At 39.2% G+C, this 72089-nt stretch overlaps 1 protein-coding gene and 1 long non-coding RNA gene across 2 annotated transcripts; both read right to left on the bottom strand.

Annotated features, from left to right (window-relative positions):
• On the bottom strand, positions 17764 to 69911 carry STX7 (syntaxin 7). Its single transcript, XM_001926476.4, has 10 exons — positions 69769 to 69911; positions 62273 to 62423; positions 34718 to 34787; positions 32694 to 32787; positions 29058 to 29195; positions 28270 to 28322; positions 27368 to 27464; positions 26445 to 26517; positions 22223 to 22305; positions 17764 to 19109 (listed from the first exon to the last, which is right to left on the bottom strand). The coding sequence occupies exons 2-10, from the start codon at positions 62355 to 62357 to the stop codon at positions 19017 to 19019; spliced, it is 786 nt and encodes a 261-aa protein (XP_001926511.1). The 5' UTR covers positions 62358 to 62423; positions 69769 to 69911; the 3' UTR covers positions 17764 to 19016.
• LOC110260060 lies at positions 36604 to 43804 on the bottom strand. The gene is made up of 2 exons (XR_002342869.1): positions 40491 to 43804; positions 36604 to 40096 (listed from the first exon to the last, which is right to left on the bottom strand). It is a non-coding gene; the product is annotated as an uncharacterized LOC110260060 (long non-coding RNA).

Genomic DNA, 72089 nt, shown 5'->3' with positions numbered 1-72089 from the left:
AATGTGACTTAGAGAGTGGATCTATCTGGGCAAGAAAAGCATTGGTAGAATCCTCCCCATTCTTTATGCTTCTTCTCTTGGTGGGTGGGCTGAGGACAAAGGAGTATTGGAGAGACAGAGGCTGAACTAAGAGCTATGGACAATGCTTAACAGATCCCTGGCCCTCTCCCCCGCCAAAAGTCAAGCAGTGATGTAAAACATATGAAAAATGAAAAGTGTAAAACCCAGAAATCCTGGGCCTCAGATGGCAAAGCTGAGGTCTAGATCCAGGGAATCAAGGCCAGGGAGCGACAGGCAGCCAGGGTACCAGTAATACAGGAGTACCGAAGGGAGTGAATTGACAGCAATGAGAGAAGACGATGGTCTAGTACAAGGCAGACCTGTGGGATTTCCTGGGAAGTTGTTAAAATACAGATTGCCAGGCCACAAACACAGGGATTTCTGATGCTGTAGCTTTTGTACATGCTCAGAAAGCTACATTTTAACGAGCACCAAAGGTTATTCCCATTCAAGGTCTGTCAGCTCACTTCATGAAACACTAGCTTAAAGGATCAGAGGCAAATACCTTGGTTTTCTAGCAATAAGGCAAGGGCTTGGATTTCTTTATAGAGTGAAAGTTTTTGTCCTAGTCCTTCTGTGTGGTCAATTTCTACATCTTTTGGGAATTGTGTGGGTCCATATATCCAGAAGCTGTGAAGCTAACACCATGGGCACTTCAATGGTAGCTTTAATCATTCTTCATTATCTGAGATAATAACCCTGACTCAGGGCATCTGGGCAAGGTTGTTGAGAAGATTAAATAAAGTCATGCTTGAAAAGTTCTTAGCACAATGCTTGGCCTCTAGGTAAGTACATTATGATGTTAGCCATTGAAAATTATTGAACTATTTTATTTAGAAAAAATTCTGCAAGGATGTAAACCAAACTGTTAAACAATTTTTATTGGGAAGGGGGTAACTGGAAACCTTCAGCTCTTTACCGTTGATATTTTTATTACATTAAAAATAAGCATGAATTACCTTTATAAACACAGAAATTGGTAAAGATATTTTCATAATCATTATTTTTATGTATCGATATAAAATAATAACATAATGATAATTTAGAAGGTATGAACTTTGTCATTCTCACTCCCTCTGCTGGCTGGCCAACAGGAACAATGAAGCCACCTTCATCCCTGCCACATGTGCTAGGACATGCTGGTGGGAGCAAATAGCACCTCTTCATGACAGACAGCAGCTAGGGCCATATTGCTGGTTATTTCTTGGTGTGGAGGGAGCCAGGCAAAACTCAGTAAAGGTGGTTCTTCCTGGAGAATTCTTAGTGTGAAGGCACTCAGATTGTCACCCGCTGTTTCCCCGAGGCCCACCAGTGGTATCTCATGTGTGGTTATTTTGAAACTTATATTTGATAAATTGATAAAGAGACTCAATTTACCAAGTGACAAAGTCTCAGGCCCTTTCTTCTTGTGTTTATCTGGAATTTTCCAGGAAACAGAAAGTGTGTTGTGTGCGGGGTCAGCTCATTAATGCTTTGCACTAGCAAATGCCTAGCCTTCAGGAAAGCCATCTGCCCATTAAACATGTGCCAATAGCCATGATAGGAGACACTCAGGGTGACAATGACTCCAATGTGATCTCCTGGGCACTGACCTTCCCTCCAGCTGCCAGAGCTCTTCCTTCCTGACTCTAGGTCCCTGGAGTTTAAATGGTGCTTGGCTGCCTCTGCTAAGGTGTGCCCAGGGTTGTGCAGATCAGGACCTGACCTGTGCTACCCTGGGACACCTTTCATGCTCCCGTTGGCTATCTCCTGTCTGATATCCTCACTCTCTGCAACATGCGTCCTGATCCCCAGTGTTGACTTTCTTTGCCAACTGGAAAGCATCGTCCTCTCCCTGGGTCCAGCTCTTTCAAAGAGAAGTTCTCACAATAGAGAAATAGCCCCCCCAGTGGCAATTCATTCTGTTCTCTTACTTCTCTGCTGCAGCCTCACATTGTAAAATAAACCACTCAAGCACTGTTGCTGAGTCTGCCAGATAGTTTACTACTGGATATTTTCCCCCAAAGGCTCCTCTTGTCCCCTCCTACTATCTGTCTTCACTTCCACACCCACCATCCCTCTCACTGTACTTCGTCTGTCTACTGGCATATCACCATCTGAATAAACCCAAACTCTGAACTGATTCCAAGGTCTTTTGTAGGAATGCTAGGCTAATGAAAGCTCGTGGCTAATAGCCTTCGAACATTCTGTGACAGAGAAGCTTTGAGGATCTGCTTGGCAAAGTACAAACATACCCTCCAGAAAGATGTCAGCTGTGGTCAGAGGTGGACTTATAGATTTTCCATGTTGTTAATGAATTCTAATCTTTAGGGCCTCTCTCAATAACTAGAGAATAAGGAGTGGCTGTACCCATGATCAGGAAGCAGGACGTACTGCCCAGCCTGGTGGTCACTCTCTATAACCTGATGATGGTATCAGGACTGCAGGTTATGAGCAGACTGCCAGGAATGCTACTATATCATCCTGGGACTGCAACTATAACCTCAAGCCGCTGGACTCTATCTTGGACCCCCAAGGAGAAGGGCCAAGGAGATGGCTCGCTGTTTATGGACAACGATGATGCAAGATTCAGGAAGATTTTCTGTTCATTATTTCAGGCACTGCCACTTGAAAGAGAGAGCAGCAAAGACCTCACCAAAGTGGACCATCTTCTATGGCAGGGGTTATCAGGACCCATACCTGGTGGTATCAATAGGCTGGAGTTTTCTTTTTATATATATTTTTTGTCTTTTTGTCATTTTAGGGCCTGACTTGCAGCATGTGGAGGTTCCCAGGCTAGGGGTCGAATCAGAGCTGTAGCTGCCAGCTGACACCACAGGCACAGCAACGTCAGATCCAAGCCTCATCTGCAACCTACACCACAGCCCAAGGCAACACCGGATCCTTAACCCACTGAGCAAGACCAGGGATCGATCCCATGTCCTCATGGATACTAGTTAGGTTCATTAACCACAGAACCACAACAGGAACTCCTGGAATTTTCTTATAAGTTTCCTGACCACTGCCTGAGAAAGAAACCCAGATGTGGCGTTACCAGTAATAAATGAAGAAATTGCAAGAAGACTTTCTAATCACTCAATTTCCATCAATCATGATAGAGGAAAGACTATATTTTTAGTATTTCTAGAGAAAATATTACAAAGATTTTTTATCTGAAAAGATAATCAAAGTGTGTACAGCCAAAAAATGTAGGAAAAATTTGTATAGAAGTGTTGGGCAGATTATTGTTATAATCATCATCATCACCTGCTTTTTTTTTTCAGATTTGTGATGTTTGTGCTATTTGCTTTTTTAAAAAACAGTTCATTGTTGCGATTTATTTTCTCATTCTAAATACTCACTTTCACAGATAATTTGGTATTCATAATTTTGTGTTCTTTTCCTTAAAGAAGGCCCACTCACCTGGCGCTAGTCTGTTCAACATATGCTATTATCTGGTTCTTATTTAAGCTGTGATTCAGCAAAAGGGCTGAACCTGCTGGGACAGATGCAGAAGATAGAAATGTTTTTAATCTTGATGAAGTTTAAATGAGTTAAATCAACTGACCACAAATGTAATAATTTATATTGGGTTTCTCAAGTCTCTTCTGCTGAGCTATGTGTCCATTCTTGTGCCAATATCACATTGTCTTGATTACTGTGCCTTCATAGTAAGCTTTGAAATCAGGCAGAAGTCCACAAATGTTATTTCTCTTTTTGAAAAATATTTTGGCTACTCCCTGTCTTTTGCATTTGTATGTAAATTTGAGGATCAGCTTGTCAGTTTCCACCAAAATTCCTATTGATGTTTTGACAGAGATTGCACTCAATTTATAGACACATTTGGAGATAATTGCCATCTTGCAATAGTGAGCTTTCAATCAATAAACACAAAAGATATATCTCCATTTATTTAGATATTTTAAATTTCGGCAATATTTCATAATTTTCAGTGTACGAGTCTTATACTACTTTTGTTAAATTTATTCCCAAGTATTTTACTCTTTTTGAGGCTAATTTGAATGAAAGTCTCTTCTTCATTCTATTTGTAGAATGTTCGTTGCTAGTATATAGAAATCCAATTGATTTTGTAATATTGACCTTGTGTCCTCCAACTCTGCAAAACTCACTTGTTAGTTCTAGTAGCTTTTTTGTAGATTCCATCTAACTTTCTACATAAACACCCATGTCATCTTCAAGTAATGACAGTTTCACCATTTCATCCATTTAGGTGACTTTTTTTTTTTTTCCTTGCTTGATTGTAATGGCTATAAACACCAGCACAATGTTAAACAGAAGTGATGAGTATGGGCATCACTTATTCTCAATCTCAGGGGCAAAGCATTTAGTCTTCTACTATTGCAGATGGTGTTAGCTTTGAGGTTTCTGAGGATGCCTTTATCAGGCTGAAGAAGTTCTTTCTCTTCTTAGTTTGTTGAGAGGTTTATCACGAATGAGATTAGACTTTGTCAAATGAATTTTTTTGAATCTATTAAGATGATCATGTTAGGTTTTTTCTTTATTAAGTTAATATGGTATGTTGTATTATTGCTTTTTAGATGTTAAGCCAACCTTGCCTTCTAATGTTATATTTTTAATGTCTGTCTTATTGAACCTAACTTTTCTTTGTATTTTTTAATTAGGATTACTCTTTTGAGCAAGTATAGACCTAGAGCAACTGGCGTTCCACCAAAATTGAGAGTAAGAAGCATATGCTATGGCACTTGTAGGTATACCCCAGGGTCCAGATAGGTAAACATTGTATTGCCATAGTGATATAGGAATGTCATTCTTCCCAGGATGACTTTACAATAGTAAATATTTTAAAATATCTCCTCTAGAAGTATTTAGTGATGATTCTATCACCCCCCCCCACAAATATTTAATAGAAGTAGAGATGAAGTAAGATGGTCTAGTGATTAAAAGCATGGTCTCTGCAGGCAGGTTCCCTAGGTTCAAATTCTGGCTCTAACACCTACTACCGTGTGACTTTTTGTAAGTTACTTAAACACTGAGGGTCAGTTTCCTCATCTCTAAAATCCATCATCTATAAAATGGAGCAATAATAACAAACCACTCCAAAGGGAAGATTATCAACAAATGTACATCAACATGTGGTAACGATTATTGACCAAGATGTTTTTAAAATTCCTCTCAGCTTGACTAAATTTTTTTTTTTTTTTTGGTCTCTTGTCTTTTTAGGGCCACACTCATGGTATATGGAAGTTCCTAGCCTAGAAGTCTAATCAGGGCTGTTGCTGCCAGCCTACACCAGAGCCACAGCAATGTGGGATCTGAGCCGTGTCTGCCACCTATACCACAGCTCATGGCAACACTGGATCCTTAAACCACTGAGTGAGGCCAGAGATCAAACTAGCAACCTCATGGTTCCTACTCGGATTCATTTCCACTGCGCCACAAGGGGAACTCCTGGCTTGATTAAATTTTAGACTGGTTTCTTCTTGGTTATAAGCCCCTTACCTCCCTTTGCCTAGAACATTTATCTTAGGAAACGTGCAATTATAACTTTTTTCTCTGTCTCTATGAAGTGTAAATCTTTTACAGCCCAAGGGCATCTTTCTCAAGGACCTGAGTGCCAAATTTTTGAAACATAATCATCTAGAAATCATCTAGATGCACCCGTATCTCCTAGTCTCTGTAAAAAGGTAGGAGCCTAACTTTAATAAGAACCAATTAGAAAACAGATGGCCTAATGGCAATGACCAGCCCTCCCACTAGTGCCCTCTAGGACTTTTCACCAGTCACATCAGTGCTTAAAAATTCTCCTAACTTTTGTTTCAGTGGAGGTGAGTTAAATCTCTCTCCTCTATTGCAATAATCTTTCATAGAGTCTTACTTGCCTATTTAAGCTACTCAGTGCAATTTTCTTAAATTATTATTTTTTCATAAGGAGAAAGGAGCATGGGTTCTCCCTTTGGTGGTTTCAGCCATGGAACTGAGGTCAATACCCACTGAAGAGGATCTCAATAAAAGGAAACCAACTCTTTGCTGGTTATAAGGTAGGGACCTTTGAAATGAATGACAGGATGTTGATACAAACTATTTCAATTATAGTGTTCTCCTTCCTTTTAAGAGCCTTTATTTGCATATTATAATTTAAATGAAAGCAACTACTTAGTTTTATCTCCTTAAAATATTACCATTGATGGAAAGGCCATTTTTCCTTTCCCTGTTTACTGCTTTCCCCAAAACTCCCAATAGTTTTAAAGGATTACAAGGGCAAAGAAGCTTAGAGTCTGAGATAACTTAGTGTAATGGCTGACCCAAAGGAAAGCACCACATATTAAACATTATTTAAATACTATTCAACAGATAAAATTGTGCACTATAGTATGCTGGCCTATGTGTATCTGTTTCTCCTCAATAAAGTATTTCCATAAAAAAGAATACTATCTTCCAAATAGTAGTGTCATTATATAAGAAGCAATCACATCACTAAATTTTGATAATTTGGAAATAGTCATAGGCAGAGAAACAAAGTTAAATACAAAGTACTAAAGAGTAAGATAAGGAGTTGAGTTTTTTTTGTTTTCCTCAGTGAGGTTAATATTAATTCTTGCTTTAAGATCTTGATATGACAAATGTTTTCCAGCCAATGATTCACCCAGCCAAAAGGAGTCGACTTCTCTTTGCTCTGTTCTATAGAGTTTGAGGAGGTTTTTAGATGGAAAAAAAAAAAAAAAATACAAATGTCATCTTGGAATCATTAAGTGGAAGATTTTGGTCTTTTAATTTTCTCTTAATAGAATATTTTGTTTTTTACCAAAAAAAAAAAGGTTAAATTATACTACTTTACAAATCATAAATAGCTTTGGGGATTAGGAAAAAGTAGACCTTTAAGCATTCTTCTTTATTTAGTCAAAAATGACTGGCTATCCTCACCCTAGTTCTCCGAGGCACAGTAGTACCAAGTCTTGGAAAAGCGGTCAGCAAAAGGCCCGGCCCATGAATCTCAGTGATCCTTTGCATATCTAAGTGTCTCCTCTAAGCATGTTTGATTAAAACCAAACCTTGTATAGTACCAAAATAAGACCTGCTGTGTTTTTCTAAAACCCAGATTATTTTGTCATCGTATAGTATTTTGGGACTAAAGGTTGTTCCTTATTAGAACTATTTAGGGAAAAATAAGTCTAGAGGACACCAAATCAAAACATATTATTTGCTATGAGTGATCAAATCCAACTCTGAAAGGACACTCTTCCCCCATATCTATATTTTAGAAGTTACAGAAAAATTAATAGAGATTTGTAATAATTGATGCTGAGTAGTTTTACCCAACAGGCTAAGTAAGTGCTTACAACACCAGCAAAGCAGATGAACCCAAAATTACTAAAAAAGTTTAACTGTGATGAATTTCTCATTTCAAATTGAGAAAATCTAGAAAAAAAGTAATTTTAATTTGAGTATTTAGGTCAGATTTATCAACTTTTGAAAAAATAAATTTTCTTTTGAATTACATATGTGGTTGTCCTCACAATCTTTTTAGTATTTGAGCTTCCAAAATTCTCAAGCCAGTCCTGGATACAAAAACTCTAAACACAGAGGGTTAAGGCATCAAAGATGAAAGCTAGTACACTTACAACTATTTATATTGCAAAAGCTTTGCCTTTCTGCAAGAACATGCAGTTTCCCAAACACTAACCTCTCTTTACAAGGTTATGCTTATTAGCTGGGGTTTGAAGCTCAATAGCAACACTGTTCATCCTTGGTTCAATTCAGATTGTAATTTCTTTTTAAACTACCTGACCCTTATAATCATACGGTGAGTAGGTCTGATCATTCATCTTCCTGAAGCCAAGTACTTGGTCTGAACACAGAGTCACTTGTGTTTCCGAAACCTCTCAGCATCATGATGATTGGGGTAAAAACTGTTGATTGAGAAAAGTTTGAAAGAAACCTTTCATACAATGTTTTCATTGTCTTATTTTTCCTGGAACTAAAATTCCTTATTGGGAAAGTGAAGTCTTATTAGATAAAGGAGGATGTTTTAAGAAATGATCTTTGTTTCTAATTATTGTGAAAGCTATCAACAATTTCATTGTCCCCAGTGTCAGAATTTGCTAAATAAGATTCTGTTTTTCCTTAGGGCCAAGTATTAGTTAAGCACTCAGCAAATTCTGACTGAACAAAGAAATGAATGACTCTACCCAACCTCAGATCTTTGTCTTAAAGTTCTTTCAACCCTCATAGCATTAAAATGTTGCATTATTGTCCAGTTTCACATCCAGTGCCACACAACCCACATGTTGCCCAAACTGGATTACAGTTCGGAGGGTAATCCTTGAGTTGATTGTTTAGACTGGGTTTCTGCCCACCCCTGAACTAATCACTAAAGCAAAAGGAATGAGATAGGTTGACTAATTTATCTAAAGTGATGCCCACCATCCCTGGAATGAGGTTGGAGTTAATTCCACCCAAAGCACATGGCAGCCACCCAAGAGAAAAAGAAGAAAAAATACTCCAAAAGAAAGCCTGAGACCATTAAGAATTGGCAAGAGTGGCATGTATTCTGAGTATGCAGCTAAGACATACTGCCCATGTAGTTTCTATTTTCAATATGACTCAATCAAAAACTGATGAATATAAATCGAGTGTTAGAAATAATTCCTTAAGATTAAAAACAAAACCTCCCTTAAATTTAGAACAAAACTTAAAAAAATTAGTTAAACACTATGCTCTTGTTTTATTTTTGGCTGCGTCTGTGGCATGCAAAGCTCACAGAACAGGGATCAAACCTGAGCCACAGCACTGACAATGCAGAATCCTTAACCACTAGGTCATCAGGGAACTCCACTATGCTCTTGTCTTTAAGGAAGGAACCCTACGATATGATTCCATCTACTGTGTATTGAAAAGCTTTATTTATTTGTTTTATTTTTATTTTATTTTATTTTTTGGGTTTTTTTTTTTTTTTTTTTTTGCCATTTCTAGGGCCGCTCACGCGGCATATGGAGGTTCCCAGGTTAGGGATTAGACATCGGATTAGACATTGGAGCTGCAGCCACCAGCCTACACCACAGCCACAGCAACTAGGGATCTGAGCCGCATCTGCAACCTATACCACAGTTCACGGCAATGCCGGATCCTTAACCCACTGAGCAAGGCCAGGGATCGAACCCGGAACCTCATGGTTCCTTAGTCAGATTTGTTAACCACTGAGCCATGGAGGGAACTCCAAGTTTTAGATTTTAACTAGACATTGACTGGCTTTAAAGATTTCCAACCAATGCTATTTCTTTTTTTTTTTTTTTTTTAATTATTATTTCTTGGGCTGCTCCCGCAGCATATGGAGGTTCCCAGGCTAGGGGTCGAATCGGAGCTGTAGCTGCCAGCCTACGCCAGAGCCACAGCAACACAGGATCCAAGCCACGTCTGCAACCTACACCACAGCTCACGGCAATGCCGGATCCTTAACCCACTGAGCAAGGGCAGGGATCGAACCTGCAACCTCATGGTTCCTAGTCTGATTCGTTAACTGCTGCGCCACAACGGGAACTCCCCAACCAATGCTATTTCCAAGGAGCTTTTAAATAAAAAGTGATGGACTTTATGTAGATTATGGTTAATATTTTATATGCTTTCTAAGAAAATTTTTGCTAATTAGAGGTCATAAAAATTCATTAAATTTTTTTCTTCCTAGCTCATTATTCCTTCTTGTACCTCAAATCCTCCTTCTTAGTCATTTTTCTCTACCCTAAATTCATATTTATTCTTTAAGTGAAAGTATATTGCTAATAAATTCTCCTTTTGAAAAAAAACTAAGTATGTCTTTATTTTGTCCTTATTCTTGAAAGATAATTTCGCTGGACACTCATTCTAGTTTGGCACTTATTTTCACTTAGCACATTGAAGACTGTTATTCTATTGTCTTTTGGCTTCAATTTTTTTGCACTGAAAAGTCACCTGTCAATTTGTCATTTTTTGTAGGTGAATGTTTTCTAGGTGCTTTTAAGATCTCTCTGTTTCTGTTGTTCTGAAGTTTCCTTATGAGGAAACTGCATTGGTTTCCTTTCACTTATCCTGCTTGATATACATTTTGTTTCTTATATATGTGGATTCATGTTTTTTATTAATTCTGGAAATTTCTCAGCTATCATCTCTTCCAATTTTTTCTATTCTCTGTCTTTAAGACTCTGATCAGATACATATTAGATCTTCTCATTCAGTCCTTCAAGGTCTCATCACCTATAATTCACATTTTCTATCTCCTTGTCTGTCTTTGCTACAGTGTGTTATTTTCTCAGTAGCAAATTACTCCTTTAGCTGTGACCAGCTTGCTCTTAAATCACTGTTATATACATTGATATATAATTGAAATTTAAGTTATATACATATTAAGTTATATATAAAATATAGTTTTATATTTATTAAATACATAATTTAAATATAATTATATAATCAAATATAAATACAATTTAAATACATTATGTAATATAATTGTATTAATCATAGTACTAATATTAATATATATTGTTAGTATAATTATATTTATATATTATATATTAATATATTAATCATATTATATATTAATATAATTAGTATAATATAGTTTAAATACAATTTAAATACATGTTAATATAATAGAATCATTATATTAAATAATCATGTATTTAAATTATATTAAATAATTTTATATTTAAATTACATATAATTATTTCCAACTTCTTTAAGTTGTGCTTGGTTCTTTTTAATGTTATTACACATTCATTTTAATTCAGTTATTTCTTTATGTATTTCATCATAGCTCTTTTTCTGCTCATTCCAATTATCTGAATTGCTTGAAATACATATCTTTTGTTTCTCAATCAAAATTGCTAGTTTACCTGTGTGTTTGATTAATCTAGAATTAATTAGGGAGGCTTTTCTTAAGAGAGAATTCTTATTTATTTATTTATTTAGGCCACACCTGCAGTATGTGGAAGTTCCGGGTCAAGGATAAAAACTGTGCCACAGCACTGACAAGGCCGGATCCTTAACCTGCTGAGCCATCAGAGGTCTCTAATTTTTATTAATTTCTTAGAGTAACCATCAGAGTTCACTAACCTGGGATACCTTCATACATTAAAAAGCGTCCTTGTCAGAGTTCCCATCGTGGCTCAGTGGTTAACGAATCCAACTAGGAACCATGAGGTTGCGGGTTTGATCCCTGGCCTTGCTCAGTGGGTTAAGGATCCGGCATTGCTGTGAGCTGAGGTGTAGGTTGCAGACGTGGCTCGGATCCCTAGTTGCTGTGGCTGTGGCGTAGGCCAGCGGCTACAGCTCTGATTTGACCCCTAGCCTGGGAACCTCCATATGCCGAGGGAGCAGCCCAAGAAACGGCAAAAAGACCAAAAAAAAAAAAAAAAAAAAAAAAAAGTGTCCTTGCTTTATGCAGGAGTCTCAGTTGCAGTCTTTGCCTAGAATCCATATCTTAGTCTCAAAATCATAGCCTCTTCCTCTTTCCCAGCTGCTTTTACTTGTAACTTTCATTTTTGTAGCCTTTAGTGATTATCTTGCTTTGCGATGAGCCAAGAAATGAACTAAGTATGTTTGAACTTTATCCAATAACTATTTTATTTATTGTTTTATTTTATTATTTTGTTTTTTTTTTTTTTTTTTTTTTTTTTTTTGCTTTTTGGGCTGCACTGTGGCATATGGAGGTTCCCAGGCTGGGGTCTAATTGGAACTGTAGCTGCTGGTCACAGCCACAGCCATGCCAGATCCGAGCCATGTCTGCAACCTACACCACAGCTCATGGCAATGCCAGATTCTTAACCCACTGAGCAAGGCCAGGGATCAAACCTGCAACCTCATGGTTCCTAGTCGGATTCATTTCCACTGCACCACGACGGAAACTCCTGATAACTAATTTTATTTTAGAAAGATCATTGAGTGTACCTTGTCAATCATACCATCAGAAGTAGAAATCATCCACTTCTAACTTTTTGGTAATTTGCATTTTTCATATAAATTATTTGTCTGCTATTTATAGTACCTCTTAAATTTTTAAATCTGTTTATTTCTTGATTCCATTTTTTATATTTCTTTTCTTAATCAGTTTCAAAGTTATATCTTTTTTTTTAAGTTAAGAAATTAACTTTTGACTTCATCACAGCTTTAAACTCTAGAGGTCAGCAAACTTTTTTTTTTTCTTTCTTCTGTAAAGGGCCAGAAATTTTAGAACTGCAAAATACAGTAACCAAAATGAAACACTTAATAAGACACTCAGTAGCAGAATGGAAGAGGGAGGAAAGAATTAGTAAACTTGAAGATAAAAAGGATCAGACAGGGAGTTCCTGTGGCTCAGTGGCCAACGAATCTGACTAGGAACCTTGAGGTTACAGGTTCGGTCCCTGGCCTTGCTCAGTGGGTTAAGGATCTGGCATTGCCGTGAGCTGTGGTGTAGGTTGCAGACACAGCTTGGATCCCGCGTTGCTCTGTCTCTGGTGTAGGCTGGTGGCTACAGCTCCAATTGGACCCCTGGCCTGGGAACCTCCATATGCCACAGGAGTGGCCCTAGAGAAAAAGGCCAAAAAAAAAAAAAAAAAAAAAAAAAAAGGAGCAAAGACACTTATAAACACATCAAGGATAAGAAATACAGGTGCTAAGTAAGCAGATTCTGGCTGCCAAGGGTGAAGGGGGGGGTTATGGGTGTGGCTATAAAAAGGGCAATGGGAGGAGACTTGGTGCTAAAATGTTCTGTATGAGAAGGTTCTACATCTTGACTGCATCAATGCCAATACCCTAGTTGTGATCTTGAACTTTAATAGTTTTACAAGATGTTACCACTGGGGGAAACTTGGTGACAAATACCAATGAGAGGGAACTCTATTCTACAACTGCATGTGAATCTACAATTACCCCAAAATATGACTTTTAAATATTAGCATAAACCCATTTTACATTTTATAGAGAATGGGCTCTTTATTTTAAATGCCCATGCCATCCCAAAGGAGAATATTGGTCAGTTGGGTCCATTCCCGGCTTAAGAATAGTTTACTGCAACACAGAAAATTCTAAATGACTATGAGAATGTTTGATCATGGATCAGGAAAAGACACAGAGGCAACAAGGTAGCCTAATTTACAGCTAATAATATCTACTGCCTCCACGATAGAACTAATTTAAATGATATATGATGGTTACCTTACTAAATTTTGGTACTCTACCACAAAATAATAATTAAATGTTAAAAATCATGGTAAACTTTAGGGATAGTAACACATTAAATTTGGCACTGGAAACAGGTCAGATGTGATCAGGTACTTTGAAATGAACTTAAAATGACCACAGCACCTGGGTTTGGAAAAACAATGAAAGAAAACATATTATCATTAAATTATAATTTGGATTTTTGTTGAAAATCATTACAGAAAAATCAACTTAGACCAGAAAGATTTTCATGATCAGGTCTTTGGCTATGAAAGTTACTAATAGCTTATATCCTACTCTTGGGTTAAGAGATGTAAATACAGTTCCTTTTACCCTGGTCTGATTTCAGTATTTCAGATGTACCAACAAACAGTTGATATGAAACTTTCAAAACGCACTAGAAACTGCAACTAGTATCGGTAAAACCTTTGTTTTGGCTAAATAACTGCATTTCTAAGTTTTCCACCAATACTAATAGATTTTTGGAGTTAGTAACGACTGTCGAACGGTACTTACAGTAAACACTTAAAAATTTGTACTTTGGGTTTGCCAAAGTGGGAATTAATGCCCTTTCAAGTTTATTTAAAGACTCCGTTCAGTTCTAGCAGACTCCCTCTAAAACAAATACGGGTGTTGTGCATGTAACGACTGCACAGGAAATCTGGTTTTGCCCTCTACCACTTACGTTTTAAGCAGAAATGCCATCACTACACAAAACCTACAGGAATCCCACTCTGAGTAATTAAGTGACCAACCTCTTAAAAACCTGCCAGAAGCAACAGGATTTATAAAAAAATCTATTTAGTGTGTCATTTATTTAGTTCTATTTCTGCATTTAAAATTAGAATTTGGAGAAAAATAAGATTTCAAAATATTCATAGTTTTCATGTTAACCAAATGATTACAAAGGATTAAAACTGCCATATTAAAATAGTAAATTATGAGAAAATGAATTAATACAAAACATTGAGGTTTCTTCATTCCCTCTTGATTAAAAAAAAAAAAAGAATGCCAAGGGATACGGTAAGGTTAACTTTAAAATGTTTTAAGGAGCATTTTACTAGGAGCATGCATAATGCGTCGGCTTTGAGTACATTCTGAAAAAACATAGATTCCAAAATCCTCTTAGGCTTTTCCTTTCTCTCCAATGCTCTGCCCTCTAATGGGAGTAATAATTTTGCAAAAGTCCTAATAAATGTCAGTCGTGACTATCAGGAGGCCCTGGAAAGATGAAAGTTTTTTTTTGGAGACAGTACCTATAGATCACCTTTCAAATGAGAAGCTCTCTTTAGAAAACTATCACTTTTCTAATAGTCTGTTAGCTGAGAAAAAAGAATGAAATTCAGTTACTTCGTACTGGGTGAACATGTAAATAGAAAGCCAGTCCTTAAAAATGAGTGGTCCTCAGATATAGTTGGTCCAGAACGAAGAATCCATGCTCATGCATGTTGTTTTTTCCTTACCTCCTTCCTCTCCCACCCATTTTCTTCCTAACATTAAGTGCTTTTTACATGCCTAATGCCAGAATGTAAGCTCCTGGAGGGCAGGAACCACATTCTTTTGGTTCACTCTTATACCCTCTCTGCTGCACGTAGCAGCCTGTGCAAAATTAATACCAAATTAGGTACACAAATATTTACTGATAAACTAGGGAGGAAGCTGAAGTGACAGAGCTTCCGGATGCTTCCAGCTTCAGGGGCAGGTGGGCCAGCTCCGGAGCTCCTCCCAGGGCAGTGCTGTCGACGTGACTTGCCTTGCCTGCCCCTCTGATGCTTCTATTTTCAGGGGGAAACCCCTTCTGCTTCTATCATCAAGCGGTTGTTCTCCTGACTGAACCCAGACAGATAGGTTAAAACTGTTTAATTCATTAAGGGAAAACAGGTTTCCTACATGTCTTAACAGTGAAAGATGCTGCCCTACTGAGTCCATTGACATTGTTAAATCCAGCTAAAATGAAGAAAGACGAACCTACAGGTTTACAGTCAAACAATTTATTTCCTGTATGACAGTATTTTTAAGGACACAAATTCCTAAACAAGCAGGGAAATTTTTTTTATCTTTTCTCTGCTTAATGACTGTCATTAAGCAGAGACATCGTGCATTCAATTGTCAAGGAAATGGTCCAACGTAGTATTTTCCAGCTCCCTTGAGTGCCAGTCCTGCCAAGCGTATTTCCTTGCTGAGAAATACAAGGTCATGCTGCTCAAATCTTAGGGATGGACTGATGAGGTCTGGGAGCCACAGGTTAGTTTTTTGTTTTCTTAAGTGAATCATGAAAATATGTAAACAACTTTTCTTTTTCCAGGACAGAAGGATGATGACGTTCTTTACTATTAATGAGAAATTCTCATTATATTTATTTTAAATGAACTAAAAATGTCATTAAACCCATAACTTACCCAAATAACTCTCTTCATTCTCCTCTGAAATTTAATTCTTAATGTAGTAACATGATTGTGTGTAAAAAAATAGTCAATTTTACCTTTCAAAAAAATAAATGCTGCATAATTCAGTTATCCTGTGAATGGCTCTTCACTATTGAGGTGGACAATGCCTTGTTTCCTTTACACAGGTTTTTATTGTTTATTGTGATGTTTCTTTTTCTACCTGAAGAAACAAACAAACAAAAATCACACCAACTAGAAAAACTAGTCTGCGTTTTCCTTTAAACCACAGACTAATTTTGCGGGACAAGAAACTTTCAAAAGTCATTCATTTTTTCATTACTAACATGTCTAGATTGGTATTTAAAACATGACTTTTTTGTGTACAAGATTTTACTTTTTTTTTTTCCCTAGGGTCACACCCACGGCTTATGGAAGTTCCCAGGCTAGGGGTTGAATCAGAGCTGTAGCCACTGGCCTACACCACAGCCACAGCCATACTGGATCCTTAACCCACTGAGTGAGGCCAGGGATGGAACCTGTGTCCTCCTGGATACTAGTTGGGTTCATTACCACTGAGCCATGATGGGAACTCCCAAATTTTACTATTTTTTAACAAAAGTAGTGGAGATCCTGAGGAAGGAGCTGGTGGCAGCCTCTCCAAGGTGCAGTGTTCTCAGTGAACAGTGTAGATGCAGCTGCTGGGCACCCAGCGTGCTCAGCGGCCCTGACTGCAGAGGCTGCCTCCATGGTTTGCAGTTGCAGATCAAGCTCCATTTGTGTTCATATTTGTATTTTTTTAAGAATTGATCTCATGATCTACTAAAACCAAGCTGCATTATGCTGAAATGGCACCAGTTACTCTTTCACTAGTAAACACTGTGCAAAACCAAAACATTTTCATAATATTTACTGACCAATACAACAGCCAAGCACTTTCATGTCACACCATCATTCAATTTAAGCAAAGAGACTGGTTAATGTCAAGTCTGTGTTGTGCAAGTATGCCTTTGGAACACACTAACAGGAACAATGTGTGTCTCTTGATAAGGTAACTTCTTCAGTTTGAGACTCAATGTGACTGTCAGATATGCTGAGAGGCATGAGTGCAAGTGTCACCTTTCAAAGATTTTCAATGCAACACAGTGAAAACTTTACGAATTTTTAAAATTTGGCTATTGCACTACTTTTCATTTTGTTTTTTTCTGATCAAGATGACACACTGTGTTTCAAATATTCTGTTTGAGACTCAGTGTGCCTGTCAGATATGCTATGAGGCATGAGTGCAAGTGTCACCTTTCAAAGATTTTCAATGTAACATAGTGAAAACTTGACGAATTTTTAAAATTTGGCTATTGTACTACTTTTCATTTTGTTTTTTCTGATCAAGACGACACACTGTGTTTCAAATTTTTCCCTCAACATTAATGTTTCTTAAAAGACTGCAAACCACTCAAGTTCTTGTTTTCAATCACTGATCTGTGTCTCAGTCAAAATATTTGCTAAAGTATTACACTTTAAATTCACGTCCCCCAAATTAAATGCTTTTGCTGTTATTGGGAACTCACCATGAAGTAAGCAAAAACAAATGCATTTGTCTGTATGAGAACAAACATTTTATCAATTATAACCACGGCAGAAAATTGAGTGGATCTATGGCAGCCACTGGGACTCTTACACAGTCCTAAAACACTGGCTTATCACATCAAACAGCATAATTATCTGCGCACTTACAAAGAAAATCCATCGGGAGCAGGCCTGATGGGCTTGCGCTGACTTCAGAACAAGTAGTATTTGTATGAATTCTTTTCCTTGCATCACCCATCCTGTTCGCTAAAGCAAGCTGATTCTGGTGAACACAAAGTCAAAGTTTCTAAATCATTCCCTCACAAAAGAGTTTTCTACAGTCTCATTTATGGAATACGTCGAGTTTTGATGACATGCAAAGTAGATTCTATCTATTAGTGGCAAAACCTTTCAGGAAAACCAAGGTAAAAACTTTTTGAGTACAGTGGTACTCCAGCAAGATGCAGAAGGGTGGCCACGTGGTTCCATCTCCTTTGTTGAGATTTCAAGTAGCAGAGTGGCTAAAGTGTGAGGTAAGCTTTCAAGTAGCAGAGTGGCTAAAGTGTGAGGTAAGCGTCCAGTCCCATGGAAGCGGAGTTATCAAGAAATGAAACGATCTAGACACTTTTAAAATCATCTTTATTTTGGCTGCAAAGATACAATTTACTTAGTTACTTAATATTGTATTTGTTCCCATTTGAAGTCTCATAGCTTGCCATGTAAAACATTGCCTTCACTATCAAACTGTGATATAAGAACATTATAAAATACAAACTATAAACTAAGATAATCTTCTTTACAGTATTCAGGTTAGTACATTAAAACAACATTGATTAAAAAAGGCAAGTGAGTTAACTGGCAAACATTCAACTCCTTTTCCAGTGAAAGATGGTACACAACAGTACGCAAAGGAAACAGAATTTTGTGATAAATGCTCAAAAACAATTAACTGTGGGAAAGTTACTTCCCCAAAGTAATTGTGACCCAAGGATGCAAACATAACCATTACTCTATAGGATGTAAGGAAAGGTAGGTAATTTTCCATCATAATAGCTGTGGAAATACACAGCAGAATAACAAGCTGGGATCTTTAGAATTCTAACACAATAGGTATTGATTTGTCATAATCTTTCTCCAAATTACATTAAACATTTACAGTGACTACACAATTCCCCGCAAACGAACGCCAGACTTAAGCCTATGTAAAAACAATCTACGCTTGGTATTCTACTAGGCAATCTACAGCAAATGCTTACTATATACACATCAGGACTATGGGATATACTAGCAAGTTACTCCTTGATTTCAGAATAAACAAGGATCTTAAGACAATAACAACAACAAAAAAAGTTAAATAGACAATTTGTGCTGCTAAGAACCAGAAAGAAACAAACAACTCCCACAAACATATATGTTAATTTATTTAAGTTATTGAGACTATTTCCTCTGCTGGCCCACATTAAAATTAAACTGAAGAGTTGTAATTGAAGTAATATAAACGTGGGTGCATGTTACACTGTGACAGAGAGAGAGATGCACAGAGAACACCCACACCTTCAGGTTTACCAAGTCCCAAAACTAAATCAACAGGATAAATAAATTATAAATGAAAGGCATACACGATGTGGGCAAAAACCTGACAGTTATTAGATTGAAAGCATGAAAGTTATGCCAGCAGTGATATTTAGAAAAACTTTCAGTATTAGAAAATATCAGATTTAATTCAAAGAAAACTTCCCCCAAATAAAAATAACAAAGTATAGGAACCACTCTTTAGGCAACAGCTTTAAAATAATAATAAAAACCCACCACGATTAACGGAGTCTTCCTACGTAATTGACATAGTGTAGTGCAATAGTGTGCGCCTTTATAATCTTAGCTTTTCACTCTCCATATTATGAAGCCGATAATTACAACTCCGATAACAAGGATAAAAATGATGATGCACAGCGTTTTTCTGGATTTGCGCTGCAGATGCAAAAACAAACACGTTTATAGATGTAGTGGAGTATCTCTATAGTAAGTGACAAATCATTTAGCTCTTTACTAGAATAAAATCAATAGTTATTGCCCTCAAAAAAAATTTTTTTTTTTTTGTCTTTTGTCTTTTTTTGTCTTCTCAGGGCTGAACCCGCAGCATATGGAGGCTAGGGGTCTCATCAGAGCTGTAGCCGCCAGCCTATGCCAGAGCCACAACAATGCCAGATCCGAGCTGCGTCTGTGACCTACACCACAGCTCACGGCAATGCGGAACCCTTAACCCACTGAGTGAGGCCAGGGGTCGAACCTGAAACCTCATGGTTCCTAGTCAGATTCCCTTCCACTACACCACGACGGGAACTCCTTGCCCTCAAATTTTTGTCAGTATTTGTTTGCTTCTTGAAAATCCCTTCAATACATATAACACTATGATTTTTAAAAAATATTCTTGTTGAACTCATGGTATAAATTCAGGGCGTAATTATTCAACTTTCTTCCTAGGCATGTGGTTGGGCTTAATTTTTAAAAAGACACAGAGAAATAAAAATTACTAACTTAAGCAATATAGACAGAGTTTACCTATATGTGAAAAACAGCTCAAAACCATCAGTTTTATCAAAATACTGTTCTTCAAAATGAGTTTTTTGACAATCAGCAAGTGGAAATGCTTGGCAATATTTCCTAAAGTGGACTTCTTAGTTTCCCAAATCATTCCCATCCTTTAATATGAATGGAAACTGCATTCGAAATCTCAACATAACAAGTAAAAAATAAAAAACAAAGAGCTAAAAAGATTCTAATCCAGTCATTTAAAATACAAAGGTTAGGAGTTTTGCTACATTCTTCACTCCTGGCCCAGCTGAAGATTTCTATACTTCTCTAAAGTTTTGTATATCTCACAGCAACATGCAGGAATCCTTTTTCTTACAAAGCAGAAAAATTTGTAAATTTACTTTGTGTCAACCAGAAGTAGCATAAATTTTACAAAAAAGCTAAGTTCCTGATTCTGAAATTATCCTGAAAACCATGAGTACTTTTCAGTATTCCAGATAGCTTTCTAATTAATTTTTCATCAGAGTACTTCTCACATATTCAACACAGTTCAAGTTTCAATCTCATCATGCCCATATATTTTCCCCAGATTCCACCTGGTTACCGCAGACCCATGTATGATGTGCCTTCATCAACAAATGACAGCTGTGCCACTAATGTATCTTTTTGGCCCAGGGTGCCCTCCAGGGAGGTGCTGGGTTGCCGTGGTGATAAGACCATTTACCACCTTCCTTTATGCTCATGGTTCACCCAAACGGTAGAAAAGCACCTTATTTGGCAGAGGCACAAATTTAATACCAAGGCTGCCCAGTGCGACTCCCGGGGAGCTGCTGGCTTCCCAGCCCTTGTCTTGCAGGGCTCTTTCCTCATCTCTCCAGGCCCCCTGGGGTTAAGGCTGGGGGCAGCTCTGGCTCTTGGAGGTACAGCTTGGGAAAATGTGTTTCTTTTCCCCAGCGTGGCTGTAAGCTTTCCCTTCCACCAGGAAGAGGAAAAGTAAAACTTGGGGATATAGCTGCATGCCCCTCAAAATCCAAAAGGAAAACGAAATTGCATGGAAGCCCAGTCACTGATGAATCCTGCTAAATACTATGTCTGAACAGCTATGACTGTTGGCATTTACAGATTACTCTGTGTGTGTGTGTAAGTTCTACTATCTACAATATATGACATGGTGACATTAACTCTGCTGAGATGCCATTCTGAATCTCACACAGAGACAGTAAACATGAGTTTACCATCTGTCGTTGAGGACAACTGCCTGCAACTCAGCATCCTCTGTATAACTTCCCAATCCCTGACATATCACTAAATATGCACTGATTTGTCCCGGGAAAAAATGGCATTGAAACTAAAAGGAACTTCAAAGGTTAGTGAGAACAGTGAAAAGCAATTGAAAACACCTTGGATGGTGACAATATCTTAGATATTTGATAAGATAAAAAATTTCTGAGAAAATAATTATCAACAACAAGAAAAGGTAGCTTTAAAAAGGCAAATCAAACACTAGGATGGTATTTGGGGGTTCCCAAAGAGCCTGGCCTTATCTTTGTTGAACAACAAAGATTTATAATATTAAAAGATACATCAATATTAAAGTATTAATGGTCCTAATATTTGTAGTCCTCCATACATATTTATATAATGACTCAGGACATATGGATTCCCTATACTAACCTGATTCACTCAAGAAATCAGTTCATTCCTGGTGGAGGCGCTGCTGAATGCTGACAGAACACCTAACGGTCAAGAACATTCCAAGCTAATACAATTTCCACAGGACCTAAAGAGGTCTTTTTGGACAAGGATCTTTGCCTCTTTAGTCCAGAGTATCAGTGACATAAAAGAAAGAAAAGGCAGAAGGGAACACAGTCAATGGAGACGAATCGCAATCAAAGACATTTCTGGGTTGGAATGTCAAAATGACTGCGGAGACCAGCAGCTGTCAGAAAAGACTGGAGTTGTCTACTGTTCCCCTCAACACTAAACACTAAACTTCCTACCCCTGTGTGTCAGAGGACTGGTTCGGCCCCAAGAATAGACGGACTAAACCCAGTTTTAAACTGATGGGTGGAGTTCCCGTCATGGTGCAGAGGAAACAAATCCGACTTGGAACAAGGAGTTTGCAGGTTTGATCCCTGGCCTCACTCAGTGGGTTAAGGATCTGGCGTTGCCGTGAGCTGTGGTGTAGGTTGCAGATGTGGCTCAGATCCTATGTTGCTGTGGCTCTGGCGTAGGCCGGTGGCTACAGCTCCACTTCGACCCCTAGCCTGGGAACCTCCATATGCTACATGGGTGCGGTCCTAAAAAGCCTTAAAAATATATATATATAAAATGAAAAAAAAAAGATGGGCATATTTCTGACCTGTCTTCCACGGGATTTTAAATATTAACATTTCAGCTACTTTAAACTTTTTTTTTTTAGATTTTTATTTTTTCTATTATAGTTGACATAGCCACTTTGAACTTGATTACACACACACACACCTACAGAGAGACAGACACAACTAAAAAGTTGAAATTATGAGACAATTTAGCATAGTCAATATTACCTGATAATCTGCTGCCCTTGACAGCTGCTGGTTCGCCTGCTGAACGTGCACCTCTGAGCTTTCCACATTGGCTTCTATGCTATCTTTAAAATAAAACACACAACTGTTGAGCAGGTGCTGATGCTCCAGTAATAGAGCTGCACAAAGCACTAGATTTCATTTAAGGTAAGATTAAACACGTGCAGTCAAAGGTTACTATTATTAAGAATACGGGCAAAGTTGAATATTTTTCTTTTTAGGTATACTATTTTTCAGGTGATCCAAACAAAACATAAAAATTTGAAGGAAAAAATCCCAATCATCTTCATTACAACATACTCTAGTTCTATGTGGTTATTGCACAAAGTGCTGTCACAGAGTTGCATTCTGTGATGGCCAACTCAGGACCACGCAGGCATCTGAACTTTCATTTAGAGTAAATATAGAGAATCCAAACCCATCATTTGCTTGGTGGCCATCATCAACGTTCTCTGTGCTGAGATCTAGCTTCCCTGAGGAGCCCTGCAGCCTTCTCGAGGGGTGACGGTTTTCCTTTCCACCCTCCTCTGACCTGGGGGGCAAGAGGTGTCAATCCGCAGGATGGGTGACCACCGTATCCTCCTCCCTGCCAGCTTTCAGTTCTATAACTCATGCTGTCCCACTCAGCCAACCCTTCTTGCTGCAGACATCATAGAGCTCAACGTCTTTTCTTCTCACTTCCAGAATATTTCACCCCCTGAACCACTGATGTTTTCTTCACTGCTCCTCCTAGTACATGTTTGGCAATTTCAATATCCAATGGCTGACCTTCCTATTCCTTGGCCTCTCAGTTCCCTTATTTTTTTTTTTTTTTCCTGTCTTTTTAGGTCCGTACACGTGGCATATAGAGGTTCCCAGGCTAGGGATTGAATCAGAACTATAGCTGCCGGCCTGCGCCACAGCCACAGCAATGCCAGATCCGAGCCTCGTCTTCGACCTACACCACAGCTCACAGCAACGCCAGATCCTTGACCCACTGAGCGAGGCCAGGGGCTAAACCTGCATCCTCAAGGATACTAGTAGGATTCGTTACCACTGAACCACGAGGGGAACTCTCTCTCATTTTCTTGAGCACATGTTTTTCAAAGACTTTGCCTGTGACCCTTTCTCAGCCACCCACTTCCATGATCACATCCCAAACCCATCATTACCCATCACTGCAGCTTCTTCGTAATCTCCATTCAGGTCTCACTCTCCGAGCCCCACCTGCTATCTTCAGAGCTCTCTCCTTCTGAGACCCCGACTTGAGTGATCCCACCACTCTTCCCTACCTCTCACACACTTCATGTCCTCACTCCCCTTCTCTAGCTTAGACTCCATGGACAATCAGGTGTCACTGTTTTCTTGTATTTACCTTCATCCCCCTTGTCCCTACTTAATCACACTTATGTGACAAAACCCTAACCTGTCCCATGCAGCAGCTGAGCATTAAGTGCAAAAAGGGATCACCTGTGCTGACTTATTTCACATTAAATTCTGGACTGCAAAGCATGCCTGCCTCACTCTCCCAGTTCCTCAAAGACCAAGTCATCCTTTCTCCTCTGTCCTCTAACTTCTCCTGCCTCTTTGCGCACCATCATTCTCCACCAGGGACCCCGATTTCTGGATCGCTGAGACAGCAGGGACAATCAGAAGACATCTCCACATGCTCCCCCGACCCTTGCCAGGGCAACACGCCGCAACATCTGTACTCAGACTTCTGGTTCATGATTAGGGGGGATCCAGCCAAGCTCCAGCAAGAGCCGACCCCTCCCTGGGTGCCCTTTATCTCATTCTTGTCACTAACTCAAAGACCTTGCTCTATCATCCCCACTTTTTTCCCATCAATCTTCCTGCTGCCATCTTAAAACAAACCCAAAAGCCTCTCATTTATTCCACATCCACTGCAGCTATGACCGCACTTGATTCCCAGGAAGGATTGTGTACACTTGCCATCTCATCACCTCCTCGCAGTGCCTCCTAAACCTATTTTACCATGCTCTCTCCCACGCCATTTCACCAACACAGCTCTCCTCCGAGGTCCCCTAGGCCCTACATATTGTTAAACTCAACAGTCAACTCTTAATTCTCAGTTTACTTTATCTAGCAGCAGCATCTGAAACAGCTGACTAGCCATCGCTCTTGAAATGCTTTTTCTACTTCATTCCAAAACAATACACTCACTTGGTTTTCTTCTGCATCACCGACTAGTCTTTCTTAGTTATTTTTAATGGTTCCCCCTTGGCTCTCTGGGCTCTAAATCAGGAACCAACAAACCTTTTTTATGTGCCAGATACTAAATATTTTAAGCTTCTTGGTTCTTTCATATGATTTGTCATAAATATATAGTCAACTATGCCTCTGCTGCATGAAGCTGCTGAAGGTAACATGTGAAGAGAAGGATGTAGTGTGCTGACTGCTCTAAATATCTGTGAGTCCCCCTCCTCCTCCTCTCCTCTCTACCACACTTTCTTCCTAGGTGATCTCATCTAATCACACAGTTCTAAATACCATCTATGTGCAGATGACTCCCAGGTGTCACCCCCAAATCCTGTGTTCTCTACCAACGCCTGTCAAACCTTCACCTGGGTGACAACTGGCACCTCAAACCTTACTGTATCCAAAAATTACTGATTTATATCCACCTAAACCTGCTCCAGCTACAGATTTCCCCATCTTGAAAAATGGCACCACCATCGTGACCTGGGCCGAAACCTTAGAGTCACCTTGAATTAACTCTCTCTCACCCCTATCAGACAGTCAGTAGATCTTTTTGGCTCTACATCCAAAAAAAAAAAAAATATCCAGAATCCTGTTGCTTCTTACCACTTGACTGTTTCCATCCTGATCCAAGGCAACACAGCTGCTCACCTGGATTCCTGCAGGAACCTTTTAAGCGGTTTGTTTTTGGTTGTCCCTTTGCAGTCTGTTCTCGACCCAGCAAAGTGAGCCTCTTAAAGCCTATGTCAGATGACAGCCCTCCTCTGCTCGTACGCTCTCGTGGCTTCCCCTCTATTAGTAACAGCGACAGTCCTCATGATGCTCGGGGTCCTACAAGATGCTGTCCCCTGTGACTTCTGACATGGTCTCCATCTCCCCCTGCTCATTCCATTCACCTCAGGTGACAGGTATGCTTCTGCCCAGAGGCCTTTGTACCTGCTGTTTCCTCTGCCTGGCATACGTTCTCTTGCTTGCTCCCTTACCTCCGTGAATTCTTCACTATTATGTCACCTATCAGTGAGGCCTAATATGACTCCCCTATGAAAAGCAGCACATTCCCCACCACCCAGAGTCCCATCCCCCACCTGGCCTTATTTTCCTTGTAACACTTATCACCCTTTACTTACTTTTCTTTTTTTTAAAATTGTCTCTCACCTCCAACTAGATTTTAAGATTGTTTATATGTCGTTTAATTTTAACTGAATCCCCAGTGTCTAGAATTATGCCTGATATAGCAGGCATTCTATAAATACATACAATGATTTGGGAAATTTTACCCTGTGATCTACTGGGGATACAGAGGAGGGTAAGATTGGACTGATAATAATTACATTAAACTGTAGATACAAGTATTTTTAACTGAACCAAAATTCAGAAAATACATTAAATCTATCTTTAGCAATACCCTCTAATATTTTTGTATTTCAAAATAATAAAAATGATCAGAATCCTGATCAATGTTGACAACTACACCTTTAATGAATTATGATTACACTTAATAGAAGTCTTAGTCACTGATTTTTCTTTAAAAAATTCTCAGTATCTAAGTAATACTACTAAATTAATCTACCAAAAAAGCTATGAGGATAAAGGATCATGCAAACGGCCACCTATTCCTATTCCCTCTATTCTAAAAGACAGGTAGCAAAGACAATTATGAATAGAAGTTTCCCCTAAAGTCCTTGGTGTGATGAGAATTAAACTGGGATAAGGCAGAAACCAGAGGTCCTGGAAACAAGCTAGAATGCTGCTACATAGCACCTTCCATAAGCTCAGCAGCAGCAGACCCTAATTAAATTTGGGACTTCTTAAATAAATGCAGCTGGTCATTTCAACCAGTAGGAGCCAAAAACAAGATGTGTCTTAGATACTGCCAAGGATGATGTTTTGTCTGTTGGAGGACCGAAAGAGAGAGAGGAAGGAGTTACTCTGGCTTGAGAAGCTGCAGCAGGTAAACGGCATGGAGCTTGCTTCCACCTCACGAAATATAATGAGCAGAGCTTACCTATTACATCTCCTTGTTCATGAATCATCATCCCCAAGTCTTTAAATATTTCATTAATATCCATAATATCAGCCTAAGAGAAAAAAGTGTACTTTGTTATCAGAAATTCAGTCTCCAATCCACAAAAGGGGAACATTTTTTAAAAACCCAAGCCACCACTCATACCCAGGTGAGAATGCATCTAGACTTAATAACACACAGGAAACTATTTTACTATAAGCAATCCCAGGTAAGCAGACTTTGAATAACAGTAACTAGTTCTCTAAAATAAGATTGTGATGTTAAAAATATCAAGCCACATGGGACAGAAGTGAAGGATCTAGCTAATAGAGAAGGGCTGTGGGTTGCTGAATATATGTCAACTCAAAGAGACAGTTAACATAAAGAATTTATCACACAGTGCTTGGCACATGGAAGCCCTCAATAAATGGTAGGCTATTATTAGCCCATTTTCTAGGGAAAAAGTTCTCTAAGAACTATGGCTACTGAACCCTTTAGACCTCTTTGATATCCTGCACATACTAAAAAGAAATAAAATACTTTTAAAGCCCTTGGAAAAAGTCTTATTCATGCAGGTGTGACGTGTATCATATGGCACAGGAGCCATTCAGACCCTTTAAGCAAACATTTATCTCTAGATGATATTTTCTCAACGCTCAGGAGCCTTCAGATGACCTAACAGAATTAAAAAAGAAAAAAAAAAAAAGCTGGAGTGGAAGGAAATACATTATCTCATCCTAGGAGAAATTCTAAAGCATCACTAGTTTTTTAAAAAAAGAAATTATTCTAATTTATATAAAAAGTGCCACCAAAATGATGGATTTCTTTAGTTATCTTTTTTGATCTCACTCCTAGCATCATCTAAGCATTTTCAGGACAAACTCACTAAGAACAGAGCAGCAGTCCAACTTTATAAAGCTTACTTCAAGTTGCCTAATAGAAGACTCTCGCTCATGAATAAGGCGAAGGTCATCCTCTGTAATTTCTTCATCCTGCACTTGCACTTGAGGCTGAGTTTGGCTGTTAAAAAACAAAACAATAAGTAAAAAAGAAGAACCAGTTAAAACAATGGGGCTTTCTTCTTATTTAAGAAATACGTATTGAATTTTTTTCTTCAAAAACATAAAATTAGGAGTTCCTGTCATGGCACAAAAGAAACGAATCCGACTAGGAACCATGAGGTTGTGGATTCGATCCCTGGCCTTGCTCAGTGGGTTAAAGATCCGGCATTGCGGTGAACTGTGGTGTAGGTCGCAGACAAGGCTTGGATCTGGAGTTGCTATGGCTGTGGTGTAGGCCGGCAGCTGTAGCTCCGATTAGACCCCTAGCCTGGGAACCTCCATATGCCGTGGGTGCGGCACTAAAATGCAAAAATAAATAAATAAAAAACAAAATTACTCACTTAAATTCTAAAAATAGGATAAAAATGTTAACCAAATTTTATTCATCTGTCATTTCACTGATATTATTTTTCAGTTATTATTTAACTTTTTGGAAGCTATTATATTTGGCAGGTGAGTATTTCTCCTTGGTTGACTTAATCCTCACACATGGGAATAATCTATATTAAATAATAATTAAGTCAATGTTTATTTGGATAATTATTTTAAAAGTATTGCTACATTGGAAATTTTTATGTTTACATATTTTATAATAAATAATTATTCTGAAAAATTTTCAAATTTATTATTTATTTTTTATTCATAAATAACTTTGGATAGTCATGGCATAATATACTGAAAGCTTTAATTCTGCCCAGGAACCATGATGTAAGAAAATGTATTTCAAAAATTACCCTTTGATCTGCATGTTTTATACTTCTTACCTTTCCCAGGATACAAGATTTCTTTCTTTTGAGGTCTCCTCAGGAAAACCACCCTAAATAATATAATAACAAAATGGATTAAGAAGGTGCACAGGAAAAACACACACCACTCACATTTTATTTTATAATAATCTAAACTGATTTACATCTACAAGGGAGTTCTTGTTCTAATATTGTAGGTCAATTACTTTAGGTAATAACAAAATTATATCATAACCTGATAAGCAAAGAATTCATTAAATATTCTCAAGTGCTAAATAATAATTATTATTCGATTAAAATGTAAAGTAGTCTTGGAACCTCTATATTAAGGAACAATATACTCGTGATAGTTTCCAGGGGAGATATATAATTAGATTAAGTTAGAATTCCACTCTAACTTATCCTTTCATTTATTTTCTCCAGGTATATATTTTCAATAATTATATGTATATTCACTCTGTTCACGTCCATCATCTTCACATAACCTAGGAGGAAAGACTTCTCTACACCAGCATGAACACGAAGTAACAGCCTCATGTTCAAATTAGGATCAGACCCCTAATCTTTTCTGACAAAATGTTTATTTTTACATAATCTGTAATCTTTTGTTTGACACAGAATAACCAGAGTAATACACCATTATCATACTTCTTAAAAATTAAGCAGAAACACCTGAAATTAAATATTTCAATACTGATCTCTAAGACTTTCACAGGTCTTTATGACTCAAGAAACACCCATGTAGTCTCTTAAGATATTTTAGAGAATACTGTGTTCCTTTTTACAATGCCATTTTAAATACTTACAGAAACTCTGGAACTGGCTCTTACTCGAGCAACAAATTCTTTCTCTTTCTCAGCAGCTTGCCTCTGCACCTTCTGAAAGTTTGTCAGTGACGTTGTGAATTCAGCCACTAAGCGGTCTTTCTGTATTTTCCTTTGACGCTAGAGGAAAGGGGGATTTAAAAAAAAAAACAAAAAACAAAAAACACCTGATAGAATCAAGCTGTGAAATTCTACAGCATGTGCAAAAGTTGTTGGCTCTTTATTTAATTCTGAAAATTTAATTTTCAGACTAAACTTTCAAGACTAAACCAAGATGAAATAGAAAAGATGAATGGACCAATCACAAGAACTGAAATTGAAACTGTGATTAAAAAACTTCCAACAAACAAAAGTCCAGGACCAGATGGCTTCACAGGCAAATTCTATCAAACATTTAGAGAAGAGCTAACACCTATCCTTCTGAAACTATTTCAAAACATTGCAGAGGAAGGGATACTCCCAAACTCATTCTATGAGGCCACCATCATCCTGATACCAAAACCAGACAAAGATACCTCAAAAAAAGAAAACTACAGGCCTATTTCACTGATGAACATTGATGCAAAAATCCTCAACAAAATCCTAGCAAACCGCATCCAACAGTACATTAAAAAGATTATACATCATGATCAAGTGGGATTTATCCCAGGGATGCAAGGGTTCTTCAATATCCGCAAATCCATCAGTGTGATACACCACACTAACAAACCGAAGAATAAAAACCATATGATCCTCTCGATAGACACGGAAAAAGGCTTTGACAAAATCCAACACCCATTTCTGATAAAAACCCTTCAGAAAGTGGGCATAGCGGGAACCTACCTCAACATGATAAAGGCCATATATGACAAACCCATGGCAAACATCCTTCTCAACAGTGAAAAGCTGAAAGAATTCCCTCTGAGATCAGGAACAAGACAAGGATGTCCACTCTCGCCACTACTCTTCAACAAAGTTTTGGAAGTCCTAGCCAGAGCATCAGAGAAGTAAAAGAAATAAAAGGAATCCAAATTGGAAAGGAAGAAGTAAAACTATCACTATTTGCAGATGACATGATACTATACCTAGAGAATCCCAAAGACTCTACCAGAAAACTGTTAGAGCTCATCCACGAATCTGGCAAAGTCGCAGGATACAAAATTAATACACAGAAATCGATGGCATTTCTATACACTAACAATGAAAGAGCAGAAAAAGAAATTAGGGACACCATCTTGTTTACTATCACATCCAAAAGAATCAAATACCTAGGAGTAAACCTACCTAAAGGGACAAAAGACCTGTACTCTGAAAACTATAAGATACTGATGAAAGAAATCAAAGATGACACAAATAGATGGAAAGACATACCATGCTCTTGGAAGAGTTAATATTATCAAAATGACTATACTACCTAAGGCAATATACAGAGTCAATGCAATCCCTATCAAATTACCAAGGACATTTTTCAAAGAACTCGAAAAAAATATTTTAAAGTTTGGAAGCACAAAAGACCCAGAATAGCCAAAGACATCCCGAAACAGAAAAATGGAGTTGGAGGAATCAGGTTCCTGGACTTCAGACTATACTACAAAGCAACAATCATCAAAACTGTATGGTATTGGCACAAAGACAGACATATACATCAGTGGAAGAGGACAGAAAGCCCAGAATTAAACCCACGCACCTACAGTCAACTAATCTATGACAAAGGAGGCAAGAATATACAATGGAGAAAGGACAACTTGTTCAATAAGTGGTGCTGGGAAAACTGAACAGCCACATGGAAAAGAATGAAATTAGAACACTCCCTAACACCACACACAAAAATAAACTCAAAATGGATTAAAGACCTAGATATGAGACCAGACACCATAAAACTCTTAAACCATAGGCCAAACACTCTCTGACATAAACGACAGCAACATCTTCTCAGATCCACCTCTTAGAGTATTGACAAAAAAACCAAAAATAAACCAATGGGACCTACTCAAACTTCAAAGTTTCTGCACAGCAAAGGAAACCCTAAACAAAATGAAAAGACAACCCACAGAATGGGAGAAAATCTTTGCAAGTGAATCAACTGACAAGGGATTAGTCTCCAAAATTTATAAACAACTTCTGCAGCTCCATACCAAAAAAAACCAAACAACCCCATCAAAAAATGGGCAGAAGATCTAAACAGACAATTCTCCAAAGAAGACATAACAGATGGCCAAAAAACACATGAAAAGATGTTCATCATCACTCATTATTAGAGAAAAACAAATCAAAACCACTCTGAGGTACCACCTTACACCAGCCAGAATGGCCATCATCAAAAAGTTTGCAAACAATAAGAGCTGGGGAGAGTGTGGAGAAAAAGGAACCCTATTACACTGTTGGTGCGATTGTAAATTGCTGCAACCACAGTGGAAAACAGTATGGAGATTCCTCAGAAAACTAAAACTAGAACTACCATTTGATCCAGCAATCCCACTCCTGGGCAGCTAGCCAGAGAAAACCACGACTCGCAAAGACACATGTACTCCGATGTTCATTGCAGCATTATTTACAATAGCCAAAACGTGGAAACAACCTAAATGTCTATCAACAGAGGAGTGGATCAAGAAGATGTGGTACATATGCACAATGGAATATTACTCAGCCATTAAAAAGAACGAAATACCGGCATTTTTAGCAACATGGATGGACCTAGAAACTATCATGCTAAGTGAAGTCAGCCATACAATGAGACACCAACATCAAATGCTTTCACTGACATGTGGAATTTGAAAAAAGGATAGACTGAACTTCTTTGCAGAACAGATGCTGACTCACAGACACTGAAAAACTTATGGTCTCTGGAGGAGACAGTTTGGGGGGTGGGGAGATGTGCTTGGGCTGTTTGATGGAAATCCTGTGAAATTAGATTGTTATGATCACTATACAACTACAGATGTGATAAATTTGAGTGATAATATAAAAACAAAAACAAAAAACAAAAAACACCTGATAGTATCAAGCTGTGAAATTCTACAACATGTGCAAAAGTTGTTGGCTCTTTATTTAATTCTGAAAATTTAATTTCACTCACTCTCCTACCATAGGGCCTGATTAATTCTCAATAACATCTGACAATAAGTTCAAATACTGTGCATATTCGCCCTGAGCCAAAGACTCATAATGCTAGTTTTCTCACTGTTAAGTCTTCATCCTAAAAACTGGGTCATGATTTTATTTTAGAGTAATTCTTTCTCTCTTTTTTAAATTAATATCAAACCTTGGACTCACCTAAGTAATAACTTCCCCTCAGTTAGCAGGGTAATAAATGCGTATGGCCCTAGGAAACCTCACATCTCGAATGAGTGTGCACGCTGCATGAAGTCAGGCTTAGAAGGCCAGGAAACAATTATTCCGAAAGAATTTTCTGAGCACTCACTTAATTATGGGTCAGAGCAACCGCATGGAAATAATTTTTGCTTTATTGAACCACAAGATACTATCTGGGCAATTAAATATAGTTTTGTGTTCTGTGAACTAATCTCTAATAGATTTTTCCCCCTCATTTCCTTTCTAGCACAACAGCTCAAAGATCCTACTATGCATTTGATTTCTTCCACACTCAATACATCAACAATGTGTCTTAAAGCTTCATACCTGTTCACTGGGGGTAGTGGGCAGAGATCCAAATTCTTTAATGTACTTGTCTGTTTCTTTGGCAAGTTGGTTCGTATACTGCTGCTTCTGTTGCCTAAAGTGAGAAAACACACATTACGGCCAAGGAACTTGTTTACAGCACAACTTTGCTGCTTGATTCAACTGCGGTTGAATAGTTTTAGAAAAATCACGTTTTTAATAGACTGGCTCCAAATTTTCTCCATTAAAATAAAATCTTCAATACTGAGCAAATATTACACAGAAGTTTTTTTTACCCACACATGCAGCGGGGGTAACCAAGCTCTGAGAAATAAATACCAACAGCCATTTAGAAAGGAAGATGATTCAAGCCAATGGGAGATTGTGAGATGTCTGATGCTTGCAATCTGGGGGCTGTGGGAGCCTTCTATGTGCACCCCACAATTGGGAAGTCAGCTGAATAAGTAAAGAGGATTTCTTGCTTTAAACCTTGCCAAGTTCCCAGGTCTTAGGGGATGGCCAGCCTCTCCTATTTCTCTAACTGAACAATTTTATCCAACAGATACTTCAAAAAAAAATGGAAGCGGTAATAAGTAATAGTACAAATGTACTACTCTTTAAGTTTGCTGTGGAAAAAACAATAGCATTTCTCTGTAAAAAGAATGGAACACATAAGAGGGGTACATTTTATCAATCTCCCTCTCTTGCCAACTAGTTTATAAAGTCAAAAGATCCCTAACACGTTCTCTAACCAAAGAATGTGACGCTAAAAAACAAGGCCCGTATTAACGTAATGCTTTACAAGTCACAACATTAGTATCTATCATATATATCCTCTCTCATTTTAAACACATACTGGTCACACTTAGGATCACTTAAAATAATGAGATATTATGTAAGAGTATGTTTTGGTACAGAATCTGTATTTGACTGATAAAATAAATTGTAAAAATATTTACACATATTTACCATCTGCCCCATCTTTAATGTCTTTTGAAATCTTAAAAAAAGTAATATAATTAAAATTCTACAAAGAAGACTTTAATGATATCTACATATTCAAAATCCCCACTAGTAACCTTAGCGAAATATGGTTAACTATTAAGAATTATAGTTTATATTCTATTAGACTTGTAAAAAGGGTTTATTATTTAAATTGGGGGGCATTTTTAACCGCACAATATCTATCTGCTGCAGAAAAATGCAACATAAACTAGCATGATTATAAATTCTTCAAATTATACCTCATACAAATTAAATTATGAGTTACTATTACCTATCTTTTAATTTCTTCCACTTTGTGATTTTTCCTTCTACAGCTAATGTTTGGCATATCACTTATTACATATATGTTATTCGAATCTGTAGCTCTAAAATGCTTAACTAAGATTTAAGATTCAGGTTCAGGATCATGTTGAGCAAATATCAACCCCCCTAAAGACATATAAGCAAAGTGGAAGTAGTTTTTTTGATTTCACTTCTTCCAATTTTGTAAGGTTCAGATGAGAAAATGTGTAAAAACACTCTGTAAAATCTGTAACACCAAGTATTATTGCTGTTTTAACAGTGTACTAATTTATTGAAATATGTACTATATAACTTCATCATTTTAAAAAAAGGCTAATATTTTCTTAAATTCAAATATATAAATACAAGCTTTTCGGGGCATAGTTCATATTGGCTATGTACTGGATCTAAACCAAATAAAAATCTGGTCGCTGCAGGCATTGCTAGCTATGGGCAGTAAATCACACAAATAGAGAAGCTTTAGAGTACCATTAAAAAAAAAAAAAAAACTATTAAAATGTATGAGGCAACTAAAGAAGTTCTTCTTTTTATAGAGGAAGCCAGATCTTAAAGAAAAACATCTGCCTACTCTGGACAGGATAAAACCTATATAAAAGCTTAGTATACATAAGGCAGCAGAAAAACCTTATCAGTTTTCTATTGCTTTTGCCAATAACTATAACACTACACAGTATAAAAGGAACATAACAGTAGGTGGTTTTCCCTCTTTATTTTCTTTTTGTTGTTTAAATACTTACAGCTGTTGCCTCAATTCAGGTGTATCTTGAGGTGTTCCAAGTTGATTCAGAGTCCTTTGTATTTCCACGGCTATTATGACAAAAAATAAATGTAAAATCATTGTTATAAATGCTAGGAAAATAGAAATTAAGTTAGGAACTGATATAACCAATAGGACAGTTTTAAAAAGACCAAAAAACAGAGATAAATATAGAAAATATTGGCTGAGAAAAAAAATGGTTTATTCAAATTTAATTAGTGACAATGGATTAATTTTCAAGAGGATTGTGTAGGTACCTTAACATGCGAAACTGCAATTATGGTCCAAAAATATTATCTTCTTTCCCATCAGAACATTTAGTACAATGGCACATGTAACTTTACTGGCATAAAAACTGTGAGGAAAATAATTGTTACAATCATATATATATATAATTCATTGGGATATAAAGTGAGTGGATTATAGTCAATAAATGAAAGAGGAATAACAAAATTGGAAAAATTATTTTTCAATTATCTATTTAGTAAGTGCTTCAAACAAGGATCAAAGGATGCTAAAACCACAGGGATATTCACAAGACCTCAAATGATCACCACACAGATGTGATTACTTTGAGTTAAGTCTATCAAAGATAAATCTGTTGCTTAAAATGAACAATCAAATTTAGCACCACCAATGGTACAAACTAGCATTATGAGCCGCTTGGCATGATGCAATAAGAAGGCCACAATATGGAGTTCCCCGTCGTGGCTCAGCAGAAATGAATCTGACTAGCATCCATGAGGACACAGGTTCAATTCCTGGCCTTGTTCAGGGAGTTAAGCATACGGCATTGCCCGTGAGCTGCGGTGTAGGTCGCAACACGGCTTGGATCTGGCATTGCTGTGGTTGTGGTATAGGCTGGCAGCTACAGCTCCAATTCAACTCCTAGCCTGGGAACCTCCATATGCCGTGGGTGCAGCCCTAAAAAGAGAAAAAAGCAAGCAAGCAAGCAAGCAAGCCATGATACAACCTGTGTATTCTTCCTGCCAAAATATTTAACCCAAATTCTAATCATGGGAGAGAAATAAGACCAATCTAGATTATGGATAATCTACGAAACAAGTGGCCTGGACTTTTTAAAATGTCAATATCACAAAAGAAAAAAATGAAGGCAGGAGAGCTTTCTAAATTAAAGAACTAAAAAACACAAAATACTAAAAAGCTCAAAAGCCAATGTATGATTTTTGACTGGATTCTGAATGGGGGTGGGTGTAAATCTATAAAAAAAAAAAATGTTGAAAAACTGGGTTGGAGAAACTTGAATCTGAATTTGACATTTGAATTTGGAGAAAGATTAAACAAACGTTGAAAAATATCAACAACTGGTGAACCCAGGTAAAGAGTATATAATAAGTTCACTGTACTATACTTTTACTTTTCTGTAGGATTAAAATATTTAAAATTCACGCTAACTCACCACCTAGAAGTCTGCAATTAAAAAAAATAATAACTTCTTCACAAAAGGGAGGTCCTAGTTTTATGTATTTATGTACACAAATAAAATATCAAGTAGAAATAAGTTGAAGATCCAGCTCAAAGTAAAGAACTTTCCCATTTCCAAGAACAAAACAAAACAAAAAAAAAGAGAGAGAGATCCAACCCACCCACTCTTTTCATTTAAAATAAGCAGTTTATTTATATAGCTTAAATGCTTTTAAATAGTCACTATTTATTTATGAGATCAAGGGAATGACTGTATTCCAAAACACAGGATAACTTTTGTTCACTGAGGATGATGTAATGAACATTGCTTTTAAGTCTAAGATGAAAAATATAAATAACAGAGAGGAATTATATAGCATATAGCAACTGTTAACCATTCAGCTAGTTACAAAGGAATTTCTTTTAGCTTTTTTCTTTTTCTTTTTTTTTTTTTTTGGTAATAGCTTTTTTTTCTTTTGTGAGGTGGAGAAATTTCATTTGCTAGTTTTAACTAACACGGCTGCTTGCAATTAGTTATATACTTCCTTCTCAACCTAACAGATATTCTTGGGCCATGTTATAGGGGTTTAAGCTTTTATTTTAAAAACTGTGTTGATAAGACAAACTGCAGTGTAGGCCTCTATAGGATAGAGGCAGGCATTTATCATATCTCTAGAGGGTTCCTATCTTTTAAAAAGGTCACATTGGGAGTTCCTGTTGTGGCTCAGCGGTAACGAATCTGACTAGTATCCATGAGGATTCAGGTTCAATCCCTCACTGAGTTAACGAGCCCAGTGCTGTGAACTGTGGTGTAGACTGCAGACACAGCTCGGATCTGGTGTTGCTGTGGCTGTGGTGTAGGCCAGCGGCTACAGCTCCAACTGGACCCCTAGCCTGAGAACTTCCATATGCCATGGGTACGACCCCCCCCCAAAAAAAAGCCATATTAAGTGAGAAAAAAATAATGTATAATAAATGACACCAAGAAAGCTGACTAACCATGTGAGTGTTTAAGTAGAGAACACTATCAATTTCATGTAGTGAAATAAATCTGTGATAAATTATTAATTTAAATATTAGCAATTGAAACTATTAAACTACTATATAAAACTGTAAGAGTATTTATTATACCATTATATTTATGATCTTGGCATGACATGTAAAATATTATTCAAGTATGAAACAAATTAAAAACCATGAAGAAAATATGACAAACTGATAAAACATACACACAAATTTTAAATGCTGTGTGAAAAATATGGATCTAAATTTCATATATATATAATGTGTAGGTGTGTTTACATGGAAAAAATATCTGCAGCATGTGATGAGCCTTCTCTAACATAGAAAAAACTCCTACAAATTGGAAATACAAAAATAACCCAATGAAAAATGGGTAGAGATATCATCTTAAAATTTACAACAAGCAAATAAACATATGAGATACTCAACTTCACTGATAATCATTTCTCAAGTATCTGAAAACTCAGATTGGTAAAAATTTAGAAAAATAAACAGATGATTATATAATTACAATCAAAAGCCTTCAGAAAAAGGCAAAAACATAGATAAGAAAGGTACAATATCCATAATGTATAAAAAGTCAGAAATAACTGAGAAAAGATCAGACAAGCCAGTACAAAAATTGACTAGAAACAGGAATTTTAATAATATTCACTGAAAAAATGAGTACCAACACAAGACTGAAAAAAATGCATCTATCCTGGAAAAGACAATTAACTTTAAGGTATGAACACTAGATAAAACTGTTGAGACATCATAAAGAATTAAGAAGACATGCTTCTGATAGGCCCAGTGGGAACCTAAATCCATTGAGTGGTTATTCTCCCTCGTTTTTGTAAATAGATACACTCAGCAACTCCCCCCCCCGCCCCAGTTTTCATCCCTTCTCCCTGAGTAAGGGCTCTTACATGAAGGAAGAGCTACTGGAAGCCCCTGAGAGCTCTGTCCTCCAACGGAACAGGAAAACCAGGAGCAACACCTATTGTGCACTGCTCGGCACCACCACCAAAGACCTAACAAGCTGATGGGTGACATCTCTCCTATTTCCACTGACCTGGCCTGTCTGGAAGATGCAGAAGGCAAACAGTTTCAACGGCTAGCAGAAGCATGTTCAAATGGTGACCCCAATTGCAATGCTCCTCAAAATGGGATCTATTTACTAGAACAGATCATCACAATCTCTGGTACCTTGTATAAGCCTGCTGATAACAGTAAATACGTTTTGTTCCTTCCAAAAAAAAATAGAAAACAAGAGAAGGAGTTTGCTTTCAACTGGATAGGATGGCAGCAAGCCTTCATAATTACACCCTTATTTTCAGGTTATATACACTCTTTATCTCCTTACTACAAGTTAGCTGTCAAGGTTACTGACCATCTCCTGCTGCAGGACGTTACACTAGCCCAACACACTGCTCACATGTGCTTTTAGGATCTGAAAAGCAAGAAGCAAGATGTACTTTTAGGTGCCCTGGAAGAACAGAAGTATGCCAGCAGACATAAGATAAATTCCATGAAAATACAGGGCCCTGCTTCCTCAGTGAAGATCTTGGTCCATTAACCCGCATGGAACATGAGCATGCTCCCGCAAAGTAAAGGAGAAACTGCTTTTCTGTGCAGTCTCAAATACAAATGGGGAAACAATGCTTAGTGAGACTTTTTAAGTGGCACCAGCCCATTACTGAATGCCCCAAAAGGTTGCCAGCTCTCACATCAACTCCCCAATAGAAAAGGCTATCCAGCTAGGTTAAGTAGTAGTACAAGCAATTCTACAATTTGGCTTTAATAATGTGGCTGATCCAATGCTAACTCAAGTGCCTGTGCAATTTCAGGATCCTGTATAAAACTAGTGGCAAGTCCCACTAAGGAAAACAACCACAGAGTCTCTTAGAACCCTGGAGCAAAATCAAGTTCTCTTTGGCAAACCGATGTTATCCTTTCGAGGAAGAGTTCTAGTCTTGCCCTGGATAAAAAAGTACACAGTGGTAGACTAGGTAACCCAGTGACCTGCACTGCCTGTTATGTATTAGGTGTTATTTTGTTGGTACTTCTTCCAGATTTTCTTTTATGTATGTTAGTCAGCTTGCTCCTCACCCTAACTTCTACCGCACTTGTTCAATGGAACAATAAGCCAGCAATGGTTTAGGAATAAAAGCCACGTAACGGCTCACCAACATGGACTTCCTCTTTATCAGACTTCCTCAGAGTACACGTTCACTGAGAAGGCCATGTACCTATGTGGCACCATTCTTGGGGATGTGAGCCAATCGCCTGGCTCCTTCCATCTTGGTGCACTGAAGTAGCAGTATTACGGATTTTGTTATGCTTCCTCTACTGTCCTCCCCCATGATTCTGCCAGCTTCTTAATCCATATATTAGTCACAATCATGCTATTCTACACACCAGTGCTTCTAATTCAATTTACAGAGAAAAAAAAACAAAAACAAAACAAACACATCTTCCGAGGACAATGGGATTCCTTAGTCTGCCAGTATGCCAGTATTTCTTGGTCTGGAAGCTACTGGACTTCCAGAGTGTTTAATGGCTTTCTGGAGATCCAATTATGAGGTCACCTTGAGAGACAGTATTGTGGGAAGTTAAAGTGCAAGCCTACAGGATCTTTATGCTCTCAAGAGAACAACCACTCCATGTTCTGCTTCACCCACAGCCAGAAAGAAAATTCAGATTTAGGAACTAAGGGGTGAAGATACTGAGAAATATATATATATTCCATTTACACCTAATTACCTATTGCAAACTTTCTTCCACCCCTCGAGGTGACATGGAGACAATATCCAAGTAAGGAATGTCACCACACCTCCACCTGAGGAGAAGCTGAGGTTCCATCTGGCTGCTTGGGGCCAGGTGGCAGCACGTCAACTGAGGTCATCGTTAAGGGGAAGGAAAGGCAGGCCTGCAGCGAAGTGAGAGGGAGAAGAAGTGTAAACACATCTTGGAAATGAGCTGCGGGGAACCTGCCACCACCACCACCTTCAATCATAAGTCAGTGTGATCTAACATGTGAGCAGGAGCTGCGAGGACCCAGGTTGGAGAGTCTGGGCTACTCTACAGCTGAAGCCTTAAAAGCAGGTAAAAGGAACATGGAATCGCTACTAAAGGAGAAAGGGATTAATACACACTGCAGCCCTGTTTCCAGTGGTACAGCAACGGCACACTGTAACACCTGTCAATATTTTCTTCCTTGCTCTGAAATGTATATACTTAAGATATTTTTAACTATTTGTCTCCTTCCCTATCTGTAGCCTCCTCTGTTTTATACAGGGTATGCTGTTAGGGGTTACACTTACACTCTGGTGCAGAGGTGAAGGAACACAATGACGCAATCCTGCTGAATCAGAAGAGGAATGGTCTGGAAATCGGCCACTAGACCTGGCACCAGATGCAGGAAATAAACAGGCGTTGGTTCTGCCCATGTGTGGAAATGGGAGAGGAATTCAGGTTGTAAGAGTGATAGTAGCACCATGTAAGACAGGGGCTTCTAATTTTTTCAAGCTTTAGTATGAAAAAAAAAAAAAAAAGACTATGTTCATTATAGAAAACAAAAGGGATAACTATAATGGACATTTATTTTGGCCAACTGATGCTTAAAATTCTTACTATATTGGGATATTTTTGGTTATACTACCCTGTCCACTGGGAAGTGTCATTACAGAACCAGTATTAGGAAAAAAAACTTGTTGTTAATGTAACCAAACTATTCTAAGCTTTGCTTACTCCCATTATAAGTAATACAAGATGACTGATAATGACAGTCCAGGCAACAATCACAAAAAGAAAGGCCAGACTCACCAAACGAGCTAGGTGGACTCAAAAAAGACTTACGTACTGCCATTTAGGTTTTATGAACACTAAACTTCCTTATAAGTCAAATGCTTTAGCTGACAACCTTCTTTTCACTATGAAACAATAATTTTAATAACACAGTATCTCATAAACTGAAGTTTCTTAGAAACGCAACTATTATGTTTTGCCCAATACGCTTAATCAATGAGTGCTATGTGTTTTTCATAAACACAAATGTGAGACAAAGCCTCCCATACTCAAGCAGTATATAATCTAGAAAAAGGGAGGGAAAAAAAGTACATCATATAAACCCAAAGTGGAAATAGAAACAATAAATCCTATAAAAATGTTTCAAACGAGGACCTACAATACAGCTGTTCTATTGGAGGACAATCCAAAAAGACTTAACAGAGCTGGCATTTGCATTGTCTTTAAAGTGTAAGACAGAAGACACTTTATTCTGGAGATTCAAATCTCTAATACCAGGTTTAGACATAACTTGAAATGATCAGATTACCTACTGGTCTCTCCAACCACAAGGGTAAACTCCTTAAAAGCAAGAACATTATTGTACCTCTAGAACCCACCATATTGTTGACACTCAACGAACATTTTAAAAACTGAACCATAAACGAGCATTTGAAAGATCAAATCATGTAAGAAGCGGTATGTATTTATAAAAAATAAGGCATATAAAAAAGGAGAATTAAGAAAAGTAGGCACACTCCATTTTTTATTTCATTACCCTCCAGTTTTTTTACTACCTCCTAGTTTTGGGATAGTGGCTCAGAGGATCTTTCGCCATACTCAAGTTGTCCTTGTTTAAAAAGGTTTAACAGGAGTTCCCACCGTGGCACAGTGGGTTAAGAATCTGACTGCAACAACTTAGGTCGCTGTGGAGGCGTGGGTTCAATCCCTGGCCTGGGAACTTCTATATGCCATAGGTGCGGCCATTAAAAAAAAAAAAAGTTTAATAAAAAATAGTTTAGCGAGAGGGAGACAAAAAAGTTTCTATGTGGCTAACAGATATGATGGTGATATGGAAAAACTGATAATCATTCCTAGTTTCTTCCAAGTCATGTCTACTGGGTTCACTTCATTACCTAGCCTGGGGTGTCGTGAATTGATGGAAGAGTCAGTCATTTTTAATTGGCATGTGTTCAACTTTAAAGAAAAAAAACCCTCATGAAACATGAAAATTAAGGAACAATTTTTTTTACATAGCCATAAACAGTCCCTTGAAGAAAAATTCACCTAATACACTGAGATAGGATTACATCAAGATGCGCCTCTACTAAGAATACAATGAACAAATTAATTCTGCATTATCCACAATCTGCAACTATTTGCACCATTACTTCTAGAGAAGTGATTTTTAAAGAATATTACACATTGCATGACAAGGTGCATTATATTTCTTTAAAACTCAAATTTTCCCCCTTTCAGCTCTTTATTATATATCCTCAGGTACCAAACACCCATTTTGTTCCAAGTGGGTCTGCTGCCATCTAGTGGATGAGGTAAGAAAAACCGTTCATAAGGAAGGGTATTTTTTTTGCCATTAAACTGTAGGCAGCAGTTGGTATTACGGGCTATGTAACGTTACCACTTGTGAGAATCTCCTGGGGAACAGGGAGGACAGGACGCTGTCTGACCAGTGAGGGTGGCTGGGCTCTGGGGGCACCCTGGGTCAGCCCTAACGAGTACACAGATCACCTTCACAGAAATGTCTCCAAATGAGGGAGAAAAGAATACAGCTACCTGCTCTTTTAGCACAAAATACCTCTGTTGCTCAACCCAAAATAACCCAGAGTTGTAACTGTCAATCATAGAAATAACATTGGTTATTAAAACCCTTGGCAAAGTGGTCTTGAGGTTCTGACTCAGTCTTGCCCATGCCACGCTGAGGAAGAAGTAGTTTAAGACTGACCAGTCTGGGAGCCAGACAGCCTGATTTGGAAACCTGATCTCACTTCCTGGCTGCTGACCTTGGGCAACTGACTTCATCTCTCCAAGCTATAAACGCCTCACCAGTTAAGCAGAGAGAAAATCACCTCTTCCTCAGTAATCATGAACTTCAACTGAGGATAATGTATGTAAGTACCTTGTAGAAGAAAGAGTTTGAAAAATGAGAGCAAACAATATGAAGTGGTTTATGTTTTTCTCTGAAAGTCAGAAATGGACAATAAGAATATTCTTATTAACATATCCTAACTAATATGAACCATGTTGCATGAGGGTGGTGAAACTTCATAACCTCTGACACAGTGATGAGAAGGGTAGAGATAGGGAGAAACGTCAACTGACACAAGATAGTTGTAACCCATAATTAGGAGGGAAGAGTCCACTCTGACCGACAGTGACACATATCTGGTAGTTACATGCAAGTGATATAATTGAAACTAAAGTGGGAATAAACCCAACCAAATATTCACAGAAACAAATTCTGTTTTAGACTAAACTCCTTCCTCATCAATCAAACCATCTACCTGTTTTAAAGGGTAGTTTGGAGATTGCGTATATATAAGCATTTTTTAAATGGCACAGATCTCTATAACAACACAAGATGCTAAGTCCGCTATAATCAGAGTTAGAGTCATTAGGCAGAGCTCAAATATATAGGTCAAGGTGCATATGATAACATATCGAGAGAAAGTATCTATATAGCTGGTTGAAAATAAGCATCAACACAAAAAGGTTCTAAGGAAAAAAAAAAAGTGAACTTGGTCTAACTCTTATATCAAGAAAAAAGGAATTTCCCTTCATGGCTCAGAGGTTAACAAACCCAACTAGGAGATCCACGTGGATGCGGGTTCAATTCCTGGTCTCACTCAGTGGGTTAAGGATCCAGTGTTGCCATGAGCCATGGTGTAGGTGGCAGACGAGGCTCAGATCCCACATTGCTGTGGCTGTGGTATAGGCCACCAGCTGTTGCTTCAATTCAACCCCTAGCCTGGGAAGCTCCATGTGCTGCGAGTGCGGCCCTAAAAAGCAAAAAAAAAAAAAAAAAGAAGGGGACAAAAAAAAGAAAAATCATGAAAAGCGTCATAATTCTAAAAAGCACATCACAAGTGGAAGGACTCCTTACAGAATCTGACAAAAAGCTACTAAAATAATTACGAGCTTTTCCCCAATATGGTCTCTATCTCATGCTCGGTCTTGTGACCTGAACAGGGAGCTTCTCTTTGCGGTAAAAGAATTGATGTGAATGGTGGAGAAGAGATCGGTGGCAGGAAGATGAAGGATCTTCTGAAGGATGAGTCTGGAGTTGAGAAGCTCACGGTGGAGCCTGCAGCTGCCGGGCCAAGCCCGCTGGCCTACTATGCTCTCCTCCCCAAACACCTGCAGATCTCCCATTTAAAACACATTTAATTTTGAATTTCTCAATGGTTTTCTGGCCAGATACTTAAAGGGAGAAAGAGATACAGGCTAATAACGTAGAAATGTATGGCATTTTAAAGCTACTGTAGATTAATAGAGGGTTAAATCTGAAGGTATGGTTCTTAAAAATGAACAAACTACAAAAACAAGTTATTTGAAAACTGTATGTAAACAGTGCCTTTTCTAAGATGGCCAGTACACTCCAAGCTTTGTCTTAGCAAAGATGTTCAGTCCTAATATCTTATCCTGTGGCCCTGATGAGCTGCCCTGTTCTGAGAGTCTAGGATCAGGAGCAAGGAGAGAGGCCCAAAGGAGGACATGGCCCCCTGCGGGTGATCTGTGTAAGCAGGTTACACAGTGGACTTGCCAGTGGCGATGCAGTCCTTGAGTGCTCGGGCCTTCCTACCCCTCCTTGGCCACCCCACCTCCTTGATGAGCTTCCTTCTGGGCACCCACCAGATGGCCCAAGAGTCCTTCCGTGCCAGCAGCCCAAGTATTAGCCAGGTCACAAAGGTCACCTCCAGTTTATACAACAGTGATTCCTCAACTGTTTACCTCAGTCCAAATTTCTGATCAGTTCTATTTGCAAGATCTTGTTAGTCATATTTTTGCTAAAACACTGCAAATGGATCTCGGCTTCCTACAGGAACATGGTATAAGTCTGTTCTTCAACTTTCCCTCTTCTGCCCTCCTTCAGCCATACAGAACAGAGAAGGGGAAGAAAGAACCCCCCCCCACAGGTTACATTTTCAGAAAAATTAAGACAACAACAAAATTCTCAAAAATATGTGTATGTGGCCCAAAGCAACAGAAAGGAGCAGATCCTGAGTGGGAAGCCATGTGGGTGGGGTAGGGAACAAGGGGCTTTGCAGAGAACAGAGGTGGCAGGGCTCCAAAACGTCACCAGCAAGTAGCCACCATCAGCAGAGGACAATCAAACCCCAAGTGGAAGCAGCAGCAGCGCTGAGCAAGAACTGAGCACTCTGCTGGAGAAGGTGGGGACGGGGCTTTGGACTGTACTTAGGGCCGGGGGGTGTGGGGGCACATGCTGCCCTTCTCTGAAAGTGTCACCATTCTCTGAGAGAAGGGGGTGCCTTAAAGAGTGGTTTGCATCTGGGGGCCAAGGAAGTGATGGGGGGACATGAGGACTGGAGGGGAGGCCCTCCTACCCCAGGCTCAGTTCTGAGAGGATGAGAGGGAGAGAAACAGCACCTCAGAGAGGTACAGGAGAAAGGGGCCCCAGAGCAGAGACTGGCCACCCACCTCTCCCATCACTGAAATCTCCTGCCAGGAAAAGCAAACTCACTCCACTGAATAACAACAAAAAGAACCACTCAAGAGACTATAAAAAATTGTGGAAAAGAACAGCATAACTCCTTACAAAGAAAACACAGCAGGATAAAAACATTGCCACAGAAGTGGATAAAGTGTCAATTATAACTCAGAATAGCACCACGATTTTTTTTTTTTTTTAGACTAAGTGAGGCAATTGCAATTTTAAAGGAAGATCACAAAAAGAACTCATAGAGAGAGACAGGTAACAGGCACTGGCGAAGCAGAAAGTCAAGGAACTCGGGGAAAGAAAGAGAAAGACAAATTCAGAAATGAAGACCTAAGGCAGGAAAGACAGGCCACATTGAAAGCACAAGCCCCATCACTACCATGTTACAACTGCTGTCATATTGGGATGCACAAGCCACACACGCACACCCCCCTTTCTGATGGTTTTAGCTCCTGGCCCACCATCACTCTCAACTCCTATCTCAACTCTGGGTGATTTCCATACCCCTGTCGATAATCCTTCCACCATCCTGGCCTCAGTTCTTTGCAGGCTTCTCCCCAGATGATCCTGTTCTCCACGCTGCTGCAGGGACACTTGCCAAGAGAAGGGACACTTCTCACGTGCCTTCTCTTTACCAAACTATAACTCTTTCATAGCCTTAGGTTCCACACACCACGTATAAATCGCCACCTCCTGTGTGTCTGGCTCTCTCCCGCTGACACCTTGACCCCAACGAGCCTCTGACCCCTCAGGACCTAGCATCCTTTGGTCCTGCCACTTGCACACTTCCCCTCAGAGACCTCTGCCTCCCTCCATGCCCTTCCTTGCCTCCAGACCATCGGAAACTCCACCGTCATCTTCACTCTCTTGCTGGTATCCCCTCGAGCCCCGCTCTCCATTCACCTCAGCCACGTGACAGTTATGAAACTCTAGGGGAGCCCAACACCGTGTCCCCTCTATGACATGACTGTGCCAAACGTCAGTTAACCAAATTTCTGTTAACGGACACTTTGTCTTGAGATCCTTGTTTACAAGTTGGGGGACTTAAACCATTTATACTATCTCCACGAATGAATCCTTCTGAGTTCCATACAGATAAAATAAAAGGTGTTGCTGACTATATGAGAAAAGTCGCCCATGTTTCCATATTCCATTTATTTACATACTCAAAAGCCTAGTTCTACCCAGAGTAAAAGCCTGAGTCCTTACAATGGCCTATAAGAGCCCACCCAACCCACCATCCCAGCTCTTTCTCTCTCTTTTCTCTGTGCTCTGCAAACACGGGCCTCCTCATCATGCTTCCAACACTCAGGCACGTTCCTACCTCAAGGAGCCCCTACCTGCTATTCCCCAGATACCAAAGGATGTATTCCTGTACTTCCTTTAAATATTTGCACAACTGTCATCTCCTCCGTAAGGCCTATGCTGGCTCCCTGTCCCCTCTCCAGGATACGAGATCCCCACTGGTACAGTTCTGTCAGCTTGCTTTCCATAACACTTAACATCTCCTTCAATACACTACACAATGTATTTATGTTATGTCTGTCTTCTCTCACTAAAGGTTAACTACATATCTCTGGCACCCAAACAGTGCCTAACACATCATAGATGCTTAATAAACACTCATGGAATGAATGAATGCATATAAATGCACAACTGATGACCAGGTACCATAGAAAACATGATCCAAATGCACAGTGCTATGTAATTTACACCGTTCTGGGTTCAAGTACCAGTCTTTCCATAAAAGTTATATGAACCTGAGCAAGTGACTTAACCACTTAAAAATCTAAATTTTCTCATCTGACAGAGTGCCTAGAAGATCAAATACAATGTAAAAGAAAAAAAAAGATTAAAAATACCAAATATGAGGCACAAAGTGAACAGTTAATAAAAGACAGCTAAAAGATACTTACACATCCTTCCAGAAGGATTTTTGAATAAAGCAGGGCATATAGGCAATGCTACAGGACTAAAATCACTGGCTGTATCTGGGCTGCCCTGCCCAGCTCTCTTCCCCACACCCCTGCAGCAAGGCTGTGCTCTGGGGCTCCCAAGTAAGCCTGCCTTAGTTGATTTTCAGCCAATGGTTTCCACACTCCCCAGCAAGAAAATAATAATTCATAGGCTATGAGAGGATCTTGGTGATATCTGTGGACATCCTCCCGGATATTAAATGGGATGAAGAGTGATCTATCCCAGGTAAGTTGGGGGCATACTCATTACCAGTGATGTGCTATTGCAATGATGGTTTTTCCAAATAATGATCATGATAATGATATTATAATAAGAATGAAGATCAGGAAAAGGAAATGTACCAAGACTTACAGAACACTATTTTGTATGACCTGTGGAGTTTTCTAAATCAATTAGTAGGTAAACCAATTAACAATTGCTTTAAGAAAAATACTAGTCCTGAATTATAAAAGGCAATTACTCTTTAATGAAATATTGCTCAGTATTTGTCGAAAGACAACAAAAAAAGAATCAAAGAGATGAGGAGAACTGTCAACACCAACCAGCGCAATGAGTTAAAGGATCTGGTGTTGCTGCACTACGGCACAGGTCACAGCTGCAGCTTGGATTCAGTCCCTGGACTAGGAACTTCTATATGTTGCGAGTGTGGCCATTAAAAAAAAAAAAGAAGAATTATCAAAACCATTACAGGAAACCAAACCAAAACCAAACAGCACAGCCTGAGTTTTGCTGTCTACTCTCACACCAGCACTGAGCCAATTAAACTGTACAGACAGGCAACATCACAGGGCAACTGAGTAGTCATTACACACCAAACATGACCTTCATTTTAATAAAAGGGAAGCTACCCTACAATGCAATTACTGAGCATATTAAATATAGTGAAAAAAATCTAATAATAAATGAAACTTTAAGTAAGAGTGGGGAAACATATATAAGAATTTTTATCATACAATCAGCATCACAATTTATCTATATAGAACTCAAGGACTCATTTGTGGATGCAACATAACTAGTAGGTTCCTGAACTTTTAAAATATAATCTTAGGATAAAATATCCATTAACAAAAGTTTAATTAAGTGATGTATGACACATTCATATAATAACAAATTATGCAACCAACACAGAAGAGAAAAAGCAAGCACCAAAAAAATGTACAGTGTGATATTTTCATAAAAAGAGAAAGAATACAATTTGGTATAAATACTTTTGGAGCCATTCAGGTTTTTCATTAAATAAAAGGGTATGCAAGTTGATCTCAAAGCTCTTTTCCTTAGGTTGACACTGTTATAACAAGTATAGCAAGACAGAAATAACTATTTTTGGTAGATGAGATAGATTTGATAGATAAGAAAAATCAACTGATGTTACTTTATCAGCCTTGGTTTATCTTTATAATCGTTATCAGTAATATCATCAAATAGAAGCGAATCTTATAATAATGCATGTTTAATAAAGGTTTTTCTATATTATCTGTTAACTTCTCTTCTTAACATGCTATTAAATGAAAACATCTTTCAAAATCTTGAGTTTTTCATAAAAGTCAAAAGATGTTAATATATATAAATATCTCTTCTCTCAATCTATATCATATAAATCAATCATATTTTCCTAAGCACAGTAATGCACATTACCTTTTGTACAAAAAGTAATAGTAAGTTACAACCAAGTGTAGCATCTCAGGATTCAAAAGCAAACTTCAGTGTTATCTGGGTTTCCCATAACTTTAAATCCCACTGCAACACGCCAAGGAATGCAGGGCTGTGTTTAGTTTTCTGGGGCAGCCATAACACAATACCACAGACTGATGGGTTAGACAAGAGAATTTCATTTTCTCACAGTTCAGGACGAAGGCTGGAAGTCTAAGGTCAAGGTGTCATGGGCTTTTCTCCTTGGCTTGCAGATGGCCTCCTTTCTGCTGTGATCTCGTGTGGCCTTTTCTCTGTGCCTCAGCCTCCCTGGTGTCCCTCTTCTGTTTACAAGGACACCAATCATATTGGATTATGGCACAACCCTCATAATCTCATTTAACCTTAATTATTTCCCTGAAGTTCCTATCTCCAAATGCAGTCACACTGGGGGTTAGGACTTCACACAGGAATTTGACAGGGACACAATTCAGTCTAAAACAAAGAACTTGAGGAGTTCTCGTCGTGGCGCAGTGGCGCAGTGGCGCAGGAATCCGACTAGGAACCATGAGGTTGCAGGTTCGATCCCTGCCCTTGCTCAGTGGGTTAATGATCCGGCGTTGCCATGAGCTGTGGTGTAGGTCACAGACGCGGCTCGGATCCTGCATTGCTGTGTCTCTGGCATAGGCTGGCAGCTACAGCTCTGATTAGACCCCTAGCCTGGGAACCTCCATATGCCGCGGGAGCAGCCCAAAAAATGGCAAAAAGACAAAACATAAATAAATAAAATAAAAAAATAAAGGAACTTGACAGCATTTACACGAGGGAAAAGTGTAAAAAAAAGGTAGTAATGAATAAATTAAGAGACCTGTCAATCTAAGCTCTAACACCTTTGTGAATGAGTAACTTGCATCAGTCTACGGCATCCTCAGAAAGCTATGCTGGAAGGACCACTCATCATCACTCTAACTTCCTTCTACTTATCTCTTAATCACCCTCCTGAATATTACACAGAAGGAAGGGAGACCCTCTTCACCTGACACCCCTTCAACTATCCAAAGCAGCAATCCTACCCACTCTGTGGATGAAGTGTTCCTAGTACTTCCAAATGCTGCTGTATCCCTGTACCCTAGTATGACTTCTACACCCTTCTCATTCCCTTCTCTTTCTGTTATTCACATTCAACAACTGTTTCTTTTAGAACTGAGCTCAAAGGATGGCCATGTGCCTCTCCTTTAAAATTTACGTAACTTGTTTCCTTCTCATTTAGGTGATTTTACATTGTGGTCTCGACTTCTGAGTTTCCCACCTTATCAAACCATCCTCCTTCCTTCCAGAGTCACAACATGGAATCAAAGCTCTCTCTTGAAAATTTCTATTCTATCCTTTCTGTTCTACCCTTTGTCATCCAATTCAATCCTTAATAGCCTCTGCATGCAAAACTCTTGAGGGATCTAATTCTGCATAAAGACACAATCCCTTGCCATTAGAAGAGGACCCCAGCGGTTACAGAAAAAAATATTGGCACTTGGAAGAAATTATAAAGATAACATACAAAAAAATTCACAAGCCAAGTCGACTATACTTCAATAAAACTTTCAAAAATGAAGAAAAAAAATTCCACAAGCCAGCATTTCATTACCAAAGGAGTGAGAGAAGACTGCTGCCATAAGGTCAGAGGAAAGAAGAGAAATAAACATTTCTAATGGCTACTACATGCTCGGCATACTTAGTCCTATTTCTTGAAAATAGATAAATGCAGTTTAGCTAACATTACGTAACCTACTTGAAGTCATTCACTTCCATTTTATTGAGTATTGACTCATTGCCAGGCTCTGTTCCTGTAGTACAGAGTTGTGAATAAGGCACATTTAGCCCTTTCTCTCCAGGAGCTGTCACTCTAGTAGAGAATGCAGAAATAAGTAGACAATTATGGCAGTTTAATTTACTGATAAAAAGCATTGCAGAAACAAAAGTGGTTAATGAGAAAAGAATGACTGGAGGAGGTAAAATGATAGATCAGGGAAGACATCTCTAGGACATGATCTTTGGGCTGAGACCTGAATGTCAAAGAAAAGCCACTTGTGTGAAGATTTGCAAAGATGTAGCAAGTGCAAAGGCCCTGAGGTAAGAAGGAGCTTGAATGTTCAAGCAGCAGAAAGGCAGAAAGCTATGTGGCTGGGATCTCGCAGCTTCGAGGTGGAGAGTGGTAGGAGTTGGCAGATGAGGGCAAGATCAGATCTGAATGGGTGCTGCGGGGCATGGCAGGGATTGCCACCAGAGAATGAGTCTGCCAGGGAGTCACTGCAAGGTTTTCAGCTGTGAGATGACATGATCTGACTTACAGTTCACCTTGACTGCAGTACAGAGAATAGACTGTAGACAGGCAGGAAAGGAAGCAGGGAGAACATGCAGTCATGCAGAGAAGAAAGAGCAGCAGCTGACACCTTGGCGGTCACAGAGTGGAGATGGAGAGAAATGGGCAAGTGTGGCAGGTAGGACCAACAGGATCTGCACTTAGGTTGTCAAAGGGGAGCAAGGACAGACAGTCCTAGGGATTGGGGTGGGAACAAGGGTAAGAGAGTTCATGCTCAGGACAGAGGCCCGTAGATGGTTCACATATAGGAGCCATGAGTGATTGAGCTCCCTGGAGCCATTTCTTAAAAGTTTTCGTTCATAGAACAGAAACTGTTCACTCACGTTAGTCATAAAGACCACTTGTGCTCAGTCATGCAGGAAAAATCCGCAGAGAGAAGAAATGGTGGTTGCTCTCTGTTCCAATTTCCTGGGATAAGACATTAATTTGCACCCCTAGCTCTGCCATATGTCAATACCTTAGGCATGAAGAAAATCGCAGCAATGAAATCAAAGCCACTGAAGCTTTTCTCAAGGGGAAAAAAATTCAACCAAGTATTTTCAGAAGTGTGACATCAGAGGTAGACATAACAAACAGCATTTTAGGGGAGGGTGGGAAGGAGGGAGATAAAGAGAGAACACATTTTCAACTCTTTTTCCTCTATCAATTGTCTTCTCATCCACCAGCACCCACCAGCAGACTATACCCCCTACCCCCCAAAAAGACACATCTCCAGCTTCTGGGTAAATACAGTTCCAGTCAATTCACTAACTTCTCAGGACTGGAGTTCTTTTTTAAAAGAAAAGTCTGCCCTGGCAATCAGAAAGGAGAAGTTGATGATATTAGCTTCCCCTTTTTTGCAGTCACGTCTTATGATGCAAAACAAGCGTCCCCCTTCACCAGACTCTAGTTAAAAGAACTGTATTCATTTTCAAAAGTAACAACTATAGAGATTTTATGTTTCATCTCAAAGTCCTAAGAATCTTACAGGGACAAGAGCCAAGCACTGATGCTTCTTAATAAACAAAGAACGTGTGCACACAGAAAGAGAAGCTCATCGCAACATGGAGAAACCAACAATATTTTTTGCCAATCTAAACAAATCTGTTGGACTAACAGCCTTAATCTAGAGGAGATAAATGATAAAATAATAAAACAATGAAGATTCAACCTAAACCTCTTTCAGTCACCATCTCTTAACCTTTATAATATGACATATTTTATGCTTCCCTGGAAAGTTCTGGCTTTCCTGAACACACAAATACACACAAGCACATATGGCATGTTATGCATATTTCTGCTAAAAGGCAGAACATTTCTGCACTTATATATTCAGCCAACTATATTTTATGTTACCAAGGGATCTACTTTGTTCACATTCCAAAGGCTAACTTTTAGCCACTCTATCTTCCTCTTTTAGATTATTCTTTAAAAAATACTCAAATGCCAGAATTCTCATTAGCACTGGTAAGACTTAATGTAATGTTGTAAGTACAGGAAATTTTTATCTCAAGGATTGTGTTTCCTGGTCAACCATGGTTATTTCTATTTATCAGTTTCCTTCACTTCATAACTTAATTCTGACACGATTCACACTAGAATTCCTTGTAACTACAACTCTCCTACCTCCTACTCCTCATTTAGAAATAATACCTAACTCTTAAGTGGAACTCTACCTGGGTGTTTAAAAGCATGCATGATGGATTCAGATATGGAAACCAGTTCCTAATAACAAAGAGAATAATCCTGCATATGTTAGGAGAGCTTTCAGGATTCTTCACAACTGTAACTTGGTTAAAATTATGGCCTGTTAAAGCTGAAAGAGACCATGATCCAGCCCACAGAAAATTTATATAAGAAAATCATTTCCTGGAAGATGAAACAGCTTCCTCAGGCCACACTGTTGTTTGGAGCTGATTTCAGGAAATGTGCATGCATGCACATACCGCTTGCCTAATTAGAAACTTTTCCTCTTGTCTGTTGATTGTCCTAGCTCAGCTATATTTGGAGTCTGATTCTAACCTGGGAACTGCAATATAAATCACAATGAGACACAACTGCGGCTAACATAGGTAAAATTTAAAAGACTTTATATGTTAAACATGGCAAGGTTCTGGAGCAACACAAACTCTAGATACACTGGCTGCTGGGAGTATAACCTGGAACAGCTACTTTAGGTAACTGTTCAACTGTATCTACTACATATATGAAACAAAAGAATATATATGAAACAAAAGAACATTCAAGAATGATCGGCACTGTTCATAACTAAGAAAAACAAAAACAAACCAAAAATACAGAAACACTCCAAAAGTCGATTAACAATAGAAAGAACAGACGTAGTATGCTTAAATATGGAATACTCTACGGTAATAAAAACAAATGACCGACAGCTACCTGTAACATCGATGAACTGCACAAACCTCATGGAAGAAAGAAGTCCAATATAAACCGTATTATTTGATTCTATTAAAGTTAAAAACTAAAAATATTAATCAGTGATGTTAGAAGTCAGGACACTGGTTATCTCTGGAAAGTACAGAGGGAGTTATAAACATGAGAAGGGCTTCGGGGGCTGGTAATGCTCTATTCCTAGACACATGTGGTGCTGTAATGCATTTAGCTATACACTAACAATTGGAATACAACGCTCTCTACATATATTGTACTTCTGCTTTATAAAAGTTAAAAAAAAAAAACCCAATCTTTAAGTTTGTAACGGATTTCAATAATTTCTTCTGCTTCTTTCAAAAACACAAGTCCTTTCTGAGTGTTCCATTTGTCCTGAATATATTTTTCTGTATTGCATGTATTTGTGCCAGGATGAAGGGCCTTGTGAAATACCCCACTCTGGTTCACTTTGTGTGATAGGTTCAGCTATTTCAACCCCCTGAGACTTGTTTATCCTTGTTCTATACATTGCAGGCAGGAGCCTGTCTCAAAGTAAACACAAACAGATGATACAGGATAAATGAGCACATATCTCATTTCCAGATGATGCTAATAAAAATGGTACTTTTTTTTTTAAAGCTTGAGAACTAAATCTTAAGCACTTCTTTGATGCATTATGATCTTCTAGACCAAGAATAACTAATTGGTTTAATGTGCATGCTGACTCCACTGGGAATGAATGGTTGCCTGGAGCACTGGGCTCTGAAGGACTTGATGTCATGCTGAAGCCAGCGACAGAGAGTAAGGTTAGGACAAAGGATGCCATGGGCAAAGGATGGAGCACAAACATGCTGCTGACTCTGCTGGAGTCAACAGCACACTCTCTCCTATAGGACAAAAGTAGTTTCTTAATCATTTTAAATGCTCCACAGAGAAATCCCTTATAAAGTTCTAGTTTATTATAATGACTTACTACTCATACTTAGGAAGTGATATTATTTTAACATAATTCTATTTCTGCCTAATATATTTTACACTTACATATTTATGATAGTTAAATATTTTATTTAATACAAATATTAGTGTAATATAGTTTAAATACTTCACTAGTAAAGCAAATCAATTAAGACTACAGACTATTTTTAACAAAAAAATAGTTTAACAGGAAAAAAAGCCACTTAAGTGTAAAGACATTTTATTTCATCTCTCCTACTCTTTGCAAAGCAGAACTGCCAGATATAACACTATTTTTAAAAACTCACAAAATTCCAATCTTATTAAATGTTTTTTTTCTTAGGTTCCTCCAAGAATCAAAAGTCTTCTGATTGCTATTTTCTTTTTTTGGTATAAATTATACCATTCTCAGTATTATACAAGTTTTCATTGGTCTTAATCAAAACTAATGTGAAAATAAACTTTCCCACTGTGGTACTCAGGAAGACTTTGGCTTTAGTGGAACAGACGCATGTATTGTAACTACAAGATTATTACCTTACTTGGATTTCTTTTACAAAAGTCGATAATTTGTACCGACATAAATTCAAAAGATGCAAATGCAGTGTGAAGAGAAACACCTAAATGTGGTGATAAGTACCGTTTTATTCAATCACATCCAGTATTATTAGCATTAACAGATGGGGGGAAAAGTGAACTGAAATTTCACACTTCTCCCTTTCACTTCCACGTGATTTCTGCATAGCCCTTATCAGTAATGAACACTGGTTGGTAGGTTAGATTTTTAACAATAACTTGCTCTACTGAAACCTAAACTTCCCCACATTTAAACTTTGAAATGCAGACTTTAAAGAATTCACAGTGATAACTGGTTTCACTGAATTCATGACCCCAAATCTCAAATGAGTACTCAGCCTATCAAATGATTTGCAGATATTTTCTCTGCTTCCCTGAGAATCTACTCTCTCAATTGTCAAAACTACAAGTAGTTTGCTTTCTCTTCCTTCCATAAACTTCTAGCAGCTTTCCCTCCCATTCCTTCTTTGATGCCTTTGCCGCCTATTTCCTTTAAAAACACTCAGAGAGGAATTCTCCATCTTCATCCACCGCACTTAGCGTCCACACCACACACTCTGCATCAAATCTGTACAGTGGGTAAAAGGCAAACCACCCACTCGGGGTCCATTCCCTGCCCCTTCTCATCTTCGAAGACACTTCTTTTGCAAGTATACTCTCACTAGAATCTCCCTTTGGTAGTGGAAAAACACACCTCTTCCTTTGACCCTCTTTCTCCTTCCATGGTAGAAGCTACTATTTGTCTCCTCACATGACTCCTCCCTTCTCTCACAAAAGGAGAAATCCCCAATTTAGCGAGCTCACTGCAATCCAGCTAAAAAATGTTTTCAGCCTTCCTAGCAGTGGGTGCAGCAGAGTGACTATGTCTAAATTCTGGTCAATAACATATGCAGAGGTGAGTCGGATTCTGGGAAGTCTCTTTAAATGGAAGACGGTCCTCCTTCCTCGTTTTCTCCATCCACGTGTGCAAGAGAGATATGAGACTTTTTTTAAAATTTCTGAATTATCAAAATCTGTGCACCATCTTTTCTTTTAATTAAAAAGGTTTTTTTTTAACCTTTTGACTCCCTTCACCCACTTCCCCCCCCTCCAAAACTGCCAATCTGTTCTGCAATTCATCAGCTTAGTTTGTTTGTTTTGGTGTTTTTTTAAGACCCCACACATAAGAAAGATCATACATACATTTCTCTAACTTAATTCTTTCAACATATTGCCCTTGAGATCTATCTGTTTGCTGCAAATGGCAAGCTTTTCTTCTTTATTTTATGGCTAATATTAATAACCACATAATTATTCTACATTTATATAATATTTATAATATATAATTATATAATACATAATAAATACATATATACAAAGATATGATATTATGTATTCATCTTCTTTATCTTCCCATGGACACTTAGGTTGCATTCATATCTTGGCTATTATAAATAATTCTGTGATAAATGTGGGAGTGCAGATACATTTTCAAATTAGTATTTTTGTTTTCCTTGGATAAATACCCAGAAGCAGAACTGCTGGATCACATGGATTTTAATTTTTTGAGGAACCTCCATACCATTTCATAGTGGCTGCACCAATTTCTATTCCCATCAACAGTACACAAGGTTCCTTTGCTCTACATCCTCTCCAACACTTGCTATTTCTTGTTGTTTTTATAGTAGCCATTCTAACAAGTGTAAGGTGGTATCTTACTAATCTACATTTTCCTGATGATTAATGATGTATCTGTTGGCCTCCCATGTCTTTGAAAAAAATACCTATTCAGATCTCCTGCCCCTTTTTTAATCAGATGGTTTTTCTTGCTATTTAGCTGTATGAATTCTTTATATATTTTGTATTAATCCCTTATTAAATATACGATTTGCAGATATTTTCTCCCATTCAATATGTTGCCCTTTTATTTTGTTGATGGTTTCCTTTGCTGTGGAGAAACATTTTAGTTTGATGTAGTCCACTTCTTTAGTTTTGCTTTTGTTGCTTTAGCTTTTGCTGTCAGATTAAAAAAATCACTGTCAAGGCCTACGTGAAGGAGCTTACCATCTACATTTTCTTCTATGACTTGTGTGGTGCAAGACAGTGGTCCAGTTTCATTCTTTTGTATGTGGCTGTACAGTTTTTCCAACATGATATTGAAAAGACTATCCTTTCTCCACTGTATATATTCTTGGCTTTATGGTAAATTAATTAATGATATATGCATGGGTTCATTTCTGGGATCTCTATTCTGTTTCATTGATCTATGTGTCTGTTTTTATGCCAATACCACGCTGTTTTAATTGCTACAGTCTGTAATTAAGTTTGAAATCAAGGACCTGATGATTCCAGCTTTGTTCTTTTTTCTCAAGAAGGCTTTGGCTATACAGGATCTTTTGTAGTTCCATACAAATTTTAAGATTGTTTGTTCTTTGGAGTTCCGTCGTGGCGCAGTGGTTAACGAATCCGACTAGGAACCATGAGGTTGCGGGTTCGGTCCCTGCCCTTGCTCAGTGGGTTAATGATCCGGCGTTGCCGTGAGCTGTGGTGTAGGTTGCAGATGCGGCTCGGATCCCGCGTTGCTGTGGCTCTGGCGTAGGCCGGGGGCTACAGCTCCGATTAGACCCCTAGCCTGGGAACCTCCACATGCCGCAGAAGCGGCCCAAAGAAATAGCAAAAAGACAAAAAATAAATAAAATAAAAATAAAAATAAAGATTGTTTGTTCTATGAAAATTACCATTGTAATTTTGAGAGAGATTGCACTGAATTTGTGAACTGCTATGGGTGGTATGAACATAATATTAATTCTTCTGATCCATGGACTATCTTTCCATTTATTTGTGTCTCCCTCAATTTCTTTCCTTAATGTCGGGTAGTTTCCAGTAGGAAGTCTTTTACATCTTTGGTTAAATTGATTCTTTTCTGATACAACTATAATGGGACTGGTTTTTTTTTTTTTATTTCTCTTTCTGATAGTTTGTTACTAGTGTATAGAAACCCAAGACATTTGGGGGTAATGATTTTGTAATCTGCAACATTACTATATTTGTTTTATTAATAGAGTCTTTTCTATGCAAACAGTGACAGTTTTACTTCTTCCTTCACAATTTGGATGCCTTTTATTTGTCTTTCTTGTTAAATGCTGTCTAGAACTTCCAATACCATTCTGAACAAAAATGGCAAGAATGGCCATCATCTTGTTCCTGATCTTAGAGGAAAAGCTTTTAACTTTTCACCACTGAGTATGATGTTAGCTGCAGGTTTGTCATATGTGGCCTTTGTTATGCTGAGGTCTGTTCCCTCTATACCCACTTTGCTAACAGTTTTTATCATAGATGGATGTTGAGTTTTGTCAACTGTTTTTTCTGCATCTATTGAAATGATTATATGCTTTTTATCCTTCATTTTGTTGATGCAGTGTGTGTATCACAGTGATTGATTTGCAGACGTTGAACCAGCATGGCATCCCTGGAATAAATCCAGGGATTTAGTCTTTCAAAGTCACCAGTTTGCCAGATCCAATTGTCTGCTTTCATCTTATTCTGTCTCTCAGCGGCATCAGATCCGTGAGGCCTCACTCACTCCTGAAACATTCTTTTAATTTCTGGAAACCCAGCAGATCCTGCTTTTCTTCTTACCTCACTGGTCGCTCCTTCCTGACTCTTCATGCTGTTTTCTCCCCACTTTCCTGATTTCTACTTGCCCTCTTCTCTGAATTCTACTCACTCCATTGTGATTATTTTAGACCTAGGGTTTTAAATACCATTTATATTTTATCACACTCTGATCTCCAAATTCATATATCCAAACTAAATGTTTGATATCTCCACCAAATGTTCAAAAGACATTGCAAAATTTACGTGGCCAAAACAACTCCCGCCCCCCATCTCCTGAACTGTAGTTCTCCCATCTTAGTACCTTCTCACCACCAGCCACTTGGCTGCTCTATGCGAAAATCATGGAGTCACCCTGGACTCCTCTTTCCCTCTCATCCCCACCTCCCCATTCATCAAGTCCTGCTGACTCTGCCACACATTTCTCCAACTCCTCCGTACCAACCCTGTGCAAGCCAACATCTCTCTCATCAGACCCCTGCCAGGGCCGGTGTGTCTCCTTCCAGTTCCTCAGTCTGTTTTCTAAGCAGCAGCCAAAGCGATCTGTTCCAAGTACAGATCTGATTGTGTCTCTTCCCCGCCTCTTAGAATGAAATCTAAGCTCTGCAGGCTCTAGATGACCTGACTGGCCTCTCTGATTTCATCTCCTGCCACTCTTGCTTCAAGTGCTGTGCTTCAGCCACAGTGGATTTTTTCTTTTTTTCCTGTTTTCTGAATACCCTAAGCTCTGGACCTTTTTTTTTTTTTTTTTTTTTTTAAATACTGCTGTGGCCTCCATCTCATGCTCTTTCCCAGTATCTTATCCTTCTTCTCACTACCCGCCCCTTCTCATCCTCATTCAGGGGAGAACCAGCTAAACTAAGGCAGCTTCTTCCTAATTGCCTGTTTTCACATCACTCTCATTTTATGTTCTTCATAGGAAATTACGTTGTTCATTAAATTTTTTTTAAACCATCAGTTTCTTCTTATACTGGCAACTACAGGACAACAGGACCTTGCAATCTTGCTTACTGCTGGATTCCCAAGGTCTGGAACAGCAAACAGTCAGTGCTCAGTAAATTCTTTGATGAATGAAAAACAAAAAGTCACTCAGTCTGAACCATTACTCCAGTGTCTAAAACTCTTAATAACAGACCTGAGAAACATCTGACCATCACATCCTGCTCACTTAGTAACAGGGACTACACTCCTGAGTGGACAAAGCCATCCCTGAACAACTAGGATTATTCAAAAGCCCCTATTTCTTCTCAAGCTGAAGTCTGACTTCTGTTCCTTCTGTTTATCCTCAGAGGCCTCTATCACCAAGTTGAGTACGTTTCTTCCGTTTTACACAGATATCTGAGGGTGGTGACAGTACCTTCATGATTGAAGAGTCCCAGTCCCCTTAACAGCTCTTCACAAGGCTATTAAAAACAAAGAGTTTCGGGTCTTATCATCACCTTCCCACATACCCCCGAACTGCCCCAAACCGCAAGGCAGTCACACTTAGCTATCAACTATGCCATGAATACGTGGCTCTGGCCAGTTTACCACATCTCTTCTGGCTGGTCTCAAGTGGGAGAGTGACCTGACTGAAGTTAACTCTTCCTTCCTTCCCGTTCAAGCTCACACACCGTCTCCAATCACGTGACTTTCTCATACCACTAAGTGCTGTTTCTGCAACCTCTGGGTACTGTAGTCATTCCTCATCCTCTTCCCAGAATTCCTGACACCGTTTAGCTTTCCCAACACAGCACACCTGCCCTAGCTTATGGAAAAAGACCTCCTCGCTTCCTTTCTTGGATAAAGACCCTGATTTTCAACACACATACATTAAAATTATAAACTCTCTTAATTTTCACACAGATAGTCTGAAGCAGACCAGCACTACTTCCAATCGGCCCCAAGGGAACCACAAAAAGGAGAGGCCCTTTTGGCTACCTTCAGAACAGATCTGATGCTGGAAGAGCAAAACTGAGCCAACACTGGTGTTCTGGGACAAAGTGGAACAATCCGTGCTACACCAAACCAATAGACCCTGCTGGGGATAATGTGAGACCTCTTCACTATTCCCTTCCCTTCCTTGCTCCTCCCAGGATAGCTTGAGTATTGCCCCAAATCATAATAAGGCTTATCTTACGCTGCTGTGCACAGCAGCACTTTTTTAGAACCACCTATAATCTCATTTTACTCCCTATGACTCTAAAACACACTGACATCTCATTTCAATCTCACAGGTGGAGTAATAACTGTTGGGAAGTTAATGATTCAACAAACACAGTTTGGCCATCAGAAAACACTGCAGATGTTCTGTAGTGTGTTAGAATTCTAGTAAAGAGAGTGGCTTTACGAGACAGGCTGAAGAATCAAACTAGGTGTATTAACATACCCTGAAAGAGTCCAGGCAATGGGCCCAGAGGGCCAAAATACTGATCACAAAATGACTAGAACAACTCAGCTATAGGATCAGCTGTAATTTAGAAAAACCAAAAAAGAAAAGAAAAAAAAACTCTAGGCTCAAATCTTCTATACTGATTGTTATTTTTAATTCTTGTATATATTGTGAAGAGTAATAATTTCTAGCAAAATGCTACATTACATCAGTTTTCTAGTAGTCTGTCTTGCAGAGGTGTAGCAAAGGATAATGTGTGAGGAATCTGGATAGTTATTTTTATATCTGCTTCAAGAGATAAAAATGTCCCCTCCTTAGTTCACCCCTGCTCCTTAATAATGTACCATATTACTTTTGTAAAGGTGCAGATGTTTTGTAAAGGTACCTTTACAAAATTAGCCTAAACCATATCCAATCAGATTTTATTTTTAATAAACATATGTTCCTTAACCCTTGTTGGTGTTCCTTAGCCCAAGCTTACGGGATTTAATCAAGTCTCGTTTTCTCATCTATAGCCAGATAGGTTTAGAGCAAACCTAAGAATCTATCCTTCTGAATCTTTCTTTCAATAATGAATGTTTCTTAGGTGCCTGACACTCTACAGAAAAATGCATTAAGTGTTAATCTTTTCTAATATTAATTATTTCTTCTCTACATTGTAAAGAGGTCTAGCCTTTAAAAATCTGTTTCTAGAGGAACACTAACTGTCCTCTTATAAGTCTCCAAGTTTCAGTTAAGAACTGAAAACCGTGAGGTCAACGAAAACTCAACTTACAACATTGTGTGATCTTCTGGATGTTGGAAGAGATACACTGGGCCAGCTGGGCTGGGTCACCACCAATTCCTGGAGTGTAAGACATGGTTGATTTGCTTGTTCACTAATTTCATCAGCTGTTGGTGGGCTGTGCAGTTTTCTAAGCAGTCACCTATACAACACAAAAGAAAAATCACATAATTGTATTTTTAAAGTTACTGGCTTACATCTTCCAAAGTGTCAATCTGGGAGGTTATAAGTACAAATTTGATGACCCTAACAGGGTTGAAATCTTGCACAGAACACATCAAAGAGTAAAACTCATGTCTATATTTTTTAAAATGGAGTTTATAGGATGGAATTGAATTCAACATTTTAAACAAAATAACATTCAAACTGTCCATCCCCTTTGGAAACACCTGTGCTCTCTCTAAGGAAGACTTCGTAAGTCCCTTTCTGTGTATCATTTTAATTGCTTATACATTTTCTCCTTAACTAAACTGTGAGCAACTATAAAGCAGGGTCTACATACTATTTATCTTTCCTTCTCCGACATTTAAAATAATTCCTGGCAGAGAGGAGGAATTTAAATGTGAATTATAAGGCTCACGGATTTAGGCTATCCCCAGAAATTTCACTGTATTTAACTTACACAGTAATGGCTCACTAATGTGTTTCTAATTTTAATGGGAAAGGTCAAATGTGAAGGAGCAAGCCAACAAGTAAGAAAAAAAGCAATGCCTGTAAAATGCCTATCATACACACACCTTCCTGACAAAGCAAGGAGAACACCTCTCTTCTGCATAAGCAACGTCTTAGGACAGGAAGCTAAGATGCTGCCATAGGAAGGAGTTAAGATGAAGTTCTGTTCTTCAATCCACACCAGTCACACCATGCCAGTCACAGTTTGGAAAGAAAGGATAAAGAGGGGTGTGGATGGCAAAGAATTTCAACGACACCTACACCATCTTTTCCCAGAGTGTGCACTGAATATTGCAGAGACATGGGCAGTCGATGTGTCCCCTAACTTTGAGGCTGCTACAAGTTGGCTACATTCCCTGTCTTAGATGAAATAAACTCTGTGGAGTTGCAAGCAGACAAACAAAACCAAGGTAAACTACCTGCTCAAGTTTGTCATCTAGAAAAAATGATAAAGTTAATAAAGTAAAACAACAAACACAGTACGAATCAGCAAAAAGTCACAGGGTAGGCAAAGTGACAGGGTTGACAAAGAGGAAATACCACTATCACCCTTACCTAGAAAGAATTTGTGAAACCTGGATATAAGACTTGGATATCTGAGGAGGGCTGCACGGAAAACAAAACATGCAAAGACATGAAGCCTGGGGCAGACAGACCCAGACCATGGGGACAGTACAAATGCAGTAGGTCATTTATCAAAGGAGGGGAAGTTCTGTCAACCCTGAACCAGATGCCTAAAGGCTGGGATGAGTAGGAGACAACCTGAGAAAGGGAAGGAGAGGAGTGACTTAACATTTACTGCACACTGTGAAATTAAAAGCATTTCACACAGATTGTCTAATTTAATTTTAAAATCTCCCCCTTTAAAGTAGGTAGTAGCAAATAAACCTTGCTTTCACAATGAGCAAACTGTGGCTTACAAAGATTAAGTAACTGGAAAGGGACCCGACCCACCCACCAGGTGGAGGTGAGATTCAATCCCAGGGTTCTGGTTCTAAAGCTATACATCCTTGCTAATGTCATGGAAGAGGGCAGGCCCTGGAAGCCAGGTTGAGGCTGAATATGTTCCAAGAAGAACCCCTAGAGATTTCTGGTAGGGGAGAAGAGGCCACAAGTAAATACGTGTTCTGTTTTAAGGGCTGGTGCTGGCAGGAAGTACCACAGGGGAACTGCTGCAATGGGTAGGCCAGTGCTGGGCCGTGTCTGTACTCTGGTGCATTGACGCCACTCCGGAATCCTTGGGAGCTTTTAGAAGCTCTCCTTTCTCCCTCATAGATCCACAGGTCCAGAAAATCTATTCTCAGCCCTTTGGACCTAAGTCACTGAAAAGAGATCCAAAGCCAATTTCACAAAAGTGTTAATTCAAACCTCAACTCAAACAGAACCGCAATAGGGCAGCAGGGAAGAAAACTCCCTTCAGGTAGCCCTGGCCTTGGGCCTGCAGCCCCAAGCAATGCTGATCCTGGGAGTCAATGAAACCTATACCATCCTAAGCTCCCTATAAACTACCAATTGAACCTTTAAATTCCACATCTTTTTTTTTCCCCAATAAGAGCTTTACTGAGACAATTCACATACCATATGATTCACCCACTTAAAGTGTACAATCCAAAGGTGTTTTTATTTATTATTTATTTATTTATTTATTTGTCTTTTTTTGCTATTTCTTTGGACCGCTCCCTCGGCATATGGAGGTTCCCAGGCTAGGGGTCGAATCGGAGCTGTAGCCACGGCCTACGCCAGAGCCACAGCAAATGGGATCCAAGCCGCGTCTGCAACCTACACCACAGCTCACGGCAACGCCGGATCCTTAACCCACTGAGCAAGGGCAGGGACCAAACCCGCAACCTCATGGTTCCTAGTCGGTTCGTTAACCACTGCGCCACGACGGGAACTCCCAAAGGTGTTTTTAAATACAAAGTTGTGCAACCATCACATCACGTTAAAACATTTCCTTACCCTCCAAATAAAGTCCATGCTCATTAGCAGAGACTCCTCACTTCTCTCCAACTCCCCAGCTCAGGCCACCACGAATCTATCTTGTCTTTATAAGTTTGCCTATTCTGTACATTTCATATGAAGGGAATCGTACAGTATGTGTTCTTTTGTGACTGATTTCTTTCTCTTAGCGTGTTTTCAAGGTCCATCCATGTTGTATCAATACTTCATTCCTGGGAGTTCTCATCATGGCTTAGAGGAAACGAATCTGACTAGCATCCATGAGGACAGAGGTTCAATCCCTGGCCTTGCTCAGTGACAGAAGGATCGGCATTGCCATGAGCTGTGGTATAGACTGCAGATGCAGCTTGGATCTGACATTCCAGTGGCTGTGGTGTAGGCCAGAGGCTACAGTTCCAATTCAACTCCTAGCCTGGGAACCTCCATATGTCGGGAGGTAACCCTAAAAAGACAAAAAAAACCCCAAAAAACCTTCATTCCTTTCGCTGCCAAGCAACCCTCCACTGTACAAATAGGGGCAATGCTCTCTGGGCTCAATATATCCTCCTTTCTCCTCTCCCTCTGCCAACCAGATCTCCAGAAAACCTGGCACACAGCCCACACAAACACACTGATCGAGGAAATGTTCCTTTTTCTACTTTGTGTACTCTCTTGGGGTGCTCCTCCGTCCACACACACAACACACTGACACACCAGTGGCTCTCAGATCCATGTCTCCATTAACTCTATTTAGTGTCTACTTGTCTTTGAAGCTACAGGAACCTGCCAACTACCTTTTCAGCTGCCAGGGGAACCGGCAATAGAAATCTCTACTTTGGGGCAGACACTCAGCATGTGGGCCTGCCGCCAGGATCCAAAGGAAAAATGTTTATCTCAGGGCCCAGGGCTTTCCCAGTCTGCAGAGTTGGAAAGGTACAGTTGCTTGGACATCTGCAGCACCAGCATCAACAGATCATGACAACCTCACCTGCATCAGAACCACACAACCACATTATTAGCAGAGCTTGCTCTGTGCCCAAAGAGGAAGTATAATCACTGAGTCCCATTGATTTCCACTTTCTCTTAACCCTTGAAATTCAACAAGCCTGGTCTAAACCCTCTCACTGTTTTCTTTTACGGTCTCCTTTCCCCTCTTCAGAGAATCAACCAACCACCTACAAACGCTACCATTTTCCTCACCCCTTTACTCAAGCACCTAAATCTGGGAAAGTTCCTGCTGGTGCAGTAACTAAGCTTCATTCATCCAAAAGCTATTACTGCTGGACTGGCTGGCATTTCCTCAGAGAAAGGGCCCAGTAGTGGTTCCCTCAGCTCAATGCTGAGCAAACAGTGAAAAGAAATTGTGAATAATGGAAGGGAAGGTAGGTAAAAATCAACAAAATTAGCTCTGGCTAACTTATTCCCAAGCATTTAGGACTTTTGCAGCTATTTTCTCAACTGATTCTTCCACCAAGCCTATGAGATAGGTGCAATAATAATTATGATTATCCACATGAAGAAGCAGAGGCATAATAAGCAATGTGCTTAATGTTGCTAAAGAGTTGAAATTTGAAACTAAATCTTAGAGTCCATACTTTAAAACTCAAAACCATACTATGGCTTTGTTATGTAAATAAACTGAGAGGGGAGCCCACTCAATTTAGAAAAACCAAACTTACCACTTTCTGCAGACTCTGTTTGAAGTTTTGCTAAACCCACGAGGAAGATGAGGAAATGGGCTTGGGGTAACTATAAGAGTGGATCAAGGAAACACTGATGAATAGCTTACTGCTCTTCCCTCTCATTCTACTCATAGGGATACTGAAAAGACAATAATGGGCAGCCCTTCTGATGATGAAATATGAAAAATAAAGGACGCAAATGACTAACTTTACTGTAAAAAACATAACAACAGGTAGCTAACTATAAATTGATGTAAAAGTGTATGCTCTCTGCCTATAGGCAAATCAACCAAGTTTTCCTGATGTCTGCTTTCCATTCAGTCTCCAGCACCTGGCCCATAGCTAGTATGTACAGAAGTACTCTTGCTGTATACTTTTGAAAGCTCATTCAGAATTCCTCGTTTTATTGCTAAGAATAAAAATATCTCACTATCGGGAGTTCCCGTCATGGCTCAGTGGTTAACGAATCGGACTAGGAACCATGAGGTTTTGGGTTCGATCCCTGGCCTTGCTCAGTGCGTTAAGGATCTGGCGTTGCAGTGAGCTGTGGTGTAGGTCACAGACGCAGCCCGGATCCCAAATTGCTGTGGCTCTGGTGTGGGCTGGTGGCTGCAGCTCCAATTCGACCCCTGGCCTGAGAACCTCCATATGCAGTGGGAGCGGCCTTAGAAAAAAGTAAAAAAAAAAAAAAAAAAAAAAAAAGACAACAAAACAAAACAAAACACCAATATCTCACTACCTATATCTGGTGTTCAAATATCACATGTGTGGCCACTGGCTTGGACAGCTCACCAATGGACTACTTCCATTATAGAAAAGTTCTATTGAATGGTCCTCACCAAACCTTAATAAGTAGCTTTCTATGAGGATATATAAACACTATAAAGGGAAAGAAGGGAGGAGCAAATCAAAGTACAATATTCCTAATGAGAATCTTCTTAAGACTGTTTCTAAAAAGCACAAATAAAAGAACAAAGGAAATTTTAAAGAGGAATCTTGCGTGTCAAACACTATCCTTAGTTACTGCTGGACAAAGTGTAGCCTCTTAAGCTTCCCATGAAGTACAAATATCATTCTCTATAAATCCAAATTGGATAAAGCAACAGCAATAGTCAGTTTCACTTTCTTAGTGGTGAGCACCAGCATAAAGCACCGGACTTCCCTTCACCCCATGTTCCAAAACGGTAAATTCCCAGAAGGGCAAAGGTTTTTGTTTTTTTTTTTTTAAATCTACTTTGTGGACTTCTCTACTCTCCATACCTGGATATATAAGAGGTGCTTAATAAATATTTGTAGAATAAACAAATGTAACTATTCCTAAGTACTCACACCTGGTCTGAGGATAAATATTACCATTTCTAAGACAGCACTGCAGAGCCTTCTTTGAGATCCAGGATGTCCCAGGCTTAACGATGCCTGGGGCCATCACCTCTCCCTAGAAGGATTTCCCATGATCTCCATGTGACTGGCTCCTTTTTCCCAGGGTGCCATTTCCTCTCCCTAGAAGGCTCTTCCCATGATTCTCCATGTGACTTGCTCCTTTTCCACAGCAAAGTCTCATCACATGCTAGATAAGCATTCCGTAGTCACTTTGATCCAAGTGAGAAGTCACCACCTGCCACTCTGCTGATCTAACTTACTGCATCATGGTGCTAATAATCATTTAAAATTATCTAGTTAGTATATCATTTATTATGTCCCTACCTCTGGAACATAAAGAGAGACAAAGCTGTCATCTTGTGGTATCTGTGCTGTGAGGGAGCACAGATGTTCCATGAATGTGCGGGTGATCCCTTTACTACAAACAGGAGCATTCTCCACCTGAACTACACGAACTGCATTCTTTAGCTCAGCTCTTGCATCCATTAAACTATTATGCCATTTGGGTTTAGTTCACAATACCGAGGATTATTTTTGATCTGCTCATACACCAAACTTTCAAATAAAATGGAATCATGGCAAACTTTACTCAGGCTTACTGCACGTGCTTCCTATCATTTATTTTTCAACCAGCAGCATTTGGCTAAAGTTTAGGATCGTAACCAAAATTAAGGCTTACTTTGTTTGGGGGAGCAGTTAATGCGTTAACATGGTATCATATTAACCTCCACAGAAACTTTGAAACTGGAGCTTAAATTTCAACGAGTCACAAGTCTGAGGCAAACTTCTCAAAGTGGCCTGCAAAGCAGAGGCCTGTACACATCACCAGACAATTGAACACTGCTATCAGTCTCTGTACTGGGGGACGATCGGGCCAACCTCAGAAGAAACATTCACCTCCAATATTACTAAAGAGCACAGCATTTCATAATCACTTCCTCTTCTTCCAGAGTTCGCACAAGTATTAAATTACATATAACTGTAGTCAGACTGTGTTGATTTGAGTTAAACAAAAATTACTGTATAAGAGTCTAGCAAATGTAAGAAATCTGAGGGGGGAAAAAAGCATTTAACCTGAAAGGCAATTTTTTTCTTTTTGTCTGAATTTAAAGAAAGTAACAACCTGAAAACCAAGAGGGTGGGTGTGGGGAGGTGTCTTGAGATATTGCATGTATTGTAACTGGCTTTATGCAAACCAATTAAGGACATCACTGAAAGGGCCAAAGAAAGTTAGCATATCATAGTCTCCAAACCAAAGAGAAGACCAACTACAATGAGCCTCTGTATTAATGTATATGGTTCCTTCACTACAGAAATACGTATCTTCAGTTCTTCTACATTTGGGAGGAGAACTTTAAAGCACGTTTTCTAAACCCGTGAATTAAAAAGAGGAAGAGGTCAGTTCATGTCCAGCCTGAGGCAGAAGAAGCTGGATTCCAGAGCTGGGCCGGGGCGGCTCGGACGCCAGCCCCGCCCGGGAACGCGCAGCCAGCCGGTGCGCCTGAGCAAGCGCGGCCGGGGAGGCAGGGGGAGGCGGCGGGGCTGCTGCGCATCAGGCGGCGGGAAGGCCGGGCTGGCAAGGCCAGCAGGGACCGGCGGGGCCCGCCTGACCACGCCGCGCACGGAGCCGAGGGGCGTGGGGAGCAGCGCGCTCCCGGGGCTGGGGCAACGCCGGCCCTCAGACTCCCGAGCGCCTGCCGCAAAGCGCAGGGCGGCGGCCACCTGACAACGCGCGCAAACAAGGTGGCGCGACAGCCACGGGGACACGCGCTTTCGGGGCGCCCGGCCATGGGCACCTCCCGAGACTCCTCTTACCCCGACTTCCTCTGCTTCCTTCTTCTTCTTTAGCCGCGGGCACCCAAGGGCCGCAGAGCCCCCAGCTGCGATTCTCAGCTGATGGGTGGCGGCACCAGGATGGCCAGTGCGCATGCCCGCAATACCTCCCTGGGAAGGAGGCGGAGCTAGCTCCTCTCTCATTGGCCAGCGGGGTTAAATGACGGCAGCCCTTCCCCGCCCCTCTGGTTCTAAGCTAAGGAATGGGGGTTCCAGCAAAATTGCAAGGGAGGTGTTTTTTGAGGCCTGACCTGCGGATGGTGAACGTCTTAGCCTGCGAGCAAAAACAGGAGGAGGGAATGGAGAGCCCCTCTGTTTATCGGGGGATGCCGGCCTCCCTAGCCTCGTGTCTTCAGCTGGCCCGATTAACTCATGCCTGCCTTGCTTCTTAACCCTTGACTCTGTAGTAGACCATATTTACAACTCCATTAAAAATGCGGACGCCCGCAAATGAGGCCCTGGGGGGAGGACATACTAACACGAATAGAGGAAATTCAGTCAGGAACAATGAAGGAATAAGCGAAAAGTCTTTCCCATGTGCTAAGTAGACAAGTTTTCATACATATACAAGTCATTCTAAGCATCCTCAAGGGCGGGAAGTAGGTTTCACCGGATTTCCAAAACATAGAGAGGTTCTCATGATAAATAGTCAAAGTAATTGTTAGATAAAAGTATAATTTCTTTTGATGAAAGAATACCAAATTAATTAGGCCTTTTTCTGTAATAAGACAATATTTCTAAAAGGATCGTCAGGATATCAAAAGTCCAGATAGACTAAGGTGGAAAAAAACAAAACAAAACATATTTTGAATTGGTACCACCTGAGAAAAGTCTAGGTTGTTTGGAATCACATGCACATATATGTACATATGTGAGAGAGATTAACCAAGGATAAGAAACAGAAGAGGCTCTCAGTTCACTTTTCATTTTTCTATTTTTAAGAGAGATGCAGGAAGAAGAAGTATTTTCTATTCCTCATTTTTCCTAAAGAAAACTATGGTGTAAGTGTGATAATAAGCAGCAATTATACTCTGCCTCTGTGAAGAGGGGCAATAGAGATGGGCACGCTGGCCAAGCAGAAGGTACACACCCCATCTAAAGGGGCAGCATGATTCAGCTAGAGCCAACAGTAGACTTTTAGGAATATTGCCTAATATAAGCAAATTATCTGCTTTCTTGAGATATAGTGGAAATTTGATTCGTTTTTATTTTACCCCAAACTTCTATACTTCTAAATTTTTTATTAAAGTATAGTTGATTTACAACGTTGTGTCAACTTCTGCTGCACAGCACAGTGACCCAGTCATACATATGTACACTTTATTTTTCTCATATTATCCTCCATCATGTTTTATCACGAGAGACTGGATGTAGTTCTCTGGCTATAGGGCCTCATTGCTTATCCATTCTAAATTTTGCTCCTACTAACCCCAAATTCTGATTTTTACGTGAAATCTATTTTTCAATATTTTCTAAGTTTTTATAAAAACATTCTGTGATCAAATAAAATATGTATTTCATCCTTTGTAATAGGAAATAATTTTATTTTTTATTTTGTCTTTTTTTTTTTAGGGCTGCACCCACAGTATTTGGAGGTTCCCAGGATAGGGATTGAATCTGAGCTGCAGCCGCTGGCCTACACCACAGCTCACAGCAATGCTGGATCCTTAACCTACCGAGCAAGGCCAGGGAATCAAACCTGCGTCCTCATGGATACCAGTCATATTCATCCACTGAGTCACGATGGGAACTCCAGGCAACAGTTTTAAAACTGCACAGTGGGACTCAAAGCCATTGTTTTTGTTTTTAATTAAAATCACACACCTTGTCTTGGGACTTATTGAAGTTCAGGTTCTTTATGTCTCAGTACAGAAGGAATTCAGTAAGAGGCAAAGTGAGGAGTTCCCACTGTGGCACAGTGGCTTAAGAATCAGACTGCAGCAGCTCAGGTTGCTGCGGAGGTGTGTGTTTGATCCCAGGCCAGGTGCAGTGACTTAAAGGATCCCACATTGCTGCACCTCTGGTGTAGGTCACAGCTGCGGTTTGGATTCAGTCCCTGGCCTGGGAACTCCCATATGCCATGGGTGTGGACATTAAAAAAAAAAAAAAAATGGCAAAGTAGTAGGTAAGAAGTAGATTTATTGAGAGAGAGATAGGCCAATTGTGTATGGACCATCTCAGCAGGTGAAAGCTGCCTGGAAGATACTCCACAGACAAAATGCAATCTATCTGAAAAGGCAAGAGAGCAGCCCTGGGAGAAACACACTCCACAAAGTGTGGGCCGTCTCAGGATGCAAGAGGTC

The sequence above is a fragment of the Sus scrofa genome, chromosome 1 (genome assembly GCF_000003025.6).
Source record: "Sus scrofa isolate TJ Tabasco breed Duroc chromosome 1, Sscrofa11.1, whole genome shotgun sequence".
NCBI classification, from domain to species: Eukaryota; Metazoa; Chordata; class Mammalia; order Artiodactyla; family Suidae; genus Sus; species Sus scrofa.
The sequence above is the reverse complement of the archived record's forward strand: the minus strand, read 5'-3'. Positions and strand labels throughout refer to the sequence as shown.

Coding starts and splice junctions, on each gene's coding strand:
- STX7 (XM_001926476.4), bottom strand. CDS start 62,357: ATGTCTTACACTCCAGGAATTGGTGGTGACCCAGCCCAGCTGGCCCAG. Junction 34,788..62,272: donor CCAGAAGATCACACAATGTT/GTAAGTTGAGTT, acceptor TTGTCATAATAG/CCGTGGAAATACAAAGGACT. Junction 26,518..27,367: donor CTTCTATTAGGCAACTTGAA/GTAAGCTTTATA, acceptor TTTTTCTCTTAG/GCTGATATTATGGATATTAA.